The sequence below is a fragment of the Etheostoma cragini genome, chromosome 22, assembly GCF_013103735.1.
Source record: "Etheostoma cragini isolate CJK2018 chromosome 22, CSU_Ecrag_1.0, whole genome shotgun sequence".
In the NCBI taxonomy this organism is placed as follows: Eukaryota; Metazoa; Chordata; class Actinopteri; order Perciformes; family Percidae; genus Etheostoma; species Etheostoma cragini.
The window spans coordinates 7,102,600-7,174,688 of record NC_048428.1 but is presented as its reverse complement, the minus strand read 5'-3'; the positions used below and the strand labels follow the sequence as shown (position 1 = coordinate 7,174,688).

Here is a 72,089-nt window from a genome sequence, read left to right as displayed (position 1 = left end):
CAGATCCAATTATATATATATGTACTTTTTTGCGCATTATTGGCCTTTATTTTCACATGACAGATGAAGACATGAAAGGGGTAATGACATGCAGCAAAGGGCCGCAGGTGGGAGTCAAACCCTCGGCCTCTGCGTCGAGGACTAAACCTCTTACATGTGTGCGCCTTCTCTACCAACTGAGCTCAGTCAACCACAACAGTTTTTTATAAAAGAGTGAAGCCTATGTGACTGTTAATATAATATGAGGCTCTACATACTTTGTTGGGCACATTCTAACACCGTGTGGTAGATCTAAAACAGAGTGTGTATCTGCTAGTGTGTGTCATGATTGTCAGATTCATCTACCATGTAATCAATGATATAATCAAACCAGAGGGAGGCAGGGCAGTACAGCCCGATGCGGCAGGGGAGAGTTCCAGCCCGACATCCTCCTCTCATTACCCTGTCTCTCTTGCTGTTGTAATTTTAGACTTCCTTTGACACACTGAGCTCCTCTCTCCTCTTTCTTTCCATTTATGTGCATCCATGTCCCAGAAATGCTTGTTGCTAACCCAGCTCTGGGGAGCTGTTATCCAGAGTCCTTATGTTCTTTTCCCTCCAGCATGTTTCCTTGGATTAGAGAGGCACCAGAATCATGGTAGCAGCTGTCGCCATGGTCCTGCTACACGTCCTGCGATGCCATGTTACATCCTGCTACGCTCTGCGGTGCCCTGCTACATCCTGCTACGCTCTGCGGTGCCCTGCTACATCCTGCTACGCTCTGTAGTGCCCTGCTACATCCTGCTGCGCTCTGCGGTGCCCTGTTACATCCTGCTACGCTCTGCGGTGCCCTGTTACATCCTGCTACGCTCTGTAGTGCCCTGTTACATCCTGTTACGCTCTGCGGTGCCCTGTTACATCCTGCTACGCTCTGTAGTGCCCTGCTACATCCTGCTGCGCTCTGCGGTGCCCTGTTACATCCTGTTACGCTCTGCGGTGCCCTGTTACATCCTGCTACGCTCTGTGGTGCCCTGTTACATCCTGCTACGCTCTGTAGTGCCCTGTTACATCCTGCTACGCTCTGCGGGGCCCTGTTACATCCTGCTATGTTCTGCGGTGCCCTGTTTCATCCTGCTACGCTCTGTAGTGCCCTGTTACATCCTGCTACGCTCTGTAGTGCCCTGTTGCATCCTGCTACGCTTTGTAGTGCCCTGTTACATCTTGCTACGCTCCGCGGTGCGGTAAGTTTAAAATATATGAAAACAACAGATAGTGAGAACAATGTTTTAAATTGGTCCTACACAACTATAACACACCACAGATTGTTGTTTGGACTAGTGCTGTCAAACGATTAAAATATTTAGTTGCGAATAATTGCATTAATGTGTACTATCACTCTGAAGGGAAATGAGTCTGGTCAAACAGGAGGTTTTGTTTTAAAAGCAGCGTGAAAAAGACTTCAAATATAGCTTTAATTAGCAGCTTGAATAAGCGTTAAGCCTTTCATTTTCAAATCCTATGTCAGAATATACTTGTGCACTTAGCAACCTGAAAAAGGTTTTACATGTAGCTTTGATTAGACATTTAAAAATCCTACATCAGAAAGTCCTGATATTACCGGAGTGACAGTCTGGGGTGGTGTACTATCACTCTGAAGAGAAATGAGTCTGGTTAAACTGGAGGTTTTGTTTTAATTAGCAGCCTGAACAAGAGTTCAAATATGGCTTTAATTAGCAGCCTGAAAAAGGTTAAAACATGGCTTTCAAAAAAAGTTTGATATGTCTAAAAAAAGTGACATATGTCAAGAAACGTCATAGTATATGTCAAAAAAGTGATAAAAAAGCCATTGCATAGTATGTTGAAAAAAGCCATAGTATGGTATGTCAAAAAAGTGATAAAAAAGCCAAAGAAGGGCATGTAGAAAAAAAGCCATAGAACAGTATGTCAAAAGTAATGATGTAACGGCCATAGTATAGCATGTTGAAAAAGGTGTTAAAAAAACATCGGCATAGTGTGTCAAAAAAAGCCATCGCATAGTATATTAAAAAAGTGATAAAAAAGCCATAGTGTGGTGTTAAATGTCAGAGTACAGAAAAAAAATTACAAGTGAGTTCATACTACTATATGACTGTTTTGATGATAAAGTTTCTCTAGAGTGTCCATTCAAACGACACTGGTTTGACGAGGATGGGATTCAAACCCTCGCGTGTGGACAATTGCCATAAAATGATACTGCCATAGTATAGTATGGGGAAAAAGGTAATAAAAAAGTAATGTGGTAAAAAATGATGAAAATGTATAGCTTAATTGACTTAAAAAACGAAGTGATAATAAATGTGTATACATGACCGAGTAACCTTTCCAGGATGCCACAGTATCCCTCCCTAACTGGTAGTTCCTCAAGTTCCTTAACATGATGGAGACATGCAATCGTCACTTACTGATATAAAAAGGCAACTGTAACAAAAGAAATAGGTATCAAAAGGACATCATAAGAATTGCAAAAAATATTGGACTATCTCTCTAATAAATCACAGAACCTCTGCATGTGTGTGTGTGTGTGTGTGTGTGTGTGTGTGTATATTGTGTACTATGATATACACAATAAAGCCACTAGAGAGCACTGTTTGTCTATAAGTGATAGTTAACGGCATACAGTATCTGTTAACTGTGTGTATTCACACTATAGGTGTAAAACAGCAGCAGCTTCAACCTGTACTACTACCAACATAAATAAACATGAATAATGAATCTGCAATATATAGTATGTATAAGAGTGGTTTGTTATTTGTACTGTAGTTAAAAGTGCAATGATTTTTGTGTAAGCCGATATTACACAGTATATTAAATTGTAAAAAAACAAATAACTGGATGCAATTTGTTTGATTCTACATTACTACTGATCTACTTGCATTGACACACATAAAGATTCCTTATAAAAGATTATGATTATTTTTTGGGGTATTGGTTAAAATATATTATATACAATACAATATTGTATTGTTTATGTTAACGCAAACACATCTTAAATGTGTTGTTGTCACATGAATATACTGCGGGTGTGGGATTAAGTGGATGTGTGACAGCAGGAGGGTTGTGGGTTGCAATGAGGGCCCTTATACATGCACACGTGGGTGGAGGAATGGATTCATTTTATTTATCTTATGTCCCTGAATTGGAATGAAATGATGACAGGTAGTTGATGCCAGTTCACGTTAATCAAGGCACAAGGCCCCCACTTTGTTCTCCAAAACAGCATTCATTTAGGATGGGACACTGAACAACCTCAAACCTGATGATGTAACGTATAACTCGCTCCGCCAATGAGGTGATGTTTTTGGCTAGGTGTGTCGGTTTGTGGGTCGGTTGGTTGGCTGGTTGGTTTGCTTGTTAGCAGAATTGCGGAAAAAGAATCTACTGGCCGGAGTCTTGGTGAAAGGGCGTAGCGTGGGTCAAGGAAGAACCCATGTCAATTTGGAGCATATCCGAATCACCAGTCGGATACACAAATTATGTTTCACTTTGGTAACATTGAGAAATAGGGCATTTGTGCTGCATTCATGTAGTGTCATAATAATCAGAAAAAATGAGTTCCAGAATGTGAATATTCCCACTGCATTAACATTGTGAGATATGGCATGGCTTGGCACAGGTCTGCACTCTAGGAGTGCCCTTCTAGTTGATCATTAAATCAACGTCAGCTCTAGCCTTCCTATGACATGACAAGCTCTTGTGTGGTGCCAGCAGCAGCCTGCTACTCAGCTTTGAATTCAGCTGTCCTGTTGCTATGTTCTGCTAGAGCACAGATCATCCATCTGCTACTCTTTCATTAACCCATCCATCCTTCTTTGTCCATCTCCCCTTCCCCATCTGTTCTTAGTGTTTCCTCTCAACTCTGCTATTGGCTGAACAGGAGGCCTTTTTGGACTTTTACAGAACGAGAAAGGTTCAACCCGTTATTCCTGATGCTTTATAGCTCCCTGAGAGAAATGGTTTTTGCATTGAGGTACATCTTACAGAGTTATCTAATAACACATCACAATCATGTCTATTAAGATGGTCTCCAAGCTGATCTGTTGTGTTGGGCATGAGAATACAGTGAGAACACAGCATGTGTCCACTGCCTGGAGGAGACGTTTGTATCGTATGGAAGCATGTTAAAGAATCATATAATAAAGTAAAGTTAGACTAGTCACAAACAGCTTAATGCATTACATACAGCATGGCTCATGCATCAGTGCAGTTAGTTTATTATATGATATAACATATGATTAAAAACATAAAAATACACACTTTGGTAACAGTGTCTTACTGTATACAGAAAAGGCTCTCTACTCCACCTGACACCTAGCATTATTATTCCATAAGGACATCATTTTGAGTTATCCACACTGGTTGCTGTGATGAAGTAAATGTGGAAACTGTTTCAACTCAAATTATTGCTAGAGAAAAGGTCAGGAAATCAAAGACAGTAGGAATCATCACTTTGGGGACCATGACTGCCCAGTGTGGACCAAAGTTGGGGAGGAACCATCACTTCCATCCATACAGCCACTCAGTTTGCATGGCTCCAAATTGAAACTTTACGTGAGGTGAAATATGAGCCATGTAAACATCTTTACCTTCACAACTCTCTTTTCTGGGAAGTGTTTAATCATTGCTGAGACCCGACACTAAAATGCAAGTGTGTGTGTACAGCATTTCCACCCCTAATTTGAAGCTGTGTCCTTCACCATACCACTTAATTACCAGCAAACTGTGTGCTCACTAGATAGAATGTATGACACTACAGCTGTTTCTGTCAGCTGATGCCAACTGACTGGCAATGAGACTGCAGTCCGTGGCACAAGGCTCTGGAAGTAAGGAGCCAAAAAATTACACTGAGGCGAGATTGGCTGTAGCTAATAATTGGGACACGCCTGGACCAGCTACACCATCTATCAAACAGACTAAGTGTGCAACAAAGACATTGTGTTTGAACACCGAAAAACTGTATCGTACATACACATGCTTGTTGCAGATCAGGCCATGTCAATTCCATTTTTTTTTATTTCTATATAGCTCAATATCACAAATTTGCACCTTTTTTCATTTGACCCTCCATTTGGATAAGGAAAAGTCCCCCCCCATAAAAACTTGAGGGAAAAAGTGGAGGACTATTACTTGATGAAACTGGTGTCTATGAGGAGTATAGCCAATGACCAGCATCTCGGTTTTATCTGAATTTAGGAGCAAGAAATTAACATCCAGTCTTTCACAGAAGACAAACAGGCCTCTAATTTAATCATTTGGAAATGACAATCCACCTCTAGGTCACAGGGAGTATCATAAGCATAATCATAAGCATGGATCACACTTCATTAAATTCATGACTCTAGACCCTGGCTAAAGGTGTGGATTCTTAAGTAGAAACCACAGTAGTCTTAAAGCTAGTGGGGACATTACCAGTCGTATGAGACAAGTCTATTGAGACAAGTCTAAGTCAATTTTTAGCAATTTAGGTCCCACTAAAGGAAAGAGTTCTTTAAAAGGTTTAGCTGGTAGGGGGTCAAGAAAGCAGGTGGTAGGTTTAGAAGCTCAGACAATGTTTCAAAGAGAGACGTTGTCAAAATGTGTAAGGACAGAGACTAACTGGGATCCAATATAGGAATATTACGCTGCAGATTTTATAGACCTGGCTGGAGCTCCAGACAAAGTGTAGGTGGACCTTGTGATTGTCATGTGAAACATCAAGCCCTCAATAGAAAGGACCAGTAAATAATAGTTTTTGTGGGTCTATAAAATCGCAAAAAATTTAGTATTCACATTAACAGGCCTCACAAACAAACATGTTGAGCTGGTTTCTTCAACTACGGGGTATCCTTCTTTGAAAGTATAATAATTAATTTTCATGTCAAGTGACTACTGGCCATGCTCTGTGCGTAATGTGATATCCTCTCTGCTTTGTTGTTGTTCATAACTGCACACAATTCCTCTCAGGACAGAATGTGAGTGGGTGGGAGGCTGTGGATGTGTTATGAAGGCCTCTTCAGAAAGACAGGCAGCCTTGCATTATGTCCACTGACACCAGTGCAGATGCTCTATACATTTCTATCATTAGAGACACAGTGGAGAATGTGGTGTGGTCAGGGTCTCTTCTTTTGTAACTTCACCCACCATCCAACAACACAAAGACAGAGACACAGAGAGTAAACAACCACAAAATTACATCTATCTCAAGCTGACTGTTGAACGAGTCAGGGTCTCATGGGTCCCAGATCGCACATATTCACTGTCAGAAGACCTGTACGCGAATATCTGTTTCCTTGGCTGGCAAAGGAATGCCAACACCCCCCCTATCTAATTCAATTCAATTCAATTCAATTTTATTCATAGTTTCAATTTCAAGACACTTTACAGATAGAGTTGGTCTAGACCAAACTCCAAGGACCCAACAGTTCTAGTAGTTTCCTCCAGAGCAAGCAACAGTGCGACAGTGGCAAAGAAAAACTCCCCTTTGGGAAGAAACCTCGGACAGACCCGGGCTCTTGGAAGGCGGTGTCTGACGGGCCGGTTGGGGTAAAATTGAAGAGTTACAATAACAGTCTCAAAAAAATAGTAGTTTGTAGTAGTTCTTTGTAGTAGTTCATGGCTTAGCAGGGCACTGGGCGGCATTACAAGGCAAAGCTAAGCGTAGCAGGATGTAACATGGCATTGCAGAATGTGTAGCGGGACCATGGCGACAGCTGCTACCATGATTTTGGAGCCTCCCTGATCTGAGAAAACATGCTGGGGGAAAAAGAACAGAAGGACTCGGGGGAATGACTCCCCAGAACTTGGTTAGTAACAAGCATTTCTGGGACATGGATGGACATAAATGGGAAAATAGAAAAATAGAGGAGAGAGGAGCTCAGTGTGTCGAAGGAAGTCCCCAGCTGTCTAAAACTATTACAGCATAACTAGGAGAGACAGGGTAAAGAGAGGAGCCTGGTCAGGCTAGAACTCTCCCCAACCTGATCGGGCTGTATCTCCCTGCCTCCCACTAGTTTTATTACATTATTGATTATATGATAGACAGATATGACAACTATGACGAGAAGGAGGTGGGCCGGGTTAGGCGGACGCTGCCCTAACTATCAGCTTGATCAAAATCTAATCTGATCTAATCTCTGATCTGAATCTACCCTTGTATTCTTACCCTTACCAATCTCACTCCTCAGACCTAAACCTAACCCTCACATCCAACAAAGGCAATGACTACTACCTAATCAAAGACAGAGTAGGGCGGGGCATCCTTTCCCCATCTTAGAAAACGCAAATTTGCAACCTGTACAGTAGTCTACATAATGCGAGGAAAATGCTGCAGATATTTTGATAATGGCAATACAAATGTATTGTGCAGCGAGTGAGGTAACAACTAGAGGTGGATCATGGATCATCATGTAAAACATAATTTGGACAATAGAGTGTGTAACCTCCTTGAAATAATCACCCTATGATCTGCCATACAGCCCATGGTGATGATTATTTTAGTGAAAAAAAAGTATTTTTGTTTTTCAATTGAGTATCTCCCAGTGTGTGCCACATTCATTCTCTGGTGGAGCCACTCTTTCTCCATCTTTGTTGGTGTGTTCATGAGGGCTCTATCTTTAGACTGAAGCAGCTAAGACACTCCACATCACTACAGTGGTTGTCATGGAAACAGGAGTGCAGCCTAACGGCACTTGAGTCGTTGATGATGAGAACGGCATAGTGATGACATGATGAATAAGACTATGAATGCTATGTATGACTGAATGGCTGAAGGAGGATCACCTATCTATTTGCATTATGGGAGATGATTGTGTTTCCCAATGTTTAAGCCAACATATTCTCACAGACAACATCTCTTCATGTTGTACTTAAAAAGCTAGCTGCTGAGTGAACCTGGTGGTGAGTTTGTATCACAAACGGCTGTTTAAAAGATCAAGACAAAATCTCAATTCTATGTACTGTTTATGGAATAAACAGTACACAGAACACACAATAATCAAATGTAAAGTCTGTAAATGCAGCAGTGTTAGCCAGATGGATAATTTTCAACTGCATTCCATTAGGAAAAAACAGTTAAGTGACAATAAAATACAAACAAGGTAAAATTACAATAAAAGCAAAATAATAAGCGTCCACAAGACAGTAGACATGCAGAACAAAATGGAGAAACATCACCTATTCAGCCAAGCAAAGCAGTATAAATAGAACATAAATGAGCAATACTTTTCCACAAAATGTATGCAATACCCACATCTTCCAAAACAGTTTTCTCACTCCCGATGACATATGCCTGCAACGTGCATTGCTTCTCTGGTCCTCGCCTTACCTCGCGGTTTTACCGCAGATCATGAGTAGCCGGCTTTAGTCTTGCTTTGCTAAACCTACTTCCACACTACCTCACATAAACTGTATTCTGGGATATGGTGAAACAATTACTCTGGGTTGTTTGCATTTCTTTAAACCAATCACATTCATCTTGAGCGTTGCCAAACCTTGGACACGGTGGCTCTGCTAAGTAGTCTCTGACAGGAACTTGTTTTGGTGAATGCATTTGCACCCTGCAAAAAAAAATGCACTTCATAGAATCTTAAAGTGGACTGTTGACCCAAAACAATGTGTAATGTGAGCTACATAACTTAGCTGGACACATGGCTAAAGATAACTTGCTCTTACCAGTGTTTCGCCAAGTTAGAGACTAAAGTCTTTGTACATGTCCTTTGTAAATCTTCACAATCATTTACTGAAAGAACCAAAATAGGCCTGCCTTATTGCACAATCCAAATTTTCTTTAAAACTTGACATTGTTGTTTCCCGTAGCAAAGGGATTTAGAGCACGGCAACAAACAGAGAGCAGAAGGTGAAGGGTAAAGCCTGTCACACGCAAGATGCCTGGGTTTATCCTGAAAATGTACTTTCCTTGATCCAGACTACACACACACAAGGATGCTGATTGGTCAGAGTCACGGTGACACACACATACTGATCAGGAAGCCTCACCAGATGGAATCTCGTATAATCTTTAGATTCTGCTACATCTTAAAAAAAAACATGCACAAACCATAGTGATGGCCTAATGAAGACTCATAAAGCTCCGTCAATCATTTGATTTGTTTTCTGAGTACACTAGTTGACGCTCTCGGTTATAAACCCCTCTGTGGCTGGAGGAGAACGCTGAAACTACACATCACCGTCAAATCCCATTACAAAAAGTTGTGAATTCTGCCTCCTTTCCCCCCTTTCCTCACCTGGCACAAGTCTTTCATTGACACCATCAAGGAATGAAAATAGGCACCCAATCTGTAACTGGTGGCCAAATGAAGCCCAGTGAAGTTAGGTGAACCAGTTTCTTTATTTTCTGAGCCTAACTCCATGACACGTTCAAGAAAGGGGTTACAATTGCACGAAAATTCCTTTCCTCAAGCCTTTTTCTTCAAACCAAGAGCATCATGTAGTATAGTCATCAAATAGATAGATAGATGGATAGATAGATAGATAGATAGATAGATAGATATATAGATAGATGTTTATTGATCCCAAGAAAAATGTGAAATTCCGGTGTTACAGCAGCAAAATCAGTCACAAAACAACTAATGGTTTCAATTGGACATCACTAGGATGGTTTCACTTTTCCATACACAAGGTTCACATTGGGGGCGGAAACACTGATGATGTCTAGAGGGACCGGAGCATCCGCCTGGCTGTTTCCACCAGAAGAGCATGTCTCTGCACGTGGTCATCAAGCAATTCTGCTCCTGTCTTACTGCACACGTAGGCTAAGTTCAGACTGCAGTTCAAAATGACCAGAATCCGACCCAATTTCTTTTGTTCTCATCTCATTTTTTCATGACAGTGTAATTACCCCCTGTCACATGGTATCCAATCTTTTCAAGTTCTGATTTGGGCCACTTTCATACTTGGAACAAATCCATTACAGGTCAGATAAAAAAAAACTAAAAAAACAACAACAGCGACCTCAGTCTAGATAGTCAGATCATGCCTAGTTCATACTTGAGTCTGATGTGGGCCACATTAAAAATAAATAAATAATGTGAACAGCAGCCTTAGAGAGCCTGCTACCACCAAAAGTATAGCAATGTAAAAGGTTTTTAAAGAAGTATTTTAACAGTGCCAAACAGAGTGCTTCTGTACAACATTTGAAAGGTGATGCTGGGATCAGTGGATTCCGCTGAGAAACCCGGATTGTGTTAACTTCGAAAAAGTGAAGTCCGTCCCCTGGCACCTTACCCATCATCTCTGTACATCACTCATGAAAAAAGCTAGCTGTCACAAAGTCTGCCTCAATCCCTCTCTTCAGCCACACGCTCATACTCCATCTATCCACCAGATGCCCTCAGACCTTCCCACCAGTCACCCTGTTGTTTCAGATACAGGCCAGTCCCTCCTGCCCTGCAGTAACCCCATGTGACGTTTCCATCACCTGACCTTCCTCGCCTGCATACTCACCTGCTTCCCATTCCCCTAATCAGCCTGCCAGTACATTTATCAGCACATTTCCACCACACTTTCCCAGATTGTCAATTAAGCGGATGCCTTTGCTTTGGCATCTGACCCTGAACTAGGGGGCCATTCGAGGAACTACAGTTGATTAATACTGCTTGGTTAAAACAACACAAGGGGCTGCATTGGTGGGGGTGTGTGGTTTATTACTGATGAAATGAAGGATGGATGATTCAGGACATCCCTGTGAGTGAAAGATAAATGAGATTGAAGACTAATCACATGCCAAACCACTGCACAAAGGATAATAATATTTACAAGACAGGAAGATTTACAACTTTGGAGGTTGTCACTGTAATTATTTTCTTTTGTTGCAACAATTGTGAGGTTAACAGTAGAAGTACTCTGTAGTGAGTAATCTCCGCAGCTTTTTGCCAGCTGAGTTTTCTTTGCCTTTCGATTTGGCACCCCAGCTGCATCATCTGAGTGGCTCCATTCAAACTGGTGAGGGGGATTTGTTACTACCTGACCCACTGGCCATATGCAATACTACAGGTCTACAGAGTCCTGCAGCTAGGGCCAGTGTTGGGAGTAACGCATTACAAAAGTAACGCAATTACAGTAATATATTCCTATTTGCTGTCACGCATTAATATAACGCATTACTATCTAAATTCCATTCATTCTATCAGACTTTGAGAGTAACTGTGCCTGAAGTGGAATGGCTAGGAGTGACGACCAACAACGCTGGTCTTTTACTGTGACATTTACTGTTTAATGTGTTGCAGTTTTACAAACAACAAAGCGAGCAGATGGACATGTTTTACATGTAGCGTCTCGCATTCATCTCAATAAGCCAGCAAGAGTACACAACAGACAACTTTCGTGTAGGCTGCTTCAAAATGAAAGCACTTCCTGTGATAATTCGCAGCAAAACTAAATTACTGTCATAAATAAGTTGTGTACTTTTTCACATATCAGCTGTAAATCAAGTACTGTAAATAATGTAAATAGTGAGTTTTTTTGTTGTTTTTTTTAACTTTATTTATTAAAATGTTCAACTTTTACAACAACAACAACAAACAACAAACATGTCTGCTTAGCACATAGAAGGAAAATGCATTTGTTAAAATAAAAAACCCAGAAGGAAAAAAATAAAAAAATAAAACCTCTTGCAATATCTGTATTACAGAGTCAGAAAGTTGAAATATACAACCTATGCATCTTGTACATCTTGCTGGCTTTCCAAAAAGTTTGTAAATTGTTCCCATACTTTGTAGAAACTTTGTAGCTTCCCCTTTTTAGCATAAGTAATTTTTTCCAAGGCCAGAGTATTAGACAAGGTCTTGAACCAAGCATTGACAGACGGTGCTTCCATAGCTTTCCATGAGATGGCAATACAATGTTTAGCTTGTAGTGAGCACATATATACCATCTTCCTACCCGCACTCGACAGTCTTAAGTCTGTTGGAACAAGCCCTAGAATGAACAACTAAAACTAGGAAAAGACACCACTCATGTCATCTTATGCTCATTGGTGTTTTTTTGGCTCCAACGTCCCCTTCCAGGCAGCTAACCCTAACCTTAAAACCCTGAACATAACCATTGCCGCACTGCTTGGAGGGAGACGTAGGGAGCAAAAAACACTGAACGCCCCATATTACGATGGGGATTAGTATTGATGTACTGCCCAGACCTACCTGCAGCTCAGTTAATGTTGTTCTCTGATCAAAAGGCTAATAAAATATATTTGATTGTATACATGATGCATTTAACCCTTTTTCAGAAAGCTCCAAAGCTCCAAACTAGAACCCAATGATGTGATCTTTACTACACAGTTTTCTACAGTGACAGTAAAAACTGGTAAACGTATACACACATTCTGCTATTCTGATGTAACACTGCCTGAAAAAGCAGATACATGGTAGGCATTTCTTCTCTCTGGTCTGTCTACCAACCATATACAAATTTGGAGTGGGTGATGTTGCTATGGCAACAGCACCCTCTCAAATTAAAGCTTTTAGATAGAGAAGTAATTTCAAAAAGGATTTCAAGAATGAACCACCATTTTCTAACAGTGAAGTTCTATCGGATGGACTCATGGCTTCTGCAAAACAAGTCTAGTTTTGGCCTGTGATAAGTGTACTTGATCCCAAATAAAAAGACATGCGGACAGAAAGATACAAACCCATCCATGCTTCACTGCTCACATTCTTTGAAGCTAAATAAGGGGTGGTACCCTAATTGTATCTCAGCAGTGATGTCTGTGCACGTCCATCACGGCCATGGACAGCTGATCACACACAGCCATACACGTACATGAGATTTGCCATGTACTGCTGTTCAAAAAAAGTACCAATACCCTTTGGTCTATTTTCCCCCACACCAAAATAAGGACGATTTAGCATCCTAAAACACTGCTTTCCCAATTGTTGAAACAAAAGACAGCTTTTTCAAGCTAACGTAAAGGTAGCCAGATTTTTGATTATGTACCCTGTTTGGATTGAATCGTGCGTGCATATTTTATAATCACCAAACAAACCTTTGGATAGGCTTTTCAGAGAATGTGTTGCTTCCTGGAAACAGAGAACAGAGACATAGTATACTGTACTACTCATCACCAGCATCTACTTACAAGTAACATGTGTGTGTGTATCAAAGCCTGATCTGCCTCGGTGCCACAGAGTTCCATTGTTGTCCTAAAACTATTAAAAACACATTAGTGAGTCACTCTGCTGCTGTGGGTGACATGTTCTTTCATTACCATTAACACACATGCTGTAGTTTGTTGTGACTCAATCCCCCCCCCCCCCACACACACACACACACACACACACAATCCTAAGTATTATTAAGTGAGCTCTAGCAATCCATTGGGGAAAATTAGTCCATTACTGGGGTCCATTGAGGTGTTGACAGGACAGCTTGATGTACAAACAGTTTTCAGCCATGAAAGTTTCATGTTTGTTAAATCTTCCTAAGGCCTAGAAAAGTTATGTTCATCACCATCGCAGCTGGGACCAGGGGGAGAGCCTTTCAGTCCGATGTGCAATGGGTTGGACAACGCGGTAGCAAACCAGGGAGAGGGAGACTTATCCAATGGTGAGCAACTGTCGTTCAAATGAATTGGTGCCATTTTTTTAAACCAATGCAGTGTAGGGTTTACCAATACAAGGCTTAGGCGCAGCACCTAAGCAATTTGGGGCACCACCTAAGCCGAATCGATGTATTTACATTAAAACGTTTTTCTTTAAGCTTTTTGAGTGTTAATTGGTCATTATTTTTTCTATCTATTCTGAAATTTTAGACAAAAATATGGTAATAATAATGGTCCAAAATTTATAAATCAAGAAAATGAAACTAATAAGGTAACATTTTCTTGGGAGGGGACCCCTAAATCCCCCTCAAAACACATGCAACTAAGTCTTCCATATTTAATATTTAGAGCACTATATTTAATGAGCGTCATTTTACAGGAGTTTTCAAATTCTGAACGCAAAATATATGCTCTTATAGGACCCCCCCCCCAACCCTTAGAGTGGAATAGTTAATATGACATGCCCACTCTGGACAATGATGTGTAAAGAAGTTAAGGTAACTGCATTTTGTAATTATGAGTATTGCAGCATTTGTGTATGTGCATGTACATGTAAGCGTGTGTGTGTGTGTGTGTGTGTGTTTGTGTGTGAGAGAGAGAGAGTGTGTGTGTGTCTGTGTGTGTGTGTGTGTGTGTGTGTGTGTGTGTGTGTGTGAGCTCATTTGTTGAGCAATTGTTAGAAGTATTTTAGGCGCATGGTTGGGCTCTGTGACAGACTCCCAAGCAGATAAAGGGAGAGAGAGGGAGAGAGAGGGAGAGTGATGAAGACAGAGAGAGAGAGACAGAGAGACAGAGAGAGAGAGAGAGAGAGAAAGTCATCCCAGTCAGTCTGAATCTCTCTCTGCCCACACAATCCTCCGACACAACCCTGGGCTCAGTAATGTTGAATATGCTGCAGGAGTGAGCTCTACCTTCCTCACTTGCTCTGCAATCACCTGCTCGGCGACAGACAGCACACACCCGGTGAGTGGACCTCTGTTTTTCACTGTTTGCATATGCTTATGCCACACTAAAGTACAGTGGGGCATCTATTTGAAGCTGGAGGCTTTCAAGGGGTAGATGCTCTTGTCAGCTCCGAGAGGTTACTATGTACAGAGATTACCACTGTGTTGTCAACTCTCTGTACATAGTTCTCTACCATAACTCAGTTATCCTAAGGTAACTTGTTGTTACGGAAAGCTAAAATAAGCCACGAGGGGTCTTTTGATTCTATAATCTTTTAATTCCTTTAAGCTGTCGGCCGCTTGCAGCCTCCCAGCAGGGGTCCGGCTTTAAATGACAAGACTTTCACTCACAGATGAACACACAGGCAAAAAGCAGTCGAGGAGTCAATAAAGTATGTACATGACATCTCCTCAAACTGACAAGCTGTCAGCACGCTGAAAATTGCACACTTTTTGGGAGTAATTAATGTATGCCACACAGCCACACATTCATGCACTCCCACATACATGCTGTTGTGCAGGGCTGCCTGCAGGAAAGCAGTCACCTCGTGCCCTTTCCCACCTACTCATTCATTTCAATATTTCACGCATGTGGAAGAGGAGAGTGAGTACGCTGATGAAATAGAGAGCTCATTTTTACATCTCTGTGAATACCTGAAATCACACTGCTGTTGTCTTTGTCAAATGTGAACTACATGCAGAATAAACTCATTAACAGAGTGTGATTCATTTTTTGCATCAGAGATTTAATAGCATACTTCAGGAGTTCCTTGGGGAATAGCTGACATTTTGGGACATGTGCACATTTGATTTCTTTCTGTTAGTAAGATGTTCAGTTGGATATCAATCTCATGTCTGTCTGAGCAGAGCTGTCTGAACAGAGCTGGAGTCAGGACATGGTTAGCTTAGCATGACGACTAGGATCGGAGGAAACAGCTAGCCTGGCGATGTCCAAAGTTCAAAAAATATAAATGTAACATCTCTAAAAGATGTATTTGGTAAATCGGCACACAAACACAAATGTTAATATGTCAGATGATGGTTTTATGGGGAGTTTAATGCAGGAACTATTTCTTAGCACCAACATTTAGCAGCTAGCGAGCCAGAGCATTTTCTCAGGAAAACAAACACAAAACTCCAAATGAATGATGATGTTGCTATGTGTCTGCTGTATATCTAAATAGGCAACTGTTCAACGGTGATCAAAATACACTTTCTCACATAGCTTGAAAATTTATATGCATAATTCCAAAAATGTCTCTAATTTCTTAAGCAAAAACAAAAAAATATGATTTTTCTTTCATAAACATCCATCATGGCTTGTGAAGTCAACTTATAAATTAACTTCTTTTCAAGACACTTGTAGTTATTTGGCTGTGAAAAGACTAGTTAGATATTAGTGTATTTTATACTGTTTATTTGTATTGTCTTTTTATTATTTATGTTACCGGGAAAATGCACAGCTCCTCAGCAGGAATAACGTTAGCTATAAGCTGATTTTCATCTGTAGTCCCAGTGCAGGAAGCAAAAATACAAATCCCATTCCAAGACCAACTTGGTGTGGCCATATTGTTCGATTGGTTGGGGTTGGGCATTTGACCTCAAGTGGTTAAGGTTAGGGTAGCAGATTGGTCAGAAGATAGGACCTGAACAAATCAGGTTACGTTACCTTGTGTAAGCATGGACGCCTGGCCAATCGTAGCTATTGAAGGGAGGGTCTTGGCATGGCCATAAGGGAAGAAAAAAATATTGCGGGAAGGAAAGAGAGAATAACCAAAGGGAACCTAACAATGGAGTACAAAAACGTAAGCACAACAGTATAGGAAAACAGTAAAGTCAGATAAGAACAACACTCCAACAACAAAATCCCGACATGAACACTACAACAATACAATTTTATAACATTAAAACACCACAATAATAGAATCACAGCATTGAGACACCACTACAACGGGACCTCACACTGTTGAAGCTATAGTCTGTCTCCCCCTATGAGGAATTATAAACAATGACAAGGAGTCAGTCAGCGCATCCACATGATACAAGCCTTCCGTGATCGCGCACATAATCTCACCCCTCCTCCACACAGTTGGAGGATTAAAAAAACATGATGGCCTCTTCAGAAGAGGTCATTATCTCCACTAGAGTTTCTGCACAGAAAAGTCACCGGACGCACAAGTCTTCTGAACATGGCCATACTGAGAAATAGCAAAGAGAGATCTGTGGAGCTAATAGTTTTAATTAGCTTTGTAGCAACTCATTTGGCAATGGATGGAATGTAACGAACATTTGAGAATGTCAAAGAAGTTACGCACTAACGCTTTGATGTTACTTTATTGTTAGGGTGACAAGATAGAACCAGATATCTACCTGAAACCCTTAACACTAAATGGACCACATCTGAGTGTTAATCAAAGGCCAGTATAATCTGCAAATTGGTGTTTAGAAGACCACAGTCTAGACTAGTGAAGGCATCTGCTGTTAGCCTGTGTGCTGTTAATCCATCAGAGATCAGATTAAGGAAGGAGACGCAGGGATTAGAAATCAGGAGCACCTCGGCTGAAAGGCCAGACAGACAGGGAGATATTGGGGTCATGTCATTGGGCCTGCAGTCTGGCATGGATCATGGACAGAGTGCTGAGAAAAAAGACCTGAAGGGACTTTCCTTGAACTCTAGAAGCAGAAGAAGATGTAACACCACCACTATGAATAGGCAAGCCTTTACATGTGGCTTACATTATTTTTACTGATGTGTTCACAACAGTCAAGTTCAACACTTTTAAAACTTGCACCATTGGGGGATTTCATTAATTTGCTTTGGAGATTAAGATGTCAATTATTGAAATTGCATTGTTTTCTATTTTCTGTTCTGTTCTGTCCATACATTAGACACAGGCCTGAAATACACACACATACAGAGAGTATAGACTATAGTTCCCAGTTGGTATGTGGTTAGAATATGTCTGTGTCTCATGTGACCTTGTTATTTGTACACCCTGTGACTATACAAATCACAACAGGTTAATAAGAACACGTTGGAGTTCTTTTTCACTTATTGGGAGCAGTAGCTAATTGGAGCCAGTTACCTGCAGGATCATTGCTAGGCTAAGCTAATGCTGGGGGTGTCAGACAGAGTTACATCATGCACGGAGATGAGAAGGGTATGTATGGACTTGTCTAACTCTGGGGGATACGGTGAACAAGCTAAAGTCCCAATATTTGGCGTGTTCCTTTAAGGCTAAAATTGACAATACAGTATGCTACAGGGCGTGACTGCCTGGTCCAATTGCTACAATGGCGCTGTGCATAGTGTCCTAGGGTTGTTCATTATATCCACTCCTTGTTCCTCCACAGCTTCAGCCTCTGGTCCAAATATGGTCACTTCTGGCACCAAACTTGAGGATTCAAAACAATAGTACACACCAATGGATGATGTCACTTTGACTACGCCCACTTCTTTTGTACAGTCTATGCCCAGTTCTAAGGGAGGTCTGCCAATGCGTGACGGATGCTCAGGATACACATGACTATGCCTGCTTTTTAAAATAAGGTGCTAACACAGAATACAGACAAAATACATATATAGAAATGCCTTTTAGTAGATCATATTCATAGATGGTATAAAATGTGCTACCTGAGCCCCTCATAAATTTAGGAAATCGCACTAAATTGTGAGGTAAACTACTTCCTTCTTTGATTTTGGGTTTCAGGAAAAACAAATCCTGACAGTGACTGATGAATTTCAATTTAGAGACAACTAGGACTACTCTGACTACGGACTCAAAATCAAGCATGTTTACTTTTCAATTTGGAGAACTTCCAAAAATTAAAGTCCCAGATCTGTATTTTGAATCTAATGAGAGTTAGCTTTTCAAGGGGAGGGGTGAGAAGTGAAAGTTTACGAGCCAAAAAGCTTTGGAAACTGCTCAAACAGCTCGGGCATGCCAGTGACTGTACTTTTGGCTTACTAGAGCACTGCAATTAGTCTATGTTAACTACTAGTGCTGTAATGGCACCCACAGAATGGTGTTGGCTTCCTTGGTTTTGTCCTCCAGCATATGCCCATAGCATTTATTATTGACTCTTTTTTTGCTTGTCCGGGCATTGCATCAGTCCAGCTAGAGCTTTCCAGGTCTTACGGCATTAAAGTAAAACTGGACTGCACCATCTTTCCTCGTCATTTGACTTTGACTGATAACACACCACCAAACGCATCCAGGTTATGTTTAAATCCAGTTGGGTTTGGCAGTTCAAACCTGGCATTATATATTCAGGATGTTGGACCACTAGTTTATCTGATGATTGACAAGTGTTGAGGGTTTTCTTCCGACCATCAGCTCTTTTTGAGGAGCAATGTGTCACCTGCTGCAAACACAGTGTCAGGTTGGTCCAGCTGTGAGCCAGGCAGCCTCTCTATTTTCAGCAGTGTGGGATCAGGCCTCCATAGTGTCAACAGGTGGACAGGCCTCTCCTCCTCCCTTCTTCCCTCTGTTACTCAAATCCCATAGAGGCCCGCTGCAGAGCTCCAGGCTACGGCCAGAGATGGGAAGTAACAAAGTACAAACACTTTGTTACTGTACATTCTGTACAAGTACATTTTTCAGTTATTTTACTATTACTGTTATTATTTACTAAGACATATGATTCCTATGCATTGTGTATGGTAGCCTTTACAACGTTATTTATTTCTTTGCAGAACCACATACACACACACACATACACACACAGCCATAGCAGAGCTACCCATGCCTGTGTTTGTACTGTTGCTTGATTTTAAGTTGTCTTCGTACGTGTTTTAACAGACACGACTGGACCGAAGTTTGAAACTTGAATCAGCTTTAAATACAGTCCTAATCTAGTCCTCACTAATAAGTTTCAAGTCATTTCACTGGAGTTCCCATTTTTTTTTGCATCATCAATACCAAATTTAAGCTAACTGGATGGTAATATACAGAGACTTCTTACAGAATCACAACTGAATTTGTATCTTTCTTCTCAGTCAGAATCTTGTTAACCTGGAGTCCCACTCTCTGTCAATATAAATAGGCTATATGTTGTAGACCTATTGGCAGACAGCCATTAAAATGTAGGCAATGGCATATAAAGAATAAAGAATAAAGAGCCTTTTTCCATGTCCACTGTAGTTTCTCAGCGTGCTCTCTTGTAACATCTGTGTGGTCCAGGTAGCGTTGTCATTCACAAGGCTACTTTTACTTGTATAATTTAAGTAAATTTCCAAGCCTGTACTTTGTTACTTTTACTTGAGTAAAGAAGTTAAATCACTACTTCTACTTTTACCACAGTATTTTTTCTGTACTTCTACTTGAGAACGGAAAGTGAGTACTTTTGCCATCTCTGGCTACGGCCCACTCCCCTAGGGGTCTGAAAATTACGTTGTGAAGGAGCGTGGGATCATAACATGTAGTCTTTATTGCCCATAATCATCTATCAGACGTGACTCAGGCAGAAATAATGTTCACGGACGAGCTCAGGTTATTTCAGTCTAATGAAATAGTCTCAGTGTTTCCCACAGATAAGCTGACCAGGGGGAGGGGAGCAGAGCCTCAGTTAGCAACCTCTCCGCAAACTTCCTGTTTCAACCACCACTGTAGCATAAAAGCATGGGGTAATTAGCACGTTGGCTAGCTCACTAGCCCGCACCAAAATGAATCAAATTTCATAGCTTAATGCTTCATCCCCACACTCTTGTCACAGCAGAAGAAAGCAGATCGCTATCGCTTAATATTTCAAAACAGTAATACATAAAGTGAGCTGATGTTATATTGAGCAGCAAATATCTAACAAATGCTAAATTTATATCTAGCTGGGGGTGGGGGAAAAAAACCGATACAGCCTAGTATCACAGTATGTTTTCAGTGGTAATACTGTATCGATACACAGGCGCCAAGATTCAATATTTTACTATACATGTGTTGGTCAGTTTGTCTGCTTGACAATCTCATTTTGCAGTAATAAAATTGAAGTGAAATGAACACAGAAATGTTTCTTTTTAGTTGAAACAGAGGTGGACAAAGTTTCCTTTTGGGGACATCATTTGAAATTGGGAAAAATTAGAAGTTAGAAAAAAGGTTATAAGTTCCAATATATTGCAGAATTATGCCATATGTTTAAAATCGCAGCAATATCGTATCAAGGCATAAGTATCATGATAACATTGTATCGGGAGGTGTCTGGTGATTCCTTAGACCGTTAATATACGGTCTATGGGTGATTCCCACCACTATATCTAGCTAACGTTAGCTGGCAAGCTTAACATATTATAGGACCCCCCCCCCCCCCCAACCACTCAGGGTGCTGGTCCAGCACTGGCAGCCCACTCACTCTGACATCTCTCCATTTGTGCATGATTAGGTCCTGAGCATGTGTGTGTATGTAGCGATTACTAACAAACAGAGTTTAAATTGTAATTTCCCCACTAGAGATCAATAAACACTATAAATTATACTTATTATAAATTATATTTAGTAAGGGAGAAGGTGCCGCTATACTAAATCTAGCTACCTTGCATTTTGAATAATTGTATGCCGTCTAAATTATAACAAAATATTAAGGTTGTTCTGTTTACCTTGGCGTTATTGGTGGAGCCAAGGTCATGTGGCTTATCCAAACTAACAAACTATGAGACATGCTATCATAGCCTGATTATATCGTCTCTAGTGGACACAATTTCAGATCTCACTTGGTTCCCCAAGTTTGGTCCCAAGGCAAAAAGTGCCCTTTGTCTTCTGTCTGAACAAATGCTCTATGACTGTTGTTACCTATGGGACTTTTTTTTAATATGCCATCTTTGCCCTGTTTTATTAAGTACAAAACAGTTTGGAACCGTCTGGGCCCTCAGAGAGGGCCTACAACGTTCTAGAACAAATTCACAATTAATAACTAAAATCTCAACAAACTTTTTTTGAGGAAGTATTATTTTGTTAAACAAATCACTTGTTTTCGTTCCTTTTGGTGATAACTCTCTCACTCTTCAACTGTTCAACCATTGCGATGCTAATGCTAGACTAGCGTGGTTATTTCTGTTTCATAACTGGAACTAAGATAACTAACATTTGCAGTGCTATAAGAGAGCACAATAAGCTAGGCTGGGAATTGCTTTCTTTCTGACAAGGGAAGGGGTGTCAGAGGGCAAAGTTCAAGAGTCCCGATTTGCTGCTTGTACAAGAAACTACACTTCACCCGTCGGGTTATCAGGAGAAATTTACATTTAAAATGACATCATTTTGAGATGCATGGTATAACGGTTAAGCCTAAAACTTAAAGCCACTGAGGGGCTGCTATACAGACACGTCTATATAGCTGTACTAGCTGATGGGCTTCCCCGACACCTCTTAGTAGCCTCCTGTTGAAATCACAGACTCCAATAGTCATTGTAGCATATTGATGGTCATTTATTGATCACAAAGATCTTCAGATCAATGTGCAAGAATCCATGTGTCCATCTAGCTCCATCAACAAACATGTCATCATCCACATGGGAGTTGCGCAGTGTGTACATTTGATGCGTTCAAAAACTATTTGTGTTCCTCCGATTAACAGTACCCCTGATTCCTGCCTAAATAGACATCACTCATAATCATATTATTGACACTAGTGGACAATTTGTATCCTACACCCAAAACAATATGGTTTCCAATGGACAGGAAGGGTATGCACAATTATAATCTGAAATAGTAGCTAGGCACTGTAGCTGCCAGACAAATGAAGTCAAAAAAAAAAATAAGATATCTGCCTGTCGGATGAAGTACAGAGTAAAGATTTAAAGTTGCATCACATGGAAATACTCAAGTTCAAGTGTTACATTTCACCATGCCTGTGCATTTGAATAAATAACTCATGCTGTCATTTTCCATTTGCAAACAATCTTGTTTAATGTGCGTGTGAATTCCAAGCGTTTGAGGACATGGATGCCATAATAGGAAAGTCCCGCTCTGTAAAATACCTAGATGTTGACAGTTGACAGTATGTTCATGTTTCTTTCCAATCTCAGCATTCCTCCAGCTCCCATTCCTCTCTCACTCTGTTTCTATGTGCAACTGAAAGCATCTACAAGTGAGAATAACTTCTGCCACACTCAATCAATAGGACAGTGACACTTTAGATGTTGATTTCATATCAGATTGTAGAACTGTGGTTTCCTTGATCCTTTGTGTGTGTGAGCTGGTTTTTCAGGCAGTCATGCCTATTTTGAGGGTAAATGGACTTGACGTTTTGGTTTTAATTTTAAACTGAAGCATCTTCAGACACTGCATCTTCATACTATAAATATCATAGAATATGTAGCCTGCCTATGGCATATTTTTTATCTTTGCAGAAAGTCCAGATAGTGTAAATTCAGCCAGTCAGGAACAGCTGACGGGTCAAGGAGGACAGCATTGGTTATGGTGTACCTGATGGTTTCCCAGACAACAACCTTTGGCGTTTTTATTAGTGATGCACCGATCTGACTTTTTCAGTCCCGATACAATGCCTGGGCTTTGTGAACCCGGCGATAACCAGAACCGTTACGGTACTGTAATAAACTGTATACCTTCTTCGACCTTATACCTATGTGGAAGAGACTAAAGGGACCAGACTAAACACGTAGCTAAACATTACTTTCCTAACTAAGAAAAATAACATAGATGTGATGTATTGAATTTGCACAGTGCCTTTGGATGTGCTTGATTAAAATGGCAGTATTGGACTTTGCAGTACTACCACCACCCCTCAAAACGTTTATTTGGCAGACATTGCAAACAGCTGACCAACTAGTTGGCATGGCAAGCGTGAAATAACTCCATGCAGCCAACTCTTTGGCTTGCTCCATGGTTAACTCAACTCTTCCAGCATGCGACACACGTGCTGCTGACGAATGATGTAGGATGTGCTGCAACGGAGGAAAAAACAAAACAAACTATTTTGTTAATATTGGGGCCGATATCTGATCTTAATATCGGGTTGGTTCACCTCTAGTTTTCATAGCGCCACAAAACCTCTTATGAAGGGGGTCAGGGTGGATGCTTGGTTCACCAAAGTTTATGATTGAATCACACAATTATGGACATAAGTGTAACTGGTATTTTAGATGTGACCAAAAATGCTGGGATTACTTTATTTGATTATGTATTTTAAAGTAGTATGAATTACATAATTCCTTGCAGTTGTACTTGACGAGTACTTTCTGACAAATGCATGTTGTCTTCCCCGTGAGACATGATTGCTGTGTCTGGGCATTGCGTGGGTGAAAGGCCGATTTTAGTTGGCATGTGGGTGGGTGTGTGAGGGGGCTGAGTATGAATGTGTAAAAATATAAGCGCCTACTTGCATACAATAGGATATTTAGAACAGACTTGTACTGTCATGACTGGAGTTCATGGCATCCGTCCCCTCTCAGCTGACAACAGTGTCGACAGTGTGGACTGTCAAGGACATTTCCATTGATCCTGTCTGCATGTGTTCGCAGTATAGTAGTTATTTCCTTAACACTTAAGGGTAATTTTGTTGTTTTTAACCTTGAACCCATTCCTATGTGTTTGTGTGTCAGTAACAGATGGGAACATCAATCTTTGAAATTAGTCCAGTTTGAAATTAGGCTGCAACAGTCAGCCGCAGACAGGGCTGCAACGGAACCCTACAGGGCAAAGGGGCATTGTCAGTTTGGTTCACTAAAAGTTTTTTTTAAATTATTGTTAGTGTCTGACGTCATGGAAAGGATCCCTATAGAGATAGACCTTTTTAAAACATATTTAAGACCTTTCTGTGTAACCAGAAACAGCTCTGAAGTTGCTAGCGCTAAACCCACCAGACTCCATTTAAAAAAACAATCCTCGTAGCGTGTACAGAGCCAGCATATTTTCACATGTAAATCAGTAAAGTATGTGTTTATTTCAAACAAAACTAGAGTTGTCATGGTTTGCAGGACGACCCAAAACGTCTTTCCATAGTTTTATGTAGTTTCTGTCAACTTTGAATGAAGTGTATTTTACGATGCTAAAATTACTGTTAATTTCCATGGAGTCTGGTGGCTTTAGCGAATGCAATTTCACAGATGTTTTTCGTTTAAAAAAAGGATCTTAATCGTTAAAAGAAATGTCGACCTCCTTAGAAATCCTTTCCATAATGTTACCAGACACTTACAATATTAATCTGGGCCTGTCAGCGGCAAAACAAGCACTTTAGTGAAGGTAAATACAAGCTACAAAATTGTTGTATTAACTTACATTGTAGCTTGTTTTGCCGCTGCTGCAGTGCTTAATACCAATGACCAATGTCAAAGATTGATGTTCCCATCAGTCACTCAGAGACAAAAACATAGGATTCATGTTGAAAAAAACTGTAGTTCACCTTTAAGCAGTGTACTTCATCAATAGATATCACATCTAAATAAGTTAAGTTATTGTTCATTGGCCAAAATGCATGTTAAATCCAATGTGGTCCAGTGTGGCATGGACAAAAGAGTGTTTATTTCCTGTTTCCTACTTAGAGTCGTCATTGTTGTTGTTTAACCATAACCTTTGCCCAAAATGGGCTAGACTGTGTTTTGTGTGTGTTGTGTGTTTTGAGTGACATGCCAGCTCTCGCTCCAAACCACTTTCAACTAATTGGTGCCTGAGGTGGAGCGTGGATAAAGCTGAGGCTGGCTGGTTGAAGCCTACAGTCTATGCCACGCTTTCCACTTGGTCACTCAAAACCATTTTTTTAACCAGGCTGTAAACGTTCTGCTGCCACATAGAACATGGGTTCTATGTGGATTGACTCCCTTTTCGGAGCCAGCCTCAAGTGGCCACTAAATGAACTGTTTTTTTTTGGCCCTTTGGATTGGCTTTATTTCATACAGCAATGTTGATTGCCTTTTGCAGCAGAGCAGCTGAGGTCGGAGCCACCGCCAATTTGTGAAAAGACAATTTATTGAGGTTAGATGAAGTTGACATCTTTAAGAGTTCACTCAGTCGGTTGTGTGTTTTGATTATAGGTGCATTTTTGAAAGTAGGATGACACATACCATGTGCAAGTGTAACTCATCGCGAGTGTGTCTGTACATACCGACCAACTATACCACTGCTGTAATACCTCAACAAGGAGATGAGGAAATGCCATACATAGCACCACCTTTTAGTTCTGGGCATGAACCCATGTATCCCCTCTGGTACACTGAGGAGGCAGACAGTAGTGAACATGGACAGGATGACATTCACCCGGCTCAAGTGCTACTAGCAGTATGAACACCAGCCCCACATAAATAAACATGTCTTATGCCTTATTTATCACTGAGGGTATGTATGACAGTATGTATTTTCAGCAGCTGGCCTTTTCATTAGACATTAAAGTGGAATTATGTGTCGTGGATCTAAGAAAAGACAGCAGCATTGCACAGGGTGACATTGTGAAAAGAATCAGATGACATGTTATGGAGCAGTTAAAGAGATATGATGTAGTGTCTATGTGTATAGCCACATCACGTTTCCTGTCTGTCTCATTGGATCTTTTGAATTCAGAGTTTTCGGTAGCTTCCTCAGTTGTTGTACTGAGATCAGGGGATACCGGCTAATGCAGAATTTGATGTGTTTGGTGGGGAAACTCCCACCAAGCTGAATCTTGAGAAATCACAACCAACCGGAGGTGTGTACTCACTCACTCAGCCGGTCCACCTTGAGCTAAACTGTGTGTCAGTTGCCGAGGTGTTAACAGGCCAGTGAAGAGTGAGTTCCCTGTGGTTTATTTATATCCCAGAAACATGAAATCACATATTAATAAACAGGTTCACAGGCAACTGATGTTGGCACAATCCTTGTCATTAACATATCTGCAAGCTTTAGAAAACACAGTTCACCTCCTTATTCAAATGATGGAAAATTGCAGTGCAACTTAATCAAACCAATGCTGTCTGTAAAGACATAATAATATCCTATTGTATTTATTATAAGGATCCCCATTAGCTGGCGCCTAGACGACCAGCTAGTCTTCCTGGGGTCCAAAACAACATTTTTTCCGACAACATTAAAACATTTCATGACATGTACAGAAAAGAAAAGAAGTAAAAGAAAAGAAAACAAATACAACAATATCTGCTTACAGAACTAAATACCAAAAGAGACTCCAAAAAAATGAAATTAAAAATACATAACAAACTAAGTAAAACAAAAAAGTAAGTTAAAAACAATGTAAAATGAATTTCACAAGCAATAAAAAAGCTGTTTGATATGATGCAGGGGAAAAGGAGAAGAGGACAATGATGTAAAATATCTGAAAACCCTAGAAATGTGTAATAAATCCGCATGATATGTTATTTTTCCATAGTTGCATGATAAAGGAAAGATTAAGACAAATAAAAGGTCAAAGTATTAGTGAAAGAAAACCAAAACAAGAGTTGTGTAGTTTTGTGTGGATTGTGTAAGGATACAAACTCAAGTCTCTAGCACTATCCATCTAACTTTGCTTTGTTACACAGTAAAGGACACACCACTTCCTGTGTTCACACTAGGGCTGAACAATTAATTGCATTTGCAATTAAATTGCAATATGTTTAACTTAGATTTTCTATTCGCAATTAAATTGCAATATGTTTAGCTTAGATTTTCTATTCGCAGAGACTGGGCTCACACCCAGGTCATGTGACACGCGAGAGTTAAAAGGTCTGCAGAGGACGTCACGTATTGTGCAAAGCGTGCCTTGCTAACGTTGCTCCCTCACGGGGCAACACCACTAACCTGTACCACCACTTAAAAAAAACACAAAGCCATGTACGATAGTTGCATGGCTAAAAAGCAAAGTAAGTGAAATACCACCCGACAGGGATTTGTGACCTCCTGACTCCATTCGAACATACTACATAATATATAAGTAACAGATTGTGGACAACACTCAAGAAGTAAAGGTATAACAAAAGATGATGCACCTCAGTACGGTGACCAAGCCTGGGCTGATGGCTTTGATAAAAACACTGGATAAACGGTACAACATTCCCTCCGCGCATATCTTAGCTATTCGGGGGGCCAGTCTAATCTGTAGCCTGGTTTGGTGCGTTTTACGAAGGCCAAGCCTGGATGAAGTATTTTGGATAGATGTGCGTTCACGGCTTTCCAAGACAGATCGCAACCATATGCATTGTTCATACTTTATACAGGGTGAGCAGCATCTTCCTGTGGAAATAGAACACAAAACACATTATTTGTAAAAGTGAAACATGGCCACTGTAATGAAACATCAAGAGAAAGCGTGGCAGACAATCGTTGACCAACTGAATTAGCCTTAACATTTACAATGAAGGACCACTGCTCATCATCATGACCGTTGTAGACTAATCTTTGCCTGATAATATAATGTTACTCAGGGAATTTACCATGAAGATCAATTAGAATATGATGCACAAAGATCTCTTGCTCCCGCTCTCTAATGGGTTAAAATATAAATGTCCTAAGTCATTTTAACTTCCACTGCTTGCTTTCAATCCAAAGGGTACAGCTGTTCGTTTTTACAAATGACAAGTGACACATGAATGAATGGTTGAAGTTAAGAGCAGCAGTTCCTAAATGTATAGTTTTTTCAGCCATGTTGTTTTTCTTCTTTTTCACTGAGGCCGAGTTCCCTTCTTTACATGTTGTATGCTTTGCTCCCTCATATAGAGGACATAGAAAAGAAAGACACTGAAGAAATTTGAGTCTAAAATCTAGAAACTATAAAGAGAAATAAGTGATACATTTCACGCATACTGTAAACATGAATCTAACAAAGTATATTCATCTGTTATCCCCCCCCTCCAGCAAAATATAAGGTCAAAACCCAACCTGAATGTACTGCAGTCTACACTATATAGTTATTGGTTCAGTAACTAAGACTGCAATTTGGGAGGATTGTGAAATTAGGGTATGTTCTTAAAATGTTACAGTCCTCCCAAATTATAGTCTAGAATACAAAATAAATACAGAATAAGAAGAAGAATACAGACAAGAATAATTAACTCATATAATTTAAGATGCATTGGTCCACTATAGAAACACACATGTACAGCACTTTATACACAGGCCTTAGTAACAGACTTCATTTAGAACACATTTGGCAACTTTATCAGCCTTTTGATATTATCATATAATAACAACTGCTGTAACATATTCACCAAACTTCTGCAATCACAAAATGAATGGCAGTCTTCATAAAGATGCAATTTCATACTGCTTTTCAGCAAGCAAAGGGTGATTTCTAATTGACTTTAAAATTAAAGTTAACAATAGGCTTATTTTTTAGTGCTTTATGTTGTCTAGGTAATTATTACAATGAACGTTCAACAAATCAGTCACGTGAATAAAGTATCATTCATGTAAATTCATTCTAATTAATTCTTCAATCTAATAAGAGTAAAGGACAGTTTATGCTTAATCCTTCCAATATTGTGGCATACAATCTTGTTCATACAATCATTTGTTTGGCTTTATTTAAGAATACTGCAGATAATGAGCTTAAAAATAATCACAAGTGCGCTGAGGAATAGATGCAATTTTCTTTTATTTAATCATAGGGGGTTTAAATGCTTGCTTGAAATTAGTTTGGACATAGCCCCGGGTTAGAGAGATTTTAATTACTGATAAAATAATAAGCAGAAGTGATGATACTGAGTTAATGGTGACACCAACATCACCTTTTCAAAACTTCACACAGACAGCGTTCAGTGGCGTGGCCGTGGTGCGGTCACACTTCCTCTGTGACAGGCAGGCATCCCAGTGTTCTCTGTGCCCTGGGGACTGACTGACAGGCTGGATGCTGAAAGGCAAGGGAACTTTACTTCTATAGCACATTTAAGCAACATGGCAATTCAAAGTGTTTTACATAAAACATTGAAGAGCAGTTAAAAAGAGCTAGAAAAAAACAGGCTAACATAGAATGTACAAATACTAGAATGTTCAATAAGTCACAATGCAGTAGGGGTGGGAATCACCAGACACCTCCGGATACAATATCGTCATGATATTTATGCAATGATACAACATTATTGCAATTTTAAACATATTTCAAAAGTCTGCGACATGCAATATATAACCTGTTTTCGAAATTCAAATTTTCCCAATTTTTACATGACGTCCCTAAAAGAAAACATCTAAAATCTTCTAAAAAATAAACTTTTCTTTGTTCGTTTATCTTACTTCAATTTTACTGCAGTAACATGGGACAAACTTCAATGTTTCTATTTTTGTTATTTCCACTCTTTATTTTAACCCCAACCAGCCAGTCAGACTCCGCCTACCAAGAGCCTGGGTCTGACCGAGGTTTCTGCCTAAAAGGAAGTTTTTCCTCGCCACTGTCGCCATGTTGCTTGCTCTGGAGGAGACTACTAGAAATGTTGGGTCCTGTTAAATTCTGGAGTATGGTCTATCTGTATAGTGTCTTGAGATAACTCTTGTTATGAATTGATACTATAAATAAAACTGAATTGAATTGAATTGAAACTGACCAACACATATAGAATATATAACAAATGATAAAAGATCGATACTTGGAGCTTATGTATCGACATGGTATTGCCACTGAAAATATCATGATACTACGCTGTATCAATTTCCCCCCCACCACTATGGTGCAGTGTGAGAAAGGAACAATTATTTGATTTCATAGGTAGTAGGGACAGATTTGGGCGGTTGTGTAAAATCTTTTAAAGGAATAGGATAAGTAGGTGTGGAATTATGTTTACAACGGAAATTATAATTTTTTGTTATTATAAGGGTAATGTACCAAAAAGGGTACCCGTAAAGTAAATGGTACCCAACCCCACTCCCGGCGTACATTTTTGCAGACTACATGTCTCACGGGGCTGTGGAAGTGAACCCAGTTCTCTCCTTTCAGACAGCCCTGTGATAGGTTGCTCTCCTCCCTCTGCAGACGGTCCGTGGCATGTTAACCTTCAGTGATCGTTCTGTCCACGTCTGATTTACTGTCGTGCATTAAACCAACACAGTCATGTTACATTCCCGACAGTCATTGTGCCATTCCTCAGGCCTGGATTAATTGTCTACATGACATGTGACACACACATGCTACTTCTCTGCCTGTCAGGGCTGATACATGCAAATCCATGTTGTGTGTAATAATGTACTGCAGTAAATCCTTGGTGGCAGGCACTTTAACACGGTGTGTGTGTTCACAGTGTATTATTTAATGTCTGGGAGTATACGTCCAGGCACATTAGAGATTTTTGTAAATTTAAATGCTGTGCTATTGTATACCGATGGAAGAGAGTCACTTTCCACACTCCGCAAGGATAATGCTTGAAATACTAAAAGGTTTTGTGTGTTTATCCAAAGCCTGATAAGTCTCCTTCCTCTGTGTAATAGAGGCGTTGTCTGAAAACTACTAACCACACGTTTCATTCCAATGAAAACACACACCACTGTAGTTTATTTTGACTCAATCACATATTAGGGGTGTGGCGATATACCGGTATCTTACTTTAATATTGGTACAATACTTACAGAACATGATGTAAAAAATCCAACACTTCCCAAATCATTTCTTTTCAATCTGACTTTGTTTTCCTCCCTCTAAGCCTCACACATCGATTTTTTTTGTTTGTCAGTTCATCAGTTTCCGTTTCACCAATGTGATGACACATACAACCTCACAGAACGCTTTTTAACACTTTTTTAGAGTATCGCCAGAACACTGCAGCCTAGAGCTTAGAATGTATCCCTTTCAGAAGCTATGGTATGCAGCATGGAACATCAAAACACCAGGCGAGGAAAAACTTCCTTTTAGGCAGAAACCTCGGTCAGACCCAGGCTCTTGGTAACATTCAGCCCAACCTAGTCCGTACATCTGTGCTGTTTGGGCAACAACCAAAAAAATGAGTATAATGTTATGACTGGAATGAATAATGTGTAAATTATCCTTTGCTTAAAGATCCTTAAAGAAAATTAAAGATCAATTTGACTATAAATATGGCAGTAATATAGTAACCTTGACTTGGCCACGATAATTCGTCGTGAAAATCTGATATGATGACCGTCCCTATCCCACATTCACTGTCCTGCTGCCAGATAGAGCGCCAAATGTGGATTACTCTGCCATTTCCTTCTGTTTGAGTAATGTGAGTTGGAGCTTTGAGCCTGTTTGGAAATCATATTTGGATTTTGACATTTTGACTTGTCCTTCTCCTGCAGTTGATTTACTGTGTCTGTCCTGCAGGCCATCATGGAGGAGGCTGACCTGCTGAAGGAGAGGCTCCAGGCCATCACGGTAAGAACCAGTCCTGTTCTTCTGCTATTAATAAACAATAATAATCAATGTGTCGCATGTTGGGAGCGGATTTGCTGACTTTAACTACTCATGTGCTACATTCAGACTGCAGGCAAACGTGGCCCAAATGTACATGTGATGTAATGTTACAGCTCCGTTTTAGAAAAATAGCAAACAACTTTGTCTCTGCATCCACACCGAACTCTGTAGTGAATTTGCAGCTGTATGTGACTTAAGGTCCACCCGAAAAACAATCGCAACTAGGGCGGCACGATATGAGGAAGACATCTAATTGCGATTATTTTGACTGATAATTGCGGTATGATTTACGATTTTGGAGGGAATTACCATTTTAGTGATACTCATTCTCATCTCAGTCTCACTGAAAATTATTAAAATAAAAAATAATTTTTCTAGCAGGAAGCTACCGTAGTCCCGCGGTGGGTCCAACCTGGAGACCCAGACAGCGGTATCTAGGCCCCAGGCACTGGTGGGACGCTCCAGCCCCTGCCTGCCGGTGTCCTAACGCACAATATTGAAAAATACAATTGCAATATTTTTATTTCATGCAACATATATTTAGTTTTTACAAGATGACATTAATAGCTCTATTTGGAAAAAAAGAAATCATTCTTGACAACTAGGGTGATTTTGTAGGGGAGTGCATCTACATAGAAAATAAAAATAAAAAAGGAACTTTTCTTGTGTGAACCATTCTATGTTGAACTTTACAAACACCAAAGCAAGTAAGCACTCTGACTGCTCTTCTGAAGTGATTTTGGAGAGGGAAATTAGGTAGAAATACAATGGTTGACTCACATGACACCACTGTATTCATATAATACTATCAATCCAGGCTAAAATGAAGGATAGTAATAATGCATCTATTTTGCTTCTCCAAATTTCCTGTTGTGGTCCATTAGTGGGGCCAGCTTGTTTTTTTGATAAATTGATCCACATTGATTGTTATTGGGGGTTTGTTGTGCATGCTGACCTGCATGTCACACACTAGCAACACACTGTATCCAAGAATACTTCAGTCAGTGTGAATGATGTTATATCAGACTTAGGGCTGGCTAATAACTCAATATGATAATTAAAGGTCTTTCAAATAAAATCATATCGTGATTAATTCATATGTTAAGATATTGTGCCTAAAAAGATAATAAGCACCTACTAACTCCATATTCTCAGAAGATTTTGAGGGAATATCAATTTCAGAATTTCAGATTTGTTTTAACATGACACTGTTTGTGCACTTATCTAACCATAGTCAGTATACAGCTGGAAACAAATATTTCATTTTTCTGTATAGTTTCACTTGAAGCCATTATTGATGATTATGTGTCTAAAATCTTATTATAAAAAATAGTTTTTGTCAACCTGACAACAACGTCGCAATATCGATATTGAGGTATTTGAATATGGTGATGTCTGATTTTCTTCGTATCGCCCCGCCCTAAAAATATTTGGACATTTAATTTCTTATTATTACACACACAAACAAATGTACGCACACACACACACACACACACACACACACACACACACACACACACACACACACACACAGCTCTAGGAGGGTGGTGCCCTATTGCCCTTTATCAGCCAGCCTCCCCCGTGCCAGAGTCTCTGAGTTTGACAGTCAGATGCAGACAGAGACAGGGCTATAAATACCAGCTGACGTCATCAGGGAGATCCCCTTTCACTGGGACTTAGTGCCACTCTGATCCAAGACACAGAGGCTAACTTTAGCCTGCGGTGACCCCCCCACTCCCTCAGTGTGACATCAAGGAACACAGGGATTGTGTTTTGATGCTGAGTTAAAGCCATTAAGCAGTGTGTTTGTCTGTGATCATCCAATCAGGGCAAATATGCGGCCCTTATTAAATGAGTGTAAATGTCCAGCTGTCAATCTACCTTTATGTAAGATGAACTGTCTTTTGTGCTTATGTAGAAGTGCTCATCAGCAGGGAAAGTTTAAGTGGTTGCAGAGAACAGGTGGACGTGCACACACACAAACACACACACACACACACAGGTAGGGTCAGGACATAAAGGTTGTGGTGATTTTTAGCTATTCATGGCTGTCCAGCTGTCAGCTCATGGTTGAAGTTGAAGAGTCAGCGCGACAGGACAACAGATGGAATAGTTTCCAAGCTGCAAATTGTACACATGATTTAAACACGTTTGATTTGCCCCCACAGGACAAAAGACGAATCCAGGAGAACATCGCCAAGAAAAGGAGACAGATCGAAGAGGAGAAACTAAAACTCCAATATATAAAGGTAGTATTTTACTGTGACAACAACAAGAAAACTTAATATCCGAGAGAACTCATATTGCACCAAATGTTTGAAATGTGTGGTTCTAAAATCTTATTATAGAAATATATCTGTAGCAGAAACTGAACGGAGACTGTGAAAACTCCCAGGAGGAGCTCTGGAATGAAGTTGTTGTGATTTAATTCACTAGCTAGTGTTGGCCAATAACCCCGCAACAATCTCCGGGTCATTTCTGTACAAACTCAGACACAACCTGAAGCAAGGACAGGCATTCACTTCACAAGTATTAACTGGAGTCTCTCTGCATCAGCATTACATAACTTTGTAATATTGATCCTAATCTACACCTTTTATTACTGGCACTATCAACCTCTTCTGTCACCTTGCATGGCAGCTGGATGTTCGCGAAATCACGAGATCACACTGAAATCACTGGTTTATGTGATTGCACAAAAAGTCCATCTTGCTTCAAGTAATGGTTTTCTCACTTGTAACAGGGTGCTTATTGGTCCAAACCACCATCAGTGTCCTGTAAGCTACGGGAGTGGTTTAGGTGTGTGTGACGACACGGAGAAGCTACGGTTCGTTCAAATGAACAATGCCCTGCTAGCATAGATGCTGCAATAGCATCAGTCTCCTGTCCAATATATTAGCTTTAAAAAAATTGCTGTTAATGAGCTGTGAAAACGTCAATTTACTGTTGTGGCCTGTATATCGGTAGTAAAAGAAACATAGACACTTTATGATCCATTTCTGTGTATAAGGGCCACACACAACTCACATAAAAAATATAAATAGTAGACTCCGCGGAGCCGGCCCACTATGCTGCTCTCTGTCCAGTGTCACCGGTTTCATAGATATTAGTGGAAGCATCGTGTTGGAACGTCCAACTGAGCTGTCCCACTGTAACTGTAGTTTAAAAAAAATTATTAAAAATACAAATCATAATTCCAAGTGGCTTAGGCCTGCTGGGGGGCAATTTAGGGCCGGTGGGCCATACTGCTCGGATTTTTCAGTTTGTCAGATAGTCGGTAAATTTCTGTCAGGATTCCCTAAGAACGTAGTCTGGCTTAACAAATGTACATTAGGATAAAGCATGCGTCCCTGCCACGCCTGATGTACCTCTGCTCATGCTATCTCTGTTGCCATGGCTTTACACCGCCTAGGACAGTTGTGATTGGTGTAAAGAAATACTAAAAAGCCAGTGTTTTCCCCCCTATCCCAGAATACTGTACATACTGTAGGTGTAGCCAGACCACACTCCAGGAATGACACAGTGAATCTGTGGAATATGTGTGAGTCTGTGTGAAAGTGTAACACCTTATAAATGGTGATACTGTACTAAATGAAAGATTGAAACTAAAATTAGCAGAGCTGTGCAAAAGGCATTTGAAGCTTCTTGTATTCAGCGTGGTGTGCAAAGGCGGCCTGGGAGACTGTGAGCGGAGGGTCTGAGCGCCAGATCCAAATCCAAGATTTAGTATGCAACCACATTGGAATAATTGGCTACAATAGGGAAGAAGATTGCTCTGACCGCAATCAATATGAAAGACCAGAGGGTTGCCGGCAACCATGCGCGGCGCCCGTGAGCGACGCCGTGAGCGCACGGGCGGCGCCCACAGGCCCCGACCGCACTAAATGCAAGAAGCTTGAAACCCGTTTAGCTCTGCTCTCAGTGTAAAGACCATTTCACAGATGTAAACCTAAACATCCCAACTAGCCCCAAGTTGATGTCCTGTTGCAATGTATGTGAATGCCAACAACTAACAGGAAGCTATAAATGGGCCAGGCTGTTGCTTAGCAATAGAATCCTATTGAAATGGTCTTCAGCAAACTCTGAGGGCATCTAGTGGGAAGGTGGGGAATGACAAGGTCATGAAAATAATGTCATAAACTCCTTCATGGAAAAAAAAGAATATAACTCTAAATACTGCAGTGCCTGTGTTTGACTGGCAGAAGAAAGCCCTGAGGGAGCAGTGGCTGATGGATGGTCTGAGTAAGCAGTCGGAGGAGGAACAGGAGGCCATGAGGCTTCAGGCTGAGGAAGAACAGCAGCAGAGTGATCACCTGCAGAGTAACATCCTCAGGTAACTTGAAGACTGCAGTACATCCCACAGAACATCCCACACACAGCCGGCAGAGAGCTGGCACAACTAACAGATCATGTGGGTGAAGGCATCTATATTTTGGTTGAGGTGCACTGCTGCGTCAGTGATCCCAGTGGAGATAATCAGTTGCTGCAGAAGCAAATAGTCACAGACTTTTGAGCTATTGATTTGAGCCTCAAATCAAGCCCCATTTCTGTCGTTCCAGGAGTTGTTTTGCTCTGTTAAACTGAAATCTCACCATAGAATTGGAAAAAAAAGTAAAAATTCATTCATAAGCAAATACATTTTAGCTAATATTAACTACTAAAAAATAGAACGCTCCAACGGTGTCATTTTATTACTTATTAACTCTGCCCTTATTACAAGGGCAGAGTTGTTGTTTTTAAAGTAAAATAAAGTAAAAGTGAAAAAAACACATCTATATACACTTAATTTAATTTGTCATTTTTTTCTCCATCATAACGCAATGAGATAATTTAATAGGCACTGAGGCAATCTGTTTCTAATTATGAATTGCAGATAGACGTTTGGAATTTCTAAGAAGGCTACTGTCAAATACAACATGTTGCTAAACAGAGGTAAAAGCCGGGAAAGAAATCCCTAAACATAGGCTTTTAAAAATGGAAGGATTTGAGTTACTGGGGACAAAAGATCTAAGATGTGTAATTGCCTGACAGGGTTACGCATTACCTAACTATTAACTACTACCTATACTTCTGTACAAAGCCATGTTTTAAATTGGAAATATGTTTACAATCAAATACAGCAAAACTACCCATGATGCTATGTTTAGGCCAAGCGAGCTTTGAAGCAGTTGTGTTGTGCTTGCTTTGTTAAAAGCCATTCAAATACTCGCCAGCTGCTGCAGTGAGTTAAGAACTGCTGAAATTGCTACCCAGCTGGTTTGGGTAATCAACACTGTCCAATACTCTGTTGTACAGAATAGAGAAGGAGATCGAGGCCTTGGAAACCCAGGAGCTCAACATCTCTGCCAATGAAGAAGTCGTTCTGAAACGATTAAAAGAGGTTGAGAGGACGGCCGAGGACATTATCAAGGTAAGGTTCACATCAACTGACTGCCTTTTAATGCTGCGCTTGCTTCACTCTTCACTTACACTGCTGCTGTGCTGCTCGCTGATTACGTCTGCTGCATCATCTCGAGGCAATGAATCATGATGCTATCTAATAATCCTTTAGCTTTTAACAATATTTGCTGATTGCTGATGTGAGAATACACATTTGGCTGTATGTTTGAAAAGTTGCTCCTAACAGCCATTCTTCACTGAATGAACTAGTATGTGCTGTGTTCCGGTTTTGTTCTGTCAACAACACGCCATACCACGCCGGCAGTGTCTCGGAAGCGTAGAGTCTTGCTGCCTGACTCGCAGATTATATTGTCTCTACATTTATCAAGCTAGTATCAACTGGACCTTCCACTCCAAGCATTCCTACAGTGTCTCCATGTCTTCTCGTTCCTGGCGTTCTCCTGATAAAAAGAATCTGTGATGTTTTTCAGCTCCGAGATGAATCTCTCGTCTTCCGTAGTGTTGTAGAGAAGACGTAAATCATATTGGGGGGGGTGTATTTTGGTAAACTGACTGGATGTTTCACTTGCCGCCCGGTTGGTGGAGAATACCGGTAATAGATGTGTTGGTGAAGCATTTTAGAAACGCAGTCAATTTAATGAGCATGTCTTATGCACATTCTTAGGTGGCACGTTAGAAAAGTTGAATGGAAAAGGTAAAAATGTAATAGAACTTATTGAATTTTGTCTTTTTTTGCCATTGTTGAAAAAGAGTGTATGAAAACGCCTTTGTCAAATGAGTAATTGTAGAGAAATGATTGGGTGTTTCCCGCTGTCGACTTCTTCCGAGATATTCACATGATGTGTCCTCATCTCCGGGCAGCAGGAATATACAACTGTGACATGAAAGAACAATGCTAACTTGCCCAGTTGAACCAAATTCCACATGGAGCAGGATCATTGACAGAGACATTGAGTTTTATAAGTCAGACAACGTGAATTTAAAAGGAGGAACTGGGTGGATGTGGGTTTGCAAGCAATGCAGCAAGGTATCCTGGGAAAATCAGTTTAAATAGAACTTGCTATTTGGAAATCCAATCAAAAGAGGGACTCAGCTGAGCCATCAGCTGGTGGGCCGGCTCAGGAACAGCTATGAGCTGAGACTCCAAGACCTGCCACAACTTACGCCATGCTTCATTAGTTGTAAACCATACTACCTAATTCTTTTTTTGCAATATTTACATAAAATTTGCTTGACAATTGAATGTGAACAGCTACCGAAGCAGAAAACACTGTGCACTTAAAAGTTGTTTAACTTCTCTGATGAATATGTTCCCTCTCGCTGATCAAAGTCGCATCACTGCGTTCAGTCACGACCTTTGTTATTTCGTCTCAAGGAATTAACAGCTGTGGAAAAACTCTTCAATCCTTGATAGTCCTCACATGTTCCGGTTATGTGAACTGGCAGCTCCAACGGCCTGTAGTTGTGTGAATGTTAGAGTGAATGGTTGACTTTCTGTAGGTGTTACTGGGAGATTAAACTGAAAAAAAAGCACTGCGACCAAAACAAATGCAAGTGGCCGTTTTGGTAGCTGCCCTGTTGCTTCAGGTACAGAGACAGGGAAAGGTGATCGAGGTTTCTAATGCTTTTAGACAAAGCTGTAGTCAAGTCTGCCTTCTGTCAAGTCCAAGACAAGTCCAAGACCAGGACTAGTCGAGACTGAGTCAGTAACCGAGTCCAAATAAGAGACGGGCATGCCTGAGACAGGGAAAAAAAAACTCTTCAAGACTCACTTGCCTGTTCATAATTTATGTGATGTGAGAGACAGTATATCTGTGACAACACTGTAGGATCAAGTTTGTGGGTTATAGGAGGTAGAATTTGGGTTTTTAAACAGATGTGAAAAGATTCTAGCACTTTCTGTGAATATACCAAACTGATTTCTAACCAAATCATCATTGTTTTCTACTCACGGCATGCTGCCTGTGGCTCTCCCTCTAATCTGTGCTCGTTTTCTAGCAAGAAGCTCTCACTGGGGACTGTGTGGGTGTGCTTTGGCTCACAAGAGGCTGCTTTGAGTGAATAAGGTGGCAGGTAAATGGATTTCTCACATGGTGGGCATGCAGTGCATGAGGACTAATATGCATAATTTGCTTTCTGGTTGCTGTCTGTACTGGAAGACAAATAGCGTGTCTCAATTCGGATACTTCTGTGAATGCACTTACATGTAGTACACTATGTACTCACTTGTGTCAGTGTGTACTTCAACAGGGTAATGTGGTCTCGATCAAATCTCGTAAGGTCGTTATGCGCTGACTGGAAATGACTCTTGTTTTTCTTCTGTTTAACGCTATAGGGCTTAGTTTCTGTTGCCCCCCCATGAGGAAATCTATGTAATGACAACAAAACTGTCCATGCATCCACATTACACAAGCCTTCTGTGATCGTGCATCCCCCCTACTCCCCACGGTTCCTTGTAACAAAGGAGGATATAAAAAGGAAGGATTAAAAAACATGATGGAGGTAATTATCTTTGATGGATCTTCTGCGCGGGAAAGTCAGCGGACGCCACAATCCTCTGAACACAGCCATGCTGAGAAATCCAGAGAGAGTTGTGTGGAGCTGATACTTTTAATTGGCTTTTGGCAATGGATAAAAATCTAACGCACATTCATTAAATGTAAAAAAAGCTATGCAATAAAGCTTTATTGGTAAATGGCTGCCAGGCGCAGCATTGCAGTCACCTATTGAAGTTACGGGAGTGTTGTCATATTGAGTGACATGAATATACTAAATTACAATTGTACAGTTTGTGTTTTTGGCCTTTCAATAACGACCAGAGCAGCTTTCTCGCCCGCCACGTTCACAAGTTATGAAAATACATTGGTGGTCCCGTAGCTTCCGGGACGGCAGCCGTTGAGTGCAAATAGTGTCCAGCGATCCACAACTCAACGGGTTGACCACTGTGAGTGCAGCAACCGGGTACTCTTAGCGTGGTGCAGTTGGCCGCACTTCGCCAGTGGAAAAGCACTGTGTACTCAAAGTAGCACAGAAGTACAGAGGTGCACGGTTTGAGACACAGCACGGGTGAAATGACAGTGAATTGCTGATGCACCGTGATTCTGTAGCAGCTGTGATGTTGTTCTCGTGCTTCTCTCACCACTTTGACCCCTGACTACTCTGTCTTCACGTGTAGGAGCTAAACGCAGAGTTCCAGGCAGGTAAACACTTTTGTAGCATTTGGATGTGTTGTGATTCTGTTTTTCACGTCTCTGACTATAGGGTGTATTAACACACATTAGATCGGGCATTATTTGTCATGTTATTAAGCTAAGACAATGAATGTTAGTGATTTAAATAGACATAATGTTTAATTTATCGTTGAAATAGCCAACTAACCTATTTAACCTGTAGCTCTTACACTTTATCATTCAGACACTGGCAGCAATGACTGGTACAGATCACGATTTTATTGACTTAAATAATGTGTTGTTTTGTGAGTCAACTGAAATCCAGGACTTTGTTATCTTGAAATAACAGTTCGTTATTTTCTGATGAAATACCAACATAAGGATTGGAATATTTTGTCATCTGAAACACATCAGAACCAATATTTAGTGATTACAATTAAAGTGATCGGAGAGATTATTTTTCTCAAGAAGTCAGACTGGACACAAAGAACACATCCCTAGATTAATAATTGTGCTATAAAGGTTATACCTGCGTTGCTTTTTCCTGCTGGAATGCACAACATTTAACCAAACAAAGATTCATTCATTCATCATTTCTCCAAAAAGCATTTGGTATTCAAAAGTGTCTGGAGAGGATTCAGCTTCACTACACTCTGAAAACAATGCATCAACATTCACAAGCGCACTCATGATTCTGAAATGTAAGATTGTGTTTAACATAAAAATAACCTATAATTATGCCTGACAATAATCAGAATTTGTCTAAATAAATCACAATATGTACTAGAATTAGCTCTTTGAAATCTGACAATGCCAGAAATGGAATCAGCATCTTCGGAAACCTCTAAAACCACTCACAGATTGTAGAAATTGGCCATAGAGTGCAAAATATGTGGTCAAAATGGACGTTTAAGCTAATAATACTAATTATGATTATGCAAATTGCTCAACATATGCAAATTAGCATCCAGCAGTTTATGAATACTGGGGAACCGTACTTCACATTTCTGCAATAAAACCTTGGTGTACTCAACATTTCCGGGTTCACCTAATTGGCTACTAGACTATTGTGTGGGTGGCCTTTATAATTGCCTTCAGTTGCAATTGATGTTTCTAAAATCTTTCAATTACTTAAAAAATGGTTTATACTTTAGAAGTGAACTGTACCTCTAAAGTACCCTAATCCTGCATTTTGAATTATGTGTAATTATACCACCAGTGAGGTGTATATATATAAATATATAATATATTGTATTATTTCAAAATAAAGTTGTGATGTTTGCTGAGTTGCTGTGTTAATGTGTATATGTATAACCTAATATTTGATGTCAATAAAACTAATGATAAAATAGCATATGTTATACCATTACTAACAATAGGTCAGTTCATTTAATGACATATTATTGTTTGTTTTCAGTAAAACAACTTTTAATACATGCATATATATAATACACATGTATACATATAATACACTATACATGTAAAAGTTGCTAATGTTGGTTATTAGAACGTGTTACTGATGATCTTTTAGTAAACACAGCTTTTCTTTGCGTTTATAGTGTGTTCTTATATTTCAGTGGTGAGATTTGTCTCCTCAGATGTGACACATCATGCCCCCTCACCATTCCCAGATATCCCATCATTCATCCCGCTGACTCCAAGAAAAGAGCCTCCATTACGTCAGCCTTCCAGTGAAGAACCAAAGAAAGGTATAGGCAGACAAGGCATGGTGTTACTACTGCATATGCTGAAATCCCCTTCTGCTTTGCTGAATGTTCGACTGTCAGGAGTGGTCAGTGTTTCCCCCAGTGGATTGTAAACCAGGCCACACACCAGGCCTAAATTTCCCCTCACCAGGCTTAAGCCACTGGGTGGGGGGGTTGAATGTATTTTTAAGACGTAGTTATAGCGGGGCGGCTCGTAGTAGTCATATTTTCACATCTCTAGTTAGCTCATAGCACTTAAAGGTCCCATGATATGGTATTCTTTGGATGTTTTTACATGGACCTTAGTGGTCCCCTAATACTGTATCTGAAGTCTCTTTAATATAGACCTTAGTGGTCCCCTAATACCAAATCTAAAGTCTCTTTTACATAGACCTTTGTGGTCCCCTAATACTGTATCTGAAGTCTCTTTTATATAGAGCTTAGTGGTCCCCTAATACCAAATCTAAAGTCTCTTTTACATAGACCTTAGTGGTCCCCTAATACTGTATCTGGAGTCTCTTATAAAGACTTTAGTGGTCCCCTAATACTGTATCTGAAGTCTCTTTTATAGAGACCTTAGTGGTCCCCTAATGCTGTATCTGAAGTCTCTTTTATAAAGACTTTAGTGGTCCCCTAATACTGTATCTGAAGTCTCTTTTATATAAACCTTAGTGGTCCCTTAATACTGTATCTGAAGTCTCTTTTATATAGATCTTAGTGGTCCCCTAATACAATATCTAAAGTCTCTTTCCTAAAATTCAGCCTTGGTGCAGAATTACAGCCACTAGAGCCAGTCCTACAATGAGCTTTCCTTAGTATGTGCCATTTCGTAGTCTGTAGCTTTTGAGAAGGGTTGGGGGGAAAGGTGGAGGATGTGTAACTTCTTCACAATAAAAGCCTCCGTTATTTTGGTATTTGAATGTTTTTATTATGAAGCAGCAAAATCCGTAAATGTTGGGGATTCATTAGCAGTAACGTAACGCGACTTCACTGTGCATCATTGTTACTTAGCAACAGGACTCTTTGACAAAAGCTGTCCAATCTGTTACAAGGAATGTTTTACAATCCACCCGCCACTGTGGCTGGTATACAAGGCAAAGTCACCCGCCACTTTGAAAGAGTACCCGCCATTGGCTGTTGGCAGATGCAAATTTCCTGCATGCTGGTATCTGTTAAAAACATGATAAGACGAGTGGGACAGGTATTATAGATTCTACACTGTGGACAGAGAACCTCAGCTCCGTGGTTATGAAGACATTCATAATTCTTTTTAGGCAAAGCTGTCAGGTTAAAACGGGCTGCTCTGACTGAAAATGCCTCGCTGTTTCAGCATTTTAAAAGCTGTAATTTTACATTTCACCAGGATGCAAATTAGATTCCACTGTGAGGGGAACTGAACACTGACTCCATCAGAGGTTTTCACTGCAAGGAAAAGACTGGAGCACTCTGACTGAGTGCAGCCCTCAAGAATGCAACGGAGTTACGTTTTGACGCCACTGTGTCTTTATCAAAGTCCAAACGGACAGAAAATTGCTCTCCGAGCAATACATCATGTGTCTTTTTAAGAACATTTATTTCATACACCATCAAAATCACAACCAAAAAAGCGAGGCAAGCGCTCGCCTTAGACATTTTTTTTGAGACAAATTTTTAGTTGAGATGTAAGTATAGGATTTACCCTTTTAATAAGACATAGTAGGGCAACCTAGGATTTGTCTTACAAATACAATACAAGAGGATGAATGGGATTTAAAATCTATTTGGTAATGAATTCAAGAGTGGGTTGAAGGTGAATTAAAATGAGGACAAAAAGTGCATGTCTCGTGCATGAAATAGATATGCAATGGCTCCTCTACAAAACTCAGTTTCCTGGGTGAAAGTCCTGTGTTGTTAGACTCATCCACCAACCTGCCTCCAACCTGCCTCCTTACACTGGCAGCACAATGGCTCAGCGGTTAGCACTTCACAGCAAGTTGGCACTGCAGAGTTCAATCCCCGGTCTAGGGCAGGGTCTGTCTGTGTGGAGTTTGTTGGAGCATGTTCTCCCCGTGTTCACGTGGGTTTCGTCTAAGTGCTCCGGGTTCCTTTTTCCATAAAAGACATGCATGCTAGTTACTGTAACTATGCAGACAGTTACTAGCCATCTGGCTAACACTGGACCTTTACAAAAATGTTGATTAATGTGCATTAGCCTAATCAAATAAATAACTCCTACCCACGGATATTTAGTCTTCACACTCCGTGATGTTACTGCTTCCCATGCAGACTGAGACAGGCTCCCTGCTCCCCTCGCCAGGGCCACATCACTACCTGGATGTGTGATGGCTGACGGCAGCCAAGCAGCGCCCAATTGAACGGTGCTTAAAGTTAGATAAAGTTTGGAAAGAAAAATACCGGGAAACCAAGCAATCGGCCAGTTCCAAACAGGCACTGCACTAGTATCATCAATTATAGTTCTTCAGCAAGGCCAACTGGTTTAACTGTGTTAAGAGGATGAAGCAGGCACTGACTATTTTGTGTGAAAAAGACTTGGGTCCGCGTTGGCATTTTCTTGTCGTTTTTACAGAGACTTCTGTCTACTGTGAAACACCTCAACACTACACTGCAATAAACTGATAAATCCTTTCAAGCTCACTTTTCTGAGCAAACACATAAATGCATAACAGCCAACATTTTGGTAAGACATGAGACAAATAGCCCAGCTGTCTTGATCATTTTTACTGATGCTACATTGTCTGGAAGACACATGGGGAAAACTCCCCACCTAGATCTATCCTGCCATCCGCTTGATGTAGACATAACTCCGTAGTGAAGCTTTTCTGTGACGTTTTGGAAAGGCATAAACCGTAATTTGTGTGTACGTTGCAGTTTTGTGTTCAGATACATCTTACTGTTCAGCGTGTGCACAAGCTGCTCTGCTGCAGTTTATCTGGGATTTTAGATTTGTATTTTTTTTCCACCTGCACATAGGTGTTAAGTATAGTCAAGAGGATCAAATATCCTATAGATTTAAAATTCGGTTCAGCCTCTTAGCCAATGACAAATGTACACTGGTTGACTGTGTTTGCATATGTGAATCTGATGAAGACAACGTACTGTAGTGTCAGAACATGAGTCTGTTTGCATTATTTACAGCCTGCAAATTATCACTGGGATCCAGCCCTTTTTCTCAATGAAATTAAATTAAAAAGTAATGTATAAGCAAGTATCGTATGTAATTAACATCATTGTGTTTTACAAGCATGCCTTGTTTTTACCATTTTATGAAAATCTGAATATCGCATCAAGAAATTTTCAATATCTCAAGACATGTCAATGAACTAAATGTACCTTCTAGTCTTTGTCCAGAGACCTTCATCTAAGTCTTTTCTCAATTCCAGCTACTTTTGCGATGGAGATTAGTGTGGAGCATAATAAAAGAACAGGCAAAAGCCAGGTGGTCTCTACAGCAAGCATCACCCCAGAAACCATGCAGGAGAGGGGGTTAAAGGTGTATGATGATGGCCGCAAGTCTGTATATGCAATGCACCCAGATGGAGGCAAAATGCATAATGGAGCAATTGGAGAGATGTCATCCACAGAGGTAGAAGAGCTTCTGCATCAGGCCACAGATAGGAGTGTGCCCACTGAGGTGCAGTACCATCGGCCTGTCTACTCTGTACCCTACAACGGGAGCAGCACAGCCTCAAAACCCAGGACACCAAATAAAACACCCAGCCAAACCCCAACACCGAGCCCCAGAGCTCAAATCCTCAGAGAAGAAAGCCAAGACCTGGAGGGACGGAAAACCCCAAGAAAAACACCCAGTCCAGGCCTCATCCAACAAGACTCTGAGTCAAGAGTCCAAAGACCTGGAGAAGAAACTAAACTGCCCTACTGCCACATTCCAGGACTTACGACAGGTGACGGGCATCTGATTTCCCAGCCTCTTTTGGGTGCTACAACTCCACAAGGATTTAGCAACAGCAAGACGGATGCGGGCAGTCCACACTCGGCAACTCTTGTCTCAGTCAAAGCCAGGTCTGAAAGGATGCCAGCACCCATTCAGCCATCCTACATGGTTGTTGATAGCCGCAGTCCTTCACAAGCCAGCCACAAGGACGACGTTGATCCTGATGCCTTGATAGAGAGCTCCGGTGATTTTAACAGACAGTCACCCTTCTGTGCAGAGAGTATGGTCTCTAGGAACCTCATCAACGCCTTGACAGAGGAACAAGAATCAGATACCGTCACCATGATCTTCATGGGCTATGAGAAGGCTGACGACGAGGACGAAGAAGACATCCAAGCTGAGCTGGTGATCATAGGCAACAGTGATGATGGTGATGATTATGAGGCACAATTTGGTGAAAATGAAATGGGCGAGGAAGAGTGTCTCTCATACCACCCAGAGGGATACAATAGCAAAGTCTTCCAACCCAAAGTGGGTATTGCCAAGGTTACAAGCTGCAGAGACATTATCGAAGATACCCACACAAACTGGGAGGATTTAGGGCTCCACAAGCCGACATTCACCCACAACTCTGGGAAACCAAGTCCCTACATGCAAGGACAGAGGGTGGATGATTCTGCAAACACAGGCAGCATTAATGTGGAGAAAATGAAGCTCTGTTCAACAGGAAGATAAGATGGAACTTCACTGGTGAGAAACCAGGTTGTTGAAGAAGACATGTAGGAATAGAAGTTAGGGGATTTCTTTCTGGTTGTTTAAAATGTTCATAGGTCTTAGTAGATTTGATCAATTAGAAATAAATGTATATGTATATGCATTACATGTACCTCACTTAACAAAACAACATACAAATACACCAAACACATATAGTTCTGGTTAAATATTTAAAACAAATTCTTGCCTAACAGGGTGGAAACAAGTAGGCCTCTAACAAGTCAGATTCAGATTCACCATATCCAATGATTTCTACCTTAATGTCCTGCATCATTAATACTAACTGCTGTATTGTTTGGAAATACATAAAAAATTATAGTTAATATAACAATAATAATAAGACTAAACATGCCTTTTTATGCAATAGGAAGGCAACACCTTTTCCCTTTTGAGCCATTTGTTGCAAAAGAACCTTATATTGCCATGTCTGGGCTCCGACCTAATTGAAGAAAGCAGCTGACAGCTACTGACGTCGGGCCAGTTGGTGATTCAGAAAGCTTTATTGCCACCTCCTGGCAAGTTAGTTTCATTAGACAGTCCCATTAACATGGGCACAGACCATTTAAACAAAAACCTGACCATGTTTTGGTTCCATGGTTTAAAATGATAAAGGGGATGTTCAGGAGCCCATATACTTTGTTATGTATGTAAAAAGCTTTGATAGATCATGTATTTACTATTAACAAACCTATTGGTTTCAACCTATAAACATTTATAAAGTATGGCTTTTTTAAAGTGGTGCCTTTTTCCTAACAAATGTGTAAATCATACCAAGACACAACGTTGTTTGAAGTTCTACTTGTTTGAACTAACTGGCCTGTGTGCTTTTACTTCCTTCTGTGATTAAAAATATTTCTTCATCAACTAACGGTGACGGTGTTGTTCTTGGCAGTGTTACCTGACACAGCATGAAAAGGCATTCCTTCATCCTAATGCAACCAAATGTTTGACCGTATTCAATACTGAAGCCAATTACAAGAATGATAAACGACACGTACGTCTGAATTATTTTAAATAAATAAATGACCTGATGCCTAAACAAGTGCACAGCTTTAAATCACAATTCAAAAAGACACGAATACAAGCTCCTAAAACGCTATGTGTCTAAGACAGGACAGCAGGTTTGCTTGGAGACAGACAGCTGGGTGGACTGACTGTTATTGTTCTGCTCCTCATGTAACACTCGTCCTTGGTTTCTTTCTTTTCCTCTCCGTCTCTCTGTGGAATTATGAAACATGGAGGAGGGTGGAAAAAAACTGAGGTGGCACCCAAGACATCATGCTTAAAGGAGACAGTTATATATATATATATATACATATATATATATATATTGCATACATATATATATGTATGCAAGACAAAAACCTGACAAAAGCAGAACCAATCAATGTTATATTGTTCACTGTGAATCCGTCTTTCCGTTTGCTCGATAAGTGAATGTAACTACTGTGAATATATTCTTCCGTCCTCCTATAACAGGAATACATGTGTCTTGTTAAATGACTTTTTTTGCTGTGATAAGATGAGTCATATTTTACTCATCATGGATAGATAAGAGTCAGTCACGCTTTGTGGATGTGGTAGCACTTCCCTCCTGAACAGCCTTAGAAGGACAAAGACAAGTCCGGGAGACAGTGTAACCTCAACCTCTGAAGTGGTTTGGAAGACAAGTGAGGGGTTTTGTGGCTTATCCAGCGTAACTCCATTGTGTCTGGAAAGACATGTTGGGATTTTGCGACACTCAATGAGATGGAGGAGCGGTAGTCATTGAGGGAGCGGTTGGTTCATTTCAGAATGTGTCCTTCCTTTAGAAAATAAAGAAGTTACTACAATGTGCATGCTTGTTGTTTCATATACTAAAATATTACCAGGGTTTTTTCTTGATTTAAAATGGGTCTTTCGGGAGTCCATGACATGAGTCTGTGTTATTTGACAGAAATCTATGCGTTTGATTGTTATTTTTGACAATTTGATAAACAAAACAGTGTTTTAAGCTTGACTAAATGAAACACCAATCTATAAAACTGCCTTAAAAATAACATTAATATCTAACTACTCCAGTTAAAATCCAACGGGAGACCGCCCTTATTGGTGTTTATGTTTTGCTTGTTCAACGACTGCTGGATATATTCCTATTAAACACATTCAGAGAGGATCTGAAGTGCTAATTTTTTTTCTCAGTTCTTTTTAGGCACCAGTGATTTCCCTTTGGTGCTGGCTAAAACCTCTTTGGGTCTCCTCTAAAAATTCCTCTATGCAGGAAACACTGCATAGACTAGATACACTAGATCTTGATAGAAGAATGCTGCATGCTTATTGGCTCTCTGACACTGATGAGATTTATTCCTTAGGAATTGAATTTAATTTTTAGATAGTTGATACTAAGGAGGCAATTCAGTAGGTGCCCAAACATGATTTGATTTTGGTACCCAGCCCTATGTGAGTCAGCCAAAACACTGTGATATGTGTCAAATTCAAATCAAAGATTGGAGAAAAGAAGGAAACAAAGTCTAAGTACTTCTGGTAATGTTAGCACATTTAGCCCATAACTTGTACTTTGACTGGAGTAGGGTTTTAAATGCAGGATTTTCACTTGTGTTGGGAGTACTTTTATGTGGTCGTATTAGTACTTTCATTTCAGTACTTTTAACAGTGCAATGTTTACCAGCTGAGAACATTGAGTGCAGACAGTTGAAAGACCCAAGAATACCGCAAAGAGATCTTTAAACTGCACGATGCATTTGTGTCATTCCACCGAACTATGGTTCATTTGGAACCATAAGGCACAACGGTAAGGGGAGGATCCAACTAGGACCATGATTGCTTGGTGTCAGCATGTGTACTGGAGGTCTTCTGTCCACTGCAATTCCAACAATAAAACCCATTGACTTGAGGATCCTCTCTCCTGTCCTGACTCTTTGACTGCAGGGCTTCTTTCACTTTGCAGACCGCCTGAAAAGACCCCCATCATATTACTATCGAAAAATGTATTCATCTTTAGGTGGCCAATTTCGGATCCAAAAGCATCTGAGCACATAAGCGCAAGCTCATCTGTCCTCTCTTTATATTGACAGAGAGCAGAGCTTACTCACACACACACGCGCAGAGGTGCAGGCCAACTAGTTGTATCAGTGTTACCAGAATTTTATAATTTTAATAACTGTTTTAGATTCACAATTAAGGTGGAAAATAAAGGTTTTGTGTGTAATGTAATTTTGTTGATGTTGAACAGATGTTGAAATAGGCACCCCCACCACCCCCCTCCCCTTCATTTAATTTATAATAATACATTTTTTGGCAACTTTACTGTTTATGTTCTATCTCACCGCACTCAGAGCGTCGTTTTCAGTGGCAGCAGGCAGCTGTTTTCAGATAAAACCCACAGACTGTACAGTATATAAAACATGGACAAGCTCTCTCAACCATAGGTCTTTATGGAGCGATTTTGAAGCCTGGCTCAGCCTGCTCTGGAGCACGGGCGGAGCAGAGGTGGGCCAATGAAACCTGGTGGCTTAGCTAGTCATCTGTGTCAGCACCCAACTGTCACTAGTGATGTCCAAATGAAGCTTTGTGAACCATGAGCTGTATTTGAATTAGAAAAAAGTGTCAGAAGTGCCCCTGGTATCCTCTTAACCACCGGTGCTCATGTAAGGGAATAAAGTATCTGAAAAAGGAGGAAGAATTATGAATTTAAAAAGTCAAGAAAAAATATATCCAGGCACTCAAGGTTGGTTACAAAAAGTGACTGGCTGTTCTTGATTTTGCTTTATTGACCAATGATTGCCAAGATGTTGCATTTTGTACTTCATGTTTTGTATTATGTGTAAAGGTATGCCCCAAGAGGCCAGGTAAAACGCATCCTCTCACCTGTGCACACCTACAAATGACAATCACAAGTCTTTGGGCCCTATTTTAACGATCTAAGCGTACGTAGTGTCCTCATGTGTTTTGGGCGTAACATGCAACAAACCAATAGAGTGTCACCTCCCATTCTCGCGCTGTGAATGAGCCCAGGTTAATTTGACTAATATGCTGTTGAAATAGTAATGGAATGCTGCGTTATTGACTTTAGACCATGTTTTTGTTGGTCAGTGGCGCGATCACATTCCCGCTCACTTAAGATAGCAATGCGCCCAGAATGCACGTGAACACACCTTCCTGTAAGACCAGCACGCCCATGGGCAAAGATTGGCGCAGGTGCATTTACTACTGAAACGACGTGGGCGCTGGACCGGGAAATTGACAACTGCGTCGGCCTTATACTAGGAAAGACACTTTGGGCTTTGCGCCGCGCAGTGCTAAATAGATCCCTGAGTGTCACCACACCCTGCCCACTAGATGGCTCTTACGGTTTAAAGAAAATAAAGGCCTGGGTTATGGTAATCCCGTATGCTTTCAACCCTTCGACATGGACATCAAGTGGGTTCTGAGAATACAGAAGTGCTTCATGAGGCTTTATTTGGACATCACTACCAGTCACTCAAATATATATTTCGGGCAATATATCAATATTATATCGATATTGTGACATGAGACGAGATGTCGTCTTAGATTTTGAATGTCGTAATATCATAATATGGCACAAGTGTTGTCTTTTCCTGGTTTTAAAGGCTGCATTACAGTAAAGTTATGCCATACCAGACTGTTCTAAAGGACTGATAACACCGCTCCAAAGGAGTGATTATGTTGCTCTGCACCTGCTGGATGTGTCACAAAGCAACTGTTAGCTAGCGCGTTCTTCAACTTCCGAGATGAAGACACCTCACAATGTGTTTCTGCTGTTCCCAGGGATACAAAAAAATGGACTAAGTGCAGGTTTAGGTTAAAAAAAACTAAACTAACTGCAAACTAAAACTGCAAGCAGTTGTGAAAGGGTTCCAAGCCTTCAGGTGCAAGTTGCCCCTGGCAAACCTTGGATGCAAGACCGAGGTGTATGCCCACAGACAGGATGTATTTTGCATGTGAAGAGCAGACTGGGTAAATTCCGCCTACTCTTCCGGCGATTTGATGTTGCCCTGCAGCTTGGTGTGGAAACCTTCACGTTTAATTCTCCTGCTTCAGTTAACAATTTTGTGGGAACCAATCACAAACTGGCTTTTCTACCTGGCGCGCTATTGGCAGGTTTAACACAATGACAATAAAAAAGGAACCAAGCCGCTTCTTGTTTACGTTCAAAAATTGCGGCCAACGAACACCACCAAAGCGCAGCAACCCGCTGATGCTGCTGTTGCTTCTACATCACCCAGATCGTTGGTCTGATTGGTTGACGGACTTTCTAATTGTGTAGTCATTTTGAGTCATTTGAACTATGCCTGTTGGTCAAGTCTCTTGTAAAGAGAAACTACAGAGCAGACTCCCCAGACCAATGCTTAGTCTCAAATCTATTGAGCTTGGCTTGGTCTTGTGATGGCCAGACTATGTGCAAAGCATAGTTTAGAAAATAAACTGTTTTTTTCAAGAAAAGGGCCATATAGCGCCTCCTCAAAAGTTAGAAAAACTGTGCCACGTATTGACCGATTGACGCCAAATTTAGCACAGACCCTTAGTAGAGCATGGGGTACAAGTGTATCAACTTTTGTGTTAAGAATTAAAAAATGTGACATTTAAAGCAACAACCTCTAAAGTAAAGCATGGCTGGCTCACAAAAAAATCAAAACATGTATTTGGAAACTCCAAATCATTGCCAAAATAATGAAGTGCAATTCATCACACAGGCTATTCCCATCTAGGTGAATTTTTTCAGTTTTAAGCAGCAGGAAAATAGGCCTATATAAACACAAAATTATATTTCCAAGCACAACGCAAACTCTTGAATTATATATAAATGTAGCATAAGAAAGAGCCTATAATGTTCTTTCTACTAGCAGAGAGAAACAAGCTGGCAGTTACAATCGATCCCGCTATGGGACAGAGTGTTTAAATGAGCACACGATGAGCTCCTCTGTGCCGGTGTGTTGGTTCATCAGAGAAAGCTCAAGTATTGGCTCTCTCCAGTACACCCCCCCTTTCACCAGCCGTCCAATCAGGGGCGGCAGCAGCCAGGCAGAGCTGCCAGTGTGATGCTGCACTCAGAAACAGAGCAGAGCTTTCTGCCCGCCACACACTCTCAGGTAGGTCCATTCACATGCACACACACACATCCAAAAGTTGAGATTTTTGCCTTTGTGTCAGAGTATGGATCCACGCTGCATTATCTGCATTACTAAAACGGAAATCATCTGGTGTTTGGCATTGATGTGGATGGAGAGATGCCGCCAGCATCCTAGCAGAGTAGTTATTGGGTTGATAATAGGCTGTGTATCGACTAGCTGCAGTAGTCTGTGTGTGTGTGTGTGTGTGTGTGTGTGTGTGTGTGTGTGTGTGTGTGTGTGTGTGAAAGCGTGTGGTATGTGTAAGCGGTGAGGTTGGACTGTCCTTGCATGGAGTGGATAATCGCTTGTTTTGTAACGAGATAACATTTTCAATATTTGACCCAAGATGCGGAAATTAGCGGATTGAAAAAAAATTCATTTGGTTGAACCAAATTTAAATATTTGGATCTGACTAGTGGTATAGTAGTTGGAGACATCTGTCTCTGAGGGAATAAATATACTGTACAGTAGTTACAGTATTTGTTTGTATTTGTGAAACAAGCCTTTAAGGTTGATATTTTGCTTCTGCATGTTTGATGCACCCTCCAGTAAGTGCTCAGTTCAGCACATTTGCCAGATAAAGATATTCCAGAAGAGTAGCAAGTTTTGTGTTTGTGATCTTTAAAGCTGATGACATGCACGAATCAAAAAGTTGGGAAAAGCAGGTTTTTTCATTTTGTTGTTTTTTTAGGTTGAAATAATTGATTCTCCAAATAAAATCCATCTTTGCATGAGTGAATGACTGATACCGATTAATAAAATCCCAATATCGATCTTTTAGTATACATGCCCTTTTCACCGTGGATGTTCTGTATGTGGGCCTCACGTGAAACCTGGGAGTTTTGAAATTCAAATTTGAGGATTGCTTCTTACTTGTACAACTTACACCATATGTTCTCTGAGAATCGAAATTATATCCAAGTTAAACTGGCATTGTAACTGAAATGTCCCTAATTGATATCAAATCGGGACCTTAATCGGAATCATATCGATCTGTGAAATCCCTGTAGATACGCAGCCCTACAGCAGATTTAACGATCGACTGTCATGAATAGGATTGGGCATTGAGTCGCATTCCGAAATCAGAATCGTTTTAAATCCCATCATCGGTTCCAAATTTAACACACACAAGTTTTGGTTTCCATGGCAGCCACTGTACTTCCAGGCACTACTTGTGTTACAGCCACGGACCGACAAGCGGCGCACTAGCCTGTGGCATTATTCCACGATGAAAAAGATGGTAAAACTGTAAATCACCATTGAATTAACATGAAATGTTCCTCTTATCTGTGAAATAAGCATGCACTTGGTCGAGAACTCGTCGTAGCTGGGGGCGTGGCTTGTGGCGGAGTCGACGAAGGGCCAAAAAATCCTTTCCCCCTGATTGTTTAACATAGCGTTAACCCAGTATGGGCTACTCAAAAGCACCATTGCCGTTGCCAAAGCAAGATACTAGAGGCCGACCGATATACCGGCGGGCTGATATTATCGGCCGATATTAGGCATTTTCCAAACTAAGGGTATTTATAATGGCCGATAAATTATTCGTTCTTAAATATTCATTCATCAGAATAACTTATAATGACAAATAAATGATTGTGAAATTCAACCATGTTATGAGCGTTGGCGCTTCATAGTTTGTTCACCAACGTCCCTGTTGGCAAAACTCTTTGATGTTTTTTGTTCAAAGGAATTTAAGTTTCATATATTAAGTCTTTATTTTTAATTTGAAGTCCGTTATTTCATACACTTAAAAATTCATAAATAACTACAAATAACTAATGTTAGGGAAATCTGTTTAAGTTTTGTTACATGTTTCTGGATAAAAAAAAAAGTATACATACATATATATATTGTACTCTACAAGTTACATTTAAAAAAAAGAAAAAAGAAAACTGAGCTGTATTGGGTCGGATCGTCCGTACATCATAAGTGACTGGACAAATGACCCAACAGATGGGCCGGGCTGTCGTTTCCCATTATTTTTTAACTTCACCTGACTGAGTCTCCAGGTCAGAGACGGCTAACGTTAACCGCTAGCTCATCTTAGATGATTTATTCTGACTGTATGATCAGTCACATTATCCCAGAGTCATCAAACAGTCTGGAGATCTCGTGTTCACTAAAGCTATATTAAAGAATAGTATTTCTTAGCATAGGATATAATAATAATCATAAATTCCATGTATTCCGTGTCTATTCAGCGGTATATAAAACTTAGGATCAGGAATTGCTATGTAAATATTGTACATGGTTTTCCCTAACGCCATAAACAGAAATTATGTTTACACTGGGCATTCCCAGTAATGGCGACCAAGTTAACGTGACCCATTTCATCTCCACTCTTCAAACAACCGGAATGAAGAATCAATAAGAAACGGAATGAAAAGCAAGAATCGGAATTTAGGATCAGAATTGTTCCAGTTCAAAATGATGCCCAACCTTAGTTATAAAGTTCACAATGGGTGAGACTAATGTGATTCCATGTCCCTGTACTTGTATTGATTGTTATGAAAAAATTTAAACCAACAACGTGTTATTCTGTTCCTCGATACTTTGACTTTCCTACTCTGTGTGTGTGTGATGTGCTTGGTGCTCTAGTGAGTATTTGGGCAGCGGGACTGTCTGCGTAGGATTGAGTCAAAATATGTGAGTTCATGGTAATGAAGGAACATGTCACCCAGAGCAACAGTGTGGCTCACTCATACGTTTTGAATAGTTTTTGGACACCGATGGGGCTCTATGGCACAGAGGAAGATACATCCTCATTTCTTAATACATTATTAGCAAGTTTAAGACTCATTACAGTGATGCTTGTTTTAATAGTATGAAATGATGGTATTGTCAAGACAGCTGCAGGTCAAACCTGCAGCTGTCTCGTTCAGTCCACTGCAACGATTGGACGTGAATTCTTTTTGAAGAGAGGGCTGGAGCCAGTGATTTTAAGGCTTTACCAACTGAATGTGGTGTGTGTGTGTGTGTGTGTGTGCGTGTGTGTGTGTGTGTGTGTGTGTGTGTGTGTGTATGTGTAGTTGTGACAAAGACCTGTGCACACACACAACCACTGATGTTTCCATCATAGTTGTCTCACGATTTGCTTATACAAGTTAATAAGGCATGTGTGTGTTTGTGTGTGTGTGTGTGTGTGTGTGTACAGCCCTCATCTTTTTGTTTAGTTTTGACAGGTTGAAACACATTCAGAGAAAAGCTGGCTGTGTTTTAACGATGGGTAAACACACTCAATGAATTTATTATTTTCAATGGTGGGATACAATTTGCCACCCTTGTGTAGCCTCATCTAAGTCTTGACGGAACAAATACAGAGCAGAAATTAGTGCTGTTCTGATGCCTTTTGTCTAGCAATGACACAGGCTGGACAGTCTTATTCTCACCGGGGAGAAAAGGACTTTCAGATCCAGAATACAAAGGCGGAAAAAAAGGCTTTTCATGTCTAATTCAACATGTTGCACACAAACTCCACACGGCTGATCCAAGACACACACTTCATTTCAAGGTCCTGTTTGCTCATAAAGATGTCAGGCCTTGAGTTTGTCAGATAAAACCCTCCTGAGGATGTTGGCACGTGTCCAGCGTCACAACTTCAACGTGCCATGTTATGAAGGGCTTGATGTCTCCAGTGCTCCTCGCCGAGCTCGGGAATTCATTATTTCCAAAGAAGTGGGCATTCACAGAAGTGATGTTTCCCAATTATCTGGCTTTGATTTCAGAGACACCCAAATGGCCGTTTGGATATTTTGTATTTGCTGTAGTGATAAAGAAGCCTTCAGTTGACTCGGGGTCTTTGTATGTCAGATTTTCTTCCCTAGAGGAACCAAAAACAACAGCACCAGTCAAACCAACTTGTGCCATTTTTGGATTATGAATGTTGTTTGTCAAGAGCAAAGAAGGGAAAAGGTGTAATGTGGATCTAACACAAATGGATGAAAGGTTGTCATACAGTACTTTGACACTGGATAACTCTGTTGGCATCTCATAGAAACATTAAATTAGGGATCAGCGGATAGTGGTTTTGCAATTCTGACACCGATTATTGGTAGTGAAAGGTCCAATGTGTAGGAATTTCTCCCATCTAGCGTTGAGATCTTGTATTGAAATCAACTCCCTCACACCACGCAGTTCAAAGTACAGTACGTACTACATCTACGGTAGCCTTCACGCTTCTTTTTCTGGGCGAAGAAGAAGACTCCTATTCCTGAAATTTGGATTTTGAATATGTGCGGTCTTCCATGTTTCCTTCTTCAAACTTGCCGTGGCTGTTAAACGAAGATACCCGTTAGCAGCCTTAGCAGCACCTGAGAATCATGTGACAGTGAAAACACGAAAGGCAGAGCAGTATGTCCTGTATGTTCCTTACCGGCTAACTTGTTACATGATGGCGCCTGAATATGGAGCGTCCACCCAAGTTCCTGCAAATGCAAATGTAAAATTTCAAACCAAAAGGAATACTTGGAATTGAAGGTGGTGGTAATGGTATGGTATCCATGAAAAGGACTAAACACGTTGCACACTGGACCTTTTATTAAAAAGATAACCGAAATTTGGACCCGGTGTGCATTTACAGTGAAAATCTTTAGCTTTAGTCACATTAATATTTTGGAACATTTCAAATTCCAACATAAAACTTTGTTCAAACACTTCAAGTTATTATTTAATAAATGAGAAACTTTCAACATAATTCCCAGCAAGAGATAGTCAGATAGTGTGGCGGGGGGGACAACACAGGTTTGTATGAATCGTAGTGCCAGAGGGGGTTTCAGTGTGGACAGGCTCTGCATTTACTGCACTGCAGTAGAAATCTGTGTATATGCTGCAGGTCAGTAATCAGATTCCTCCCTAGGCCCAGCCTTGTTTTTGGATGCATGGATTATGTATTTGAATTGTAGTAGTGAAAGAAGAATCTGCGATGCTGACTGACTGACTGACCACAGTGAGAAGAGGACTGCAGACAGACAGACAGACAGACAGACAGAGGGGAGCTTCTCCTTACAGTTCAGAGAGTCTGTATTTTACAGTAGTAAACAGTAGGGCTGGGTATCGTTCAACATTTTTCAATACTATTGTTACAAAATAAAAATAAATTAGTTGTAGTCCCTACAACGTCAGACAGCCAATCACAGACATTATTCATTCCCTCCAGGATTTCGCGGTCTTTGCGATCGCGCCAATTCACGTGAAATCAACCAATCAGCGTGACTTTGGTGTGACTTCCACTTTTGACCAATCACGGCAACTTTTCCGCAGGTTTGACCAATAACCGGAGTTTCCCGTGACTTCAACCAACGGCAGCAGTGACACATGCCAGACTCTGTATCAGCATGTGACTCTGAGAGCCAATGACCAAGCGGGAGTGAGAACAGGATGACAACACACATTCAATTCAATTCAATTCAATTCAATTTCCTTGTTTACTGAGACGTGTGTGACTTGAACATCTCACATTTACCAACACAACGTACAGCAAAGGACCATTGAAAACATGTCAGACCGTCCTGCCAACCTGTATACATGTAACATCAATGTACCCTGTCTTTCTCTGTCTCCCGCATCTACAATGCAACTTTTATCGCAATTTTTTACAAAAGTTGCCCCAGCATCAGGCATTTTGGGCCGCCACAATCTAAAAAAAAAGTCAGTGAAATTCGGGAGTGACTGATTATTAGAGTTTGCTTGTGGGCTTATTGGCTCACTGACTCTGATGAGATTTACTCCTTAGGTATTGAATTGGGTGTTGAATGACGAGGCATTTCTAAATACTGGATACTTTACAGGCAAGTCGGTCAGTGCCTGAAGAGTATTGAATTTGGTACCCAGCCCTAGTAAGCAGACATATTTAGTAGTCTAAATAAATGTCACCTTAGAACCGATTAAAGTGTGACGGGGCATCACAGGCTCTCCATCGTATAGTGGGCCAGCCACGGACTGTGATACATGATGGTGTGTGTGTGTGTGTGTGTGTGTGTGTGTGTGTGTGTGTGTGTGTGTGCGTGTGGTTCAATAGGAAACAGCCTCAGGGAGAGACTAATCTCCACTCGCAACATTATCTAAATGACACTTCTACCAATACTGTGAGTGCGTGTATGTGTGTAAAACTGTCCACATACAAAGCCACCAAAGTTTGCTGCCAGTCACTTACTCTCCAACAGAGCCTCACCATATGCACAGGATACAGTAGCAGTGTTTTGTGTAGTTTGTTTCTGTGTGTGTTATTTGGAAGCTGTTCCCTGGATATGATTTCTGTGTGGATGATCTACTCCATGTTGACGGTAGGCATCGAGGAGCGGTGGACAGATTAGTTTGGCTTTAACCCCACTAGTTTGTTAAACTAAAATTTCTTCTACAGTCATTTTTTTCAGTCATCAGATTGTCCATGCTCATAGACTTTAAAAAGTAAAATAAAAATGTATAGCACAGACAGCAAATATACAGAATGCCTGAGCTTTATCATTGCTCTGTATTAGGGTTTCTGTTCTGTTCTAAAGCAGCTTTATTAGACATTAATGCATGAATGCATCCTGTTTACGATTTCCAGTTCCTAAACTTTTACCTTGACAAGGAAAGTCTTGTTACATTTTAATCTCGCGAGATCTCGTCCCTGTCAGCTATAGGAAGCAGGTGGTTAAGATAGGTACCATGTTCTCTTGGACTATGACTCTGAACACTGAGGCCCCTCAGGGCCGTGTTGTCTCACCTCTGCTATACTGTATTGTGTATTCCAATCTGAATCTGCATATGGCACAACAGTGGCATGGGTAATAAGGAAAGGGATGAGTCAGCATAAAGGGCACAAATATGCAAATGAGCATATGACGACGTCCCCTCCCCCTGCCATAAATTGCTTCCTAATCTGGGGGAATCACTGACAAGGCAAGGTCACCTGCCACTTTGAAAATGTACCCGCTATGGGATGGTGGCGGGAGCTAATCTCCCACCGTGATGACTATTTACTGACAACAAAGTCTATTGTATTGTGAAGTAAACTTCCACAGAGCTCCTATGGGGATTGCTTGTAGGGTTCCTCTGGTTATTCTGGTTATTCTGAGGGAAGAGGCTGTAGAAAACTCATTCAAAACAGTTTCTTTGAACAACCTCGCTACAAAAGCATGAACCAGATATCAAAATAAGACGAGGGAAGGATTATAAGACTTCTGGTCAAAGCTAATAATTGAGACCACGCAGTCTCTCAACTCATTTAACATCCTTTCTAATGATGGAAAATTCAAATGAAAAAAAGGAAGAAAAAAAAAACCATAACTCAATAGTGCAATGAACCAAGTTAACATAAAGAAATGTCAAAGCTGTACATGTACAGTGGTTTTACACAGCGCTGTGACTGCAGAACTCATTGCCAGCCAGGCAGAAGCTGAAGGATTTGGAAGGAATAAACAAGAGTAACCCACGTCTTACCATGTATTATTAATTAAGGGAATTTGGGTATTAAGTTCTAGGGGGAAGAAACAAGCAGAAAGTAAGAAATGGATTCAGGCCTGCTTTAGGATGAGATCTGCAGAGGCTTTTCCAACATCACAAAATTAAGAATTCTAGAGAACAAATATATACTGTCAAAAATACCATTGCAATTTCTAAAGATATGAGACACTATTGAATTCCATCTGCTGTTAGAGTAGAAAGAGCCGGCTCTGACATCAGCCCTCTAAACCAGTCAACTCGACTTCTTGATTTGGTGATGCATCATGTGCTTATTATATTAGCGCTCAGTCTTATGGGAAGAACTTGACACTTCAAAGTAATAAAGGTTGCCCCCAGGAAAGTTATTTAGCATGGTGGCAAGTAATTCTTTTTACTATAGGGCCCGGAGACCCAGCCTGATGGGAGCAAATAATGTAGAGCCCAGAATCATGGACAGAATTGCATATTGAGGATTAAAAAAAGCTATAAAACAGATTCCATTGGGGCCATAATTAAATCAACCCTGAGATTTTCCAGTAGCAAAGTAGCATAGTGTAAACTATTATGTTTAGTCAATTTCATCATAACAGTATGCTCAGTTAAAATAAGTTGCTGCAGGTGTTTATACTTGCCCTTTTACCGGTGTAACGTTAAACCAACTTTTCATCAAAGTTTAGGTTCATCTTAAAAACGGCGCTGCATGTCTTCCTCATAGCGAAAGCCTAGCTAGTTTATCGGCGGTCCTATCTTATGGTGCTAGCTTGTGTACGTATGGCTTGTGATAAAGATCCTATATGCCAGAGATGGCGCATTCCAAGCAGCGCCAATAGTATGAAACGGCACACACTTCCTGTCTCCTAAAGGGGCGTGGCCTCGTTTGAAAGTGTAGTGAACAGCGTGTGGATGGATGAAAAGTTAAATTTAATCAGACGGAAATTGCTTATCTCTCTGATAAAGAAAAGCAACGCTGTTCCATTAAAATCAATATTTTAGGTTTTGATCCGTATTTGCTTCCAAATCAGTAAATACGGACTACTGCAACATTAACATCTACCTCATCACCAATCCTCCTCTATACATGTTTACTCCCGGTCCCTGGGCGGTAGTAAAGATGGCGCCGCTATAACGTGTGACGTCACAGGATATTCATACGTATAGAGAGCCGAAGTCCCGCCCCTTACAGTGACCTCATGGGACCTTAATTCAGAAAAAATATGTAGTGTAGTACAGCAGTGAATGGGAAGAGGCACATTTTTTAAATCCTGTTTGAATTGAGCCATGGATTACAAACATGACAATTTAAAAGAGAATTTTTCAGAGCCGCTGCTCTTTTGAGTAATGATACATCCCATGCGACATTTAAGTATGAAGTCTTTCTAAATACATATTTTCACAGTCTTATACTTAAACAGTTTACCAATAAACTAAGACTTTCTTCGGTCACTTTTAAATTATTAAACATAATATTTGTAATCCATGGCTCAATTAAAACAGAATCAAAATTAATTTACCTCTCCCCATTCACTCCCATTCATATTTTTATTAGATAGGTTCCATGGACCGGAAATACAAGGGTGTGACTTTGCCTCTCCATTGCTTGGCCCTATGTAAATTAATAGACATACCACCAATCACAGAGTAGAATGTTAGCTAGCCTTTTTTCAATTCTTTAGCATATAAATATGTAGGCTACAAAGGTACGCCCAGATCCATAGAATGGGTATTACAAAACAGAAATAAAAAGAAAAGACAATACCATATAAAAATATATTTACATTTCTAAATGCCTGAGCATGTGTTATATCAATTAATATTATATTAATTTAATAACTTAAATGTCTTAATTGCTGTTTTATGTGTAATATTAAATAAAAGCGTGTTATGTTGCTGAAATTCATTAACAAATTAAAGGGAAGTTGGCTGGCAAACATTAATGCACTGGGCTGCCATGCCATACAGTATGTGGTCATTACACTGTGTTATGGACATTTGTTTCCAAAATGACACTTTTTTTCCAGATCCAACATGAATGCAGCCCTGCTTCCCGTCACATTTAGCAGTCTGCTGATGAGGTGGTGAGGGGGAAGTGGAGGCGGCGACAGCTGATCAGTGCACAAGTGTCAGGCCTGTTGATGGTTACCATGGCACTCAGTCTGTCGCATGCGTGTGTCCTTGTAGGCGCGTGTGTGTTTGAGACTGAAAACTTACATCGTCAAACAATGAAGTGTGACTGGCACTGTGTGTGTGTGTGTGTGTGTGTGTGTGTGTGTGTGTGTGTGTGAGAATGCAGAAAACATGGCATACTGTGGTTTGACATGCCCATGAAAAAATGTCATCATGGCTGCCGATTTACCGAGAGCTTATTTTTATTTATTTTATTCATCCTATTTAGTAAAAGTACTAATACCACAATGTAAAAATCATCATCATTTCAAATTCATTTGTGGCATTTGGGTCCGGAAAGGGCAGAGAAACTCAATTAGCTTTTCTTTTGGATTTTTCCATTACCTGGGGAACATTCTCTCCCACCCAGTACCTGCACTGCACAAAAACATGAATCTACTGGTTGGCATAATAAGTAGGAGAGATTTAAATTTAGATTTTGCAACCATGGTAGAAAGCTGAAATCAATGTGCTCTTTACATTCATATTATGCTGCTATAATGCTACCAAGTCAGTCTGAGCAGAGTACAGTACGTTATGTACTGTTTCAGCCTGCCGGAGGAATTCACATGCTAAGATGATTATGTTGTTTCTTGGGAGATCCACCCCCCCACACACACATAAATCCGCACCATCACCCTCCAAGACAAAAAAAACACAAGACAAGATGACAGAATAACAAATTACTCCAAAAAAGGGGAGACCAACGTTGTAACCCTTGATGAGGTATTTTGATATGGAACCAGATCTTACAGCTGGGCCACAGTGGTTCTCTTAGGCCACAACATTTTTGTCACATACAGCAAATATCTCCTCACTACCCCCTAGCTGCATGTCCCCTGAACACATTGTAAAAAAACATGTCTCTGTAGACAGTGCAGCATCTACAAACACCAACAAAAACAAACTGTGCCAACCTGCACCACCAAACATACAGTAATAACCGACAAGAAGGAGTTGGCGGTGGGGAGTTAGTGCGCAGAAGCACGTAAGGGAGGCAGAGGGGACGGGATGAGCTCGTCTCTTTTTGGTTGAAAATACTTTGAACGTCAACAAGAAATGCCGTCTCCCAAAATTGCTTAGAGCACCTATAAATTAAAAGCATAGTGGTAAGTGTACGATTGTTAATGCCAAAAGTACCATGACGTATGATAATTGGAACCATTTTGTGATGCTCACAATTAATAGGTGGTTTAAGTCTATGCTTCTTTGTTTTGAATAATTCCCAACCTTCCTTCGTGGAGGACACATTGTGTATTTGTCCAGAGACAGGGCAAAGGACAGGTAACCTTCAGCTGGCCAACAAGCTCAATCGCAAATGACAGTAATCCTGACTCTGGGTGGAAGCCTAAACTCCGGTGGATTTCTGAGGACTATGGTTAATTGCTCCTCCGATATGTGCAGGGTAAATCCAGACAGCTAGCTAGACTATCTGTCCAATCTATGTTTTCTGTTTGCACGACTAAAACAACCTTTTAACGTACACGTGTTCCACCAAAACAGGCTCCTTCCCTAGCTTATTTAGCAGAGGTGTCGTTGCTCCGTCCGGAGCTTAGCCCCACTCAAGACGATAGGGATTGGTTTAAAGAGATGTCAGTAAACCAAAGCAAGTTTTTCTCCCATCCGGGAATGCTGTGAGGACAACTGCTGCTGCAGCTCAAACACTGATGTGAAACTGTGGTTTGACTGCGCTAGGTCACATGATGCAGGAGCTGGCTTGACAAAAAGGAACGTGCCTATTGTTACTGTTCCAAAGAGAGATGTGGAGAAAGCCAAAAAGGATTAGAAACATGGTGGAGAGTGGACTGCTGCTGGCAGTGTTTGATGTTTGGAGACAGCAGCCGTGGGTAACCTGTTAATTACGTTCAGCTTCGGAGTGAATAGAGCCCACAGGCAACGGGGGGGGCGGCTGCCTCGACACTTGGGAGCAGGAGAACATGACCTCAGTGCCTTCCATAGAGCGGGACCGTAACACAGGCACAGAATACCAATATCCATGTTTTGAGTCGATTTAAGAATATTCCGTATTTACCCCAGAATTCCAGACACAGTTACCTGTGGTTGTGACACATACTTTCCTGCAAATTGTGTAAGTTTGTGTAGAAAAGTAAGCATGACAAAACCCGAGAAGGTTGCCATAATGATAATGTTAAAATGACAGCTAATTGCCTCAGCTGACCAACTGTGATCTGTTTTGACGCTGCACACAAACAGCCTTAACGGGATTGGTTACCCCGTAAAGTTGTGGGTGTGTAGCGAGTCACCTGCAGCTCTTGATCTTGATCTAACAACTCACTGTGGCCGCTCCTGACTGTTCCATTACTCTTTGCAATGTGTCCAACTGTAAAATGCCCAAAATTACCTTTTTGTTTTGTAGACCCATTTTGAACAATATAGCGGTCAGGCTCACTGACGAATGCATTGCACATTCTGTGATTGTTTCAACATAAAAGTCAATGCTTTTAACGTGAAGCTGCAGTAGTGGCATGGCATCTCAAATCAATTTCAACCGAGTGATTGAAATATGTCGGATATCAATATTTGATTGGATTTCATTGGGATCCCCATTAGCGGATGCTAAGGGATGGGAAAGCTTTATCCTGAAGACCCTAGACTGGCATCCTGCCCAGGTTGTATTCGCCTCCAATCGCTCCATTGTAGAATAAAAAAACTCCTAAAGTTTATTTATTCATAACCTTATACATTCTATGCTCATTACACACAAAACAGTTGGCTTTTGCTTGAGGCATCCCCCCTCTAAACACTGCCTGTGCATGCTGTCAGTGAAACTGTGCTGCCATGTGAGAGCTGTGGCAAACTGCTGATCCACAATGCAACCATTCTGATTAAGCTGATTAAAGCAGCCAGTAGCACCAAACCACTAATTTCAATATTTATTGCACAGTTGATGTTTTGTACACACATGTGCATGCAGCTGAGTGGGGCTACAGAAGATTGCAACTAAAGTTCTGCATAGAGAATTTAGATCTTGCTGAAGTCTGAGTACTGTTGTATTCACAGTTCTCCAAAGTGAGCTGTAAGGGGTTAGTGGCATTCAGGGAGTCTTGAAATTGAAAAGTCAAGGAATGAATGTAGCCGGAGATGGTTCTCGCAGTTTTATAGTAATTTAAATCCCTGAGAGTATTTGAGCGCAACGTGAACACTGGGATTGTGCGGCTCACTTAGTCATCTTGCAGGGACACTCTGGCATTGTGTGGGAGGCAGACCCAACCTGCAGTGTTACATAAGAACAGTTATAATGCCATATAATTTAGCTACCTTTGATGTGCTGTCTCTCTTTCTACACATAACCCACTTAGAAAAACATGCACTCAGCACAGCAAGCACAAACGTAGATGACCCTCCCTCCCCCTTTTCAAACACACACACACACACACACTGACATACCGCCACAGAGCCCCCCCCCCTGCAGATCCAAAAGTGTTTCTTCAACACAGGCCCTGGTCATTTAAGTACTGTCCATTGATAACTTTAGTGGGCTTATTGCACTTCAAGACTTGTCCAGCAAGATTTGCCAAAGTCACATTGGTGTGATTGCATTCACAGTAACATCCTGGAGTGTTATTGAGCCGGTCCAGTGTTGTTGTCTTTGTTGGTGATGATGACAACAAGGATGATGATCATTGTGATGTGATTGCCAAAAAATCATTATCGTAACAATGTGAATCTTCGGTCTGACAATACAGGGACTTTATTTATTTAACAGGGTTTCTTGATTCACAATAAATGTGCACATAATCAAGCAACAATGGATTGATTCCTGTTATGTGCGGTTTTACTTAGAGTGCAATACTGAACAAATGTCTGAATCATAGTCCTGGCTTGTCATTAGGTGGCTAAGTGCAATTATTTAGCTTCTATCTCTTATTCCATCTCGTACATGATAAATGTCTTTGCTGGTTATTATGGGGGATGTCATACAGGCTGATTCAAAACTAATTTACTTGTCATTAGGGAAACGAAAACACATTTTAAATACAGGGAGACACTGAAGGAAGACAATGTCAAGGAGACGGCTGAGGCTACTGTGAAAATGCTGCTATTGATATGCATTTAGCAAAAGGTATACATTCCCTGTCTCCCTTCCAGAAAATAAAAGTCTATTGTATTTGTTCTCTCTTTTCTCAGAGAGCTACCTCGGTGGATGGAAAAGACCTGAACGAAGGTTGCAGCACAACTGAGAATCACAACTCTTTCTCTGTCACCATGGAAACCATTGAACAATCAGAGCTGGCGATGGACTGTGAAGTAGAGGTCTCTGTGGCTAATTCCCCTGAACATGGGAAGGATTTCAGTGCAGATGATGAGCAAAATGGTTCAGAGACAGACTTATCAGATTTCCCAGGGGAAGCAGCGGTACATGGTAAATTATTAACTGACCTTCCATCTGGCACCGTTGAGATTGACAAGCCTGACTGCTCTGAGACCAGCATTTGCAGTGAAATGCCTTGTCAGGGTCAAAATGAAGCTTTGATATTAGAATCAGGGCATGAAGAGCTCAACAGAAATGAGTCAATCGCCTCATCTGTGTCCGACACACTCTCCAGTGCTGACAGTGTATATGAGAACGAGGCCCTTTGTAAGAGGCAGGACATACCAGAACAAGATCCTGAGCAAAAACAAGTTCCTGAGTCTAACCAGTTTCCTGAGCCAGAACAAGACACTGAAGCAGAGCAGTATCCTGATCCAGAGCAAGACCTTGAACCAGGGCAATACCCTGAGCCAAAGCAAGACCCTGGACCAGAGCAATGCCCTGAGGAAGAGGAAGACATTGAGCTGGGGCACTTCCCTGAGCAAGTGGAAGACCTTGAGCTAGGGCATCACCCTAAACAAGAGGAAGACCTTGAGCTAGGGCACCGCCCTAAACAAGAGGAAGATCTTGATCTAGGGCCCCACCCTAAACAAGAGGAAGACCTTGAGCTAGGGCACCACCCTAAACAAGAGGAAGATCTTGAGCTAGGGCTCTACCCTGAGCCTGAACAATACTCTGACACAGACCAGTACCCTGAGCCGGAGCACTACCCAGAGCTAGAGTTATACCCTGAGCCAGAGCCTGCGGATAATGAACTTAGCTTTGAAGGCGGTGGATATCAAAATGTAACAATAGACACAGAAGAAGACCCAGATACACATGACATCCAATTTGAACCACCCATTACAGAGGAGTCAATATTAGAGCAGTGTATTAGAGAAGAGGCAATGTCAGATGTTTCCAATGACTTCTGCCAGGACCAAATGGACGAATGCCTGGACGCTGAGATTGCGGCAGCTTCCTCAGACAGTGATAATGATGAAAAATGGAGAACAATATTCTCTTCTTCTATAAATAGAGAAGACGACGACTCATATTTGGACAGTCTTCAGCTGAGTGCCCAGGAGTTGTTTGTGCAGAAAGTTGAGGTGACAGACTTTGAGGAACAAGACCACGATGTTGAAGAAGTTAGTTTTGAGGTTCCACAAGTGGAAGAAGTTTTAGAACAACCTGAAGATAAAATGTCCTTTCCTAGCCCTCCACAAGAGGTTAAATATAACCCTTTAGGCCTTCAATGTTTGTCCAAAATCTCTGAAGATGACAGTGAAAATGGCAGAGATGCCAATCATAATCACACAACCCACCATAAGCACATCAATGCAGATTTGAACAAGAAGCTACCTAAAGACTTCTGTGTAATACAAGAAACCAAGAGCAAGAATGTTAGCACAGAGCATGTGGATTTTCAGCTGGCTCGTAAACAGTGGCGAGAAATGGAGGAGCAGACCATGAACAAGGTTGTCTTACCTACAACTAAGCAGCCCAGCTTCCATGGCAGCCACAGCTTCATGTACACACCAGTCCGCAACATTGAAAGAACTCACAAGAAAGCCCATGACCTGGAGAACTTAAATCTGGTTGGCGATTATCCTCACACCCAATTCAGTCCTTGCTCAGAAGATTCTGGCCTGGATGACTCCAGTTACAGGTCCCCTTTCGATGACCCAGAAACACAAGTTGAAAGGGAGATTCGCATATCAATGGAGCGGGAGGAAAACTTCAGGAGAGAAAGGGTCTTCTCAAGGATGGGCAAATCCACAGATTGTGCTCCATCACGAAGTATCCCAAGATCTAAAAGCACTCCACTAACACCATCATTCATCATCACCTCCTCACCCACTAAGGAACCGCTGAAACATGAAGTATCTGCAAACATTATCATTCTCGACCCTGGCAATGATTTCACCTCGAGCCCAAGATTTGGCAAAGACCACGTGGCAGCTCAGTCTGGCGAGTGGCGCTCCGAGGACAGCAACTCCAACCTCATCATCCTCGAAACATCCAATCTTATTATTCGCAGTGCCTCTGAGTTCTCTCTTAACAAAGCCTGTGAGCAGCCCCAGGAGAAAATGTTCCTGAACAACCCCTTTTTCAAGCTGCGTTCAAGAAGCACAATGTCACTAGTGGATGAAGAGATTAAGATGGTGAATCAGAGGGAGGACGATCTGAGGAAAGAGAGGGCAAATCTATATGGCGAAGACAGGTTCAATAATGAAAGGCTATTGTCAAATAACAAAGACACTTTGGCATTTGACAATTCAGGTACGTCAGCAGAATACTGACTACAACACAATACATTATTTACAATACTCTGTACACATAGCTGTTTCTACCTTTCCCTCTTTGTGCGAATACATTTAAGCTAATGATGCTGTTTGGACTTTGTTATTAGTGGATGTACCATTGAAGTGCAAGTCCTCGCCATCATCACCAATGAAAACAGCCTACAGGATGGATCGCTCTGCCTTGTCCTGTGATCACAGAGTAAGCTCTTGCTCAAACATTTCCTTTTTTGAAAATCTTATTTCACTGTTGCAACCTTCAAGAAAACGTTTTTAATTGTTCTATGTTTTTTTTTACTATACTTAATGAAAAATGTTTCCATCATAACTATTTATTATGTTACACATAAGACTGAAACGGAGCAAAATGTAGTTTGGTGTAATTACCATTACATTGAAACTGATTTACTTATTCCACCTTTAGTCTAATGACCTGAGAGAGGAGGTGGGAGTGAAGGAGGTGGAGGTGGAGGAAGTGCTTTGAAAGCAGGTAAACAATCAGCTGTTTTTCTCAGTTTCCAGAGGTCTACACAGGAGGAAGACGCAAGAGTTCCATGGCTCTGCGCTGGGAGGCAGGAGAGTTTACAAAAACCGAGTGAAGAGGACACGGTCAACCGTTTGCCCTATAAGGCCATTGATTGTCAATGTTATACTCATTCAAGTTAAATGCAGTGTTGCAGTTGTTTGTTTCATCTTGTGACATAACTTAAACGCTCAGCTTCTGTAATGCTTTGGACAAAACTAGCAAGACAATGAGAATGTTTATGGCCACATTACTTTGGACAAGGTGTATAGAGTTGTATACTGTACCATGGACATACCAGGGACAAATAAATTCCATATGGCCAGAGGGTGTGGGTTATTTTCAGCTCTGGCGTGGCCTCATCACTTTAGAATCCAGACTCATTGCTGGAAGGCTGCAGCATGGTTTCAGCTCTTACTAGGCTTCAGCTTCTACTACTTGTTGGAGTAGCAAAATAACGTTTTTTACAATATTGACAAGGGCAGTGCCAACACACAGTTTCAATTTAAAACAAATTATCATAAACAATACAAATATTTTGAACTGTGGTGATGGAAAACACAAGAGGAAAATCCAGGTTGTCAGCTTATGGGTCATGCAATCATTTTCAATAACTGCATGCCTCCTTGTGGATTATCCCCTGCCTATTGAAGAACTGTTTTTATGGTCTAATCCAGAAGCACAGAATCTCAAAAATCTGCCAGGGTAAAAAACAAATACATTTTTAAACATTTGGCTTTTCTATGAGGATAGTAGGATATGACTATACAGTACTCACATGTCATAAGTAGCCCACATTAAGAGTTAGTGGTCGTGTATGAGGCTTCAGGAGTTTGAGTTAGAAGAATCAAGTGGCCATTGAGTGTAGGTTTATTGCTAATACAATACTGCCTGTGGTGTTTTATATTGGTCTTCTGTATGTATGTTTTCATTTATTTGAATTGTGTTTTCTATAGCACTGCTCTTGAAGGTCTGACTAACCATACAGTCACATTAGCTACAAAACACAGTGAGAAGCACTCGCTTGATGGGCTTTCCTGGCCATGCCTACCCACTTCTGTCTTGATAGTAACATGCTATTGTCTAGGGTTTGCAAGAGGTCTTATAAGTCACTTCAGAAGTATTGTCAAGTCACAAGAACAATGTTTTTGGATTCAAAAGCATTTATTTTTCGATACAATTAACAAAATATGAGATGAAATGCCAAACGCATCAGATATATATTTGTAAATACAATGTCCTGAAGAGTTTCGGCCATCTTGAATGATTTTCGACTCGAGCGACCACTGCACATATGTCACGCATGTTCACTCCGATTGGCAGTCGCTTTGTCGCATGGCGCAGCATTTGCATGAAATAGACTTCTTGTCTATTCTCACCCTGCCTTGCTTAGCAGGCTCGTTGCTGGCAAACCGACACCCCCACTGAAAATGGTAGCCTGTTGCTTTTTCACAGTCTCTTGTAGCTAATGTAACTGTAGGGCCAGGGCTTAAATTCAGTTATTGTTAGGGGACGGTTAGATGCCACAAAGATGACATGTTAAAGTGAGGGTAGTGATCTGGAGCCGTCTAGTGGCCTCAGAAATGAAGAAAAGAATTCACGGTGGTTCACATGTGGCCATCACTTAATAAGCCAAGCCAAGTTCGTAGATTTGCGATTGAGCATTGGTCTGGGAAGTCTGCTCTGTAATTTCTCTGGACAAGGCGTGACCAATGGGCATAGTTCAAATGACTCTAGCCAATTGGATAGTCCTTTAACCAATAAAACCAACGATCCGGATGACGTAGCGGCATCACAGGTTGCTGCGCTTCGGTTGCGCTTTGGTGGCCACGATGTTGGATAAAAACAAGAAGCTCCTTGGTCGCTTCTCCATTGTCATTGTGCTAAACCTGCCAATAGTGCGCCAGGTAGATGTGCCAGTTTGGGTTGGTTCCCGCAAAATTGTGAACCAAAGCAGGAGAATTAAACATGCAGGTTTCCAGACCAAGGCGCAGACCAAAATCAAATCACCGGCAGAGTGGGCGGGGTTTAACCAGTCTAGGGCATCAAGGGGGCCGTAAAAGTTAAAACAACTAGCCAAGAGATGCTAAGACTTTAGCTTCTCCTTCTGTGGGAGATCTGCAGAGTTGGTGATACTTCTCTGTGGATTTACCACTACGAGCAGCACCTTTCACATTGCTCATGTCCACTGGACCCATTATGCAGCACTGAGGTTAGTTGAACCACACATTGATGGGAAAAGACTTTGAAACCAACAGCAAATCTGCCTGTATCTATGGACTTCAGAAGTATTTCTCTGCTGCGGCTCAGCGAGGAAACCCAGAACAGAGGAGACAAACCTCATTCTAGCTTTAGCTGAACATTAGAATCCATTAGTACACAGAAGGACTGTGACTTTTGAATCTCATTCTTTTTAGGCGGTTTTCACGAACCATTTGTACAATTAGCAATGAAAAGTATTGCGCTGTAAATTGTATGTATTCCACGTATGTATTAATATAAGCACTACAATAACTGCCGCTGTATAAGAGCATT

The 72,089-nt window shown here is 40.9% G+C and overlaps 2 protein-coding genes across 2 annotated transcripts; both read left to right on the top strand.

The window, feature by feature from the left end:
• The first annotated feature begins 14,279 nt into the window (after nucleotides 1-14,279).
• LOC117938112 (palmdelphin-like) lies at nucleotides 14,280-47,017 on the top strand. Its single transcript, XM_034862506.1, has 8 exons — nucleotides 14,280-14,509; nucleotides 31,663-31,713; nucleotides 33,921-34,001; nucleotides 35,955-36,085; nucleotides 37,048-37,162; nucleotides 40,328-40,352; nucleotides 41,921-42,031; nucleotides 45,409-47,017. The coding sequence occupies exons 2-8, from the start codon at nucleotides 31,669-31,671 to the stop codon at nucleotides 46,653-46,655; spliced, it is 1,755 nt and encodes a 584-aa protein (XP_034718397.1). The 5' UTR covers nucleotides 14,280-14,509; nucleotides 31,663-31,668; the 3' UTR covers nucleotides 46,656-47,017.
• Nucleotides 47,018-51,102: 4,085 nt separating this feature from the next.
• palmdb (palmdelphin b) lies at nucleotides 51,103-70,233 on the top strand. The gene is made up of 5 exons (XM_034862775.1): nucleotides 51,103-51,117; nucleotides 52,661-52,804; nucleotides 66,566-69,011; nucleotides 69,142-69,233; nucleotides 69,547-70,233. Exons 1-5 carry the CDS (start codon nucleotides 51,103-51,105, stop codon nucleotides 69,628-69,630), a joined length of 2,781 nt encoding a protein of 926 aa, XP_034718666.1. The 3' UTR covers nucleotides 69,631-70,233.
• Nucleotides 70,234-72,089: the final 1,856 nt, after the last annotated feature.

What these genes read in the sequence shown, in the direction of transcription:
- LOC117938112 (XM_034862506.1), top strand. Translation starts at nt 31,669, where the DNA reads ATGGAGGAGGCTGACCTGCTGAAGGAGAGGCTCCAGGCCATCACG. An exon ending in AGAGGCTCCAGGCCATCACG is followed by an intron (nt 31,714 to 33,920) that starts GTAAGAACCAGT and finishes TTGCCCCCACAG; the next exon opens with GACAAAAGACGAATCCAGGA. An exon ending in CTGCAGAGTAACATCCTCAG is followed by an intron (nt 36,086 to 37,047) that starts GTAACTTGAAGA and finishes TCTGTTGTACAG; the next exon opens with AATAGAGAAGGAGATCGAGG.
- palmdb (XM_034862775.1), top strand. An exon ending in TGCCCGCCACACACTCTCAG is followed by an intron (nt 52,805 to 66,565) that starts GTAGGTCCATTC and finishes CTCTTTTCTCAG; the next exon opens with AGAGCTACCTCGGTGGATGG. An exon ending in CCTTGTCCTGTGATCACAGA is followed by an intron (nt 69,234 to 69,546) that starts GTAAGCTCTTGC and finishes TGTTTTTCTCAG; the next exon opens with TTTCCAGAGGTCTACACAGG.